The following is a 72,089-nucleotide window of genomic DNA, read 5'->3' as shown; positions in this document are numbered from 1 at the left end:
AAGAGTTGTCGGCGGGACCCCCAGAGGAACAGGACATAGGATTGGCAGGACCCCCGGCAGGAGAGCAGTCGGCGGGGCCTCCAACGGCACAGGACAAAGGGTTGGCAGGACCCCCGGCAGGAGAGCAGTCGGTGGGACCTCCAACGAGATGGGACAAGGAGCTAGCAGGACCCCCGGCAGGAGAGCAGACGGCGGGACCTGCAACGGGACGGGACAAAGGGTTGGCAGGACCCCCGGCAGGAGAGTAGTCGGCGGGGCCTCCAACGGCACAGGACATAGGATTGGCAGGACCCCCGGCAGGAGAGTAGACGGCGGGACCTCCAACGAGACAGGACAAGAAGCTGGCAGGACCCCCGGCAGGAGAGTAGACGGCGGGACCTCCAACGGGACAGACATACGATTGGTAGGACCCCCGGCAGAGGAGTAGTCGACGGGGCCTCCAACGGGACAGGACATGGAGTTGGCAGGACCCCCAGCGGAACCTCCAACGGACCAGGACATTAGGTAGGGACTTGAGACGTGACTCGAGAGGGGAACTAGAGACGGAACTCCAGAGGGGACTAGAGGAGAGACTAGAGGAGGAACAAGAGGAGGGACTAGAGGAGGAACTAGAGGAGGGAACTCGAGAGGGGACTTGAGAGGGGAACTAGAGAGGGGACTAGAGCAGGGACCTCGAGAGGGGACTGGAGAAGTGACTAGAGGAGGGACTAGAGATGGGACTAGGGAATTGACTAGAGGCGGGACTTGAGTAGGAACTAGAGAGGTGACTGGAGATGGGACTAGAGAAGGGACATGGGAAGGGACTAGAGAAGGGACTATGGCAGCTGGGACCAGGACTGGGGCCGGAACCATGGCTGCTGGGGCCGGAACCATGGCTGCTGGGGCCGGAACCATGGCTGCTGGGACCGGCACTGGAGCCGGAGCCGCTGGAGTACGGGCTGGAAACCTGGCTGGAAACCTGGCCTTGCATCTTCCAGAGACCTTTTGGAGGCTCCGTGGACCTCCAAACGCCAGACGGGTTCCTGAGAAAAGGTCTGAGGTTGGAACTGGAGCCACTGGAACCGGAACAGAGGCCTGGACCATGGCTGTGTGGGCCAGGTAATCGAGCAAGGAAACATAGCTCTGCGGGCCGGTACTGGTGCATGGATCCATGGCTGTGGAAACCGGAACTGAAGCCGGGATCATGGCTGTTGGAGCACGGGCTGGAATCCTGGCCCTGCGTCTCCTAGAGGCTTTTTGGAGACTCTGTGGACCTTCAACAGGACAGTAGTTGGATCCCAGGAAAGGGTTAGAAGCTTGTGCCAATTGCTCAGGGCTACTTGAAAAGGTTTGAAGCCACTCCGGCAACAAGCTCCTGAGCCAGGGCTTGCGAGCAACCTCCCGGCGTGCCTCCTTCAAAGCAGCCTCTTTACCCCGTCTAGATGAGGCGTTCTTCCAGGTGTAAAAAATGTACTCCAGAGAATACCCAAGACATTCCGCCTGTGGGGCCAAAACATTGAAATCTGCTGAGTCCAAATTTGGTCGGTTCATTCTGTTACGAATGGGTGAAGCAGGTAGGACTCAAATGCAGAATAACGAAAAGCGAGCTTTATTAAATAAATAAAAGCTGTGGCAAAACAAGGCAGAATCCAAAAATATCCAACACCAACGAGCAGCACAAGGAACACAGACAGTGGAATGACATGGAGGGGAAACAATGAACCGACATGGAACACAGGGGAAGACTAGACTAAATACACAGAAGAGTAATCACAGAACAAGACACAGCTGGGCAGGGGAGGAGAAACACAAGGACAACAGGTGAAGACAATCGGGTAATCAGGGAGGGAAACAGACAGAAAGCAGACAGGCAGGAAACGGGGGTGAACACTTTACACAATAAAACAGGAAACCCAAAGACAAGAAAAACACCAACACAGACAAAACTACAAACGTGACATAACATGAGAATCGTGACAGAAAACGTCGCGATTTCCTGAAGTAATCTTCGTAATAACTAGCAAACTAAAGATCATGTACATCCACTGCACACATAATCTGAAATAACAACTCATATTTCTCGCATCAAATGACATCAAAACGCATTTTAATGGCCAAACTAACTTTAAAATAGGCATTTTACACCTAGAATAAAACGAAGTTCGGCCATGTTTTCTTTTTCTGCAGGGAGACATTTGAAGATCACGTGACATAGACGCCAGCCATCGGAATGAATGGTGAAAAAAACGGGGTTTGTCAAACAGAGCACATGGTGTAGGCCAAACGATAGCTGGGGATTCTGGGTAGTGTAGTGTCTTCTGCCATCCTTTACTCAGAAAACATATTTGTTTCTCCGAATCGAAGGGGAAAAATACAAAAGCATTGTACACAATTTAAACCAATCAATGTTGTGTAATTAACAAGGATAATCTGGTGTTTTTTAGTCTATGAGTAGTGCAGATATCACTGTAAAATCAATCGACAGTAAGAGGAGTACTTACTTCCGGGTGTAAAATTCTCCGTTATCCAATGGGAATGGATGCTCACATTGCCTTTAAGGGCAGCCGGCATAAACGAATGCCGTGCTTCCATGAGCGTCATATCCCGACGCAGATGGGAATACATTGCAATCAGTTGAAAGCTATTTGCGTCCCTTTATGACGCTGAAGGAGCCTAGGAGCGTCACAATTGGACGCCACGGACACTGACCAAACGTCGCTATTGGACGCTTAGGGAGTGAGAGTGTGTTGCTTCTCAACCTCTCTGAGCTCGCAGAATACCTGGGAGAAGAATACTGTGCCACACTTCTTGGATTCCATGTGTTCAGCGGAGAAGACTGCACCAGTGCCTTCAAAGGGAAGGGGAAGGTGGGGCCCCCTGAAAAAGCTGGAGAAGAACCCGAAGTTTCACAGGGCGTTCAGTCAACTCGGTGACAACTGGAATGTCAAGCCTGAGGTGATGAAGCAGTTGGAGGAATTCACCTGTCTGATATATGGAGAGAGTTGTGAGTCTTCAGTGGACGTAGTCCGTGCCAAGTTGCTGCGCAAAATGGTGGGGCAGGACGATAAACTCACTGCCAAGTCTAAGGTTGACCTGGCTCGCCTTCCTCCATGCTATGATGCTCTGAAGCCGCACGTCCAACGTGTGAACCATCGCGTCGCCCTGTACAAGCGAGCTGATGAATCAATTTTAGAAAAACCAAACCCCTATGATGAGGAGCAGGGATGGATGAGGACTGATGGAGTGTTGAGACCGGTGTGGTCCTGTGGTCCTGTCCTGCCAACCTCCCTGGTTGATCTCCTGGACACGACAGAGCGTGAACAGGAAGACGAAGAGGAAGAGGAATTTGACTCTGATGATAGCATTGAAAACGATGATTCAGATTGAGTATTAATCAGATAGTGGAGAGCCAAACCTTGACTGCTTATCTGGAATGGGAAAGAGTAGTCACATCAATACTTATATTATGATGTTTGACCCTTGCTGTAGGCTAGTACAAAACAAATAAATATTGGTTAAATACACAACATCTGTCTAGACACCTTATGTGTTCACTTACTGTACTGAAATATTGCCGTCTCTACATTTGCATAGCATGCCACAGATACATGTAATCACTTTGGGAATAGTTTTATTGTGATCTTTGACCATCAAAACATGGGTCTAGACACATTATTTGTTCATTTATCTGCAATATTGGCTGAGATAGAGTGAAAAGTGTGAAAATTACGTTTTTGGCAATTGTGACACTAATTTGCATAAAAAATACATGTGGGACATCCAGACACCATTTTAACATAGCTCATCATTTCCTACATACTTTTTCCACTTAGGAAACACTGATTATAAGAATATTTCTCTGTCGGTGCAAAATACATCGTTCTTGGGACAAGACTAACATGCTATTTTCTTGTAATGGCGGCACTAATTGGCATAATATCATGCCACAGACACATGTGATCACTTTAAGAATAGTTTTATTGTGTTACTTGACCCTCAAAACATGGATCTGGATACCTTATTTGTTCAGTTATCTGCAATAATGGCTGAGATATAGTGATTCTGTTTTCCTCAAGGTTGTGTCTTCCTGGTCGAATGTACTTATTGTAAGTCGCTTTGGATAAAAGCGTCAGCTAAATGCAATGTGTAAAAAGAGTGAAACTCGATTTTTAGGGTAAATAAACACTAATTTGGGACAAAAATATACGTGGGACAATTTTTCAACTTTTTAACATAGCTAATCGTTTTCTACACAATTTTTTCAATCTAGAAAAGCTGATTCAAAGTATATGTCAGGGGGGTGCATGATACCCCCTTCTACCCACCCAACTAAACAGGTAGGTGTGAAAAGCCCCCCTGTGTAGTGCCTTTGTTGTCTAATCCTTTGATGTGTTGATTAAGGCAGTCTCTTTGAAGTTATGCTGTCTGGCCCCTGTCCTCTCACACCCCTTTGTAGTCTAATCTTTTGATGTGAGGGGTTGAGGTGTTATAACAGGTAGGTGTGATATAAGCCTCTGATGTTAATTAAGGCAGTCTCTTTGAAGTTATGCGTGAGACTGTCTGCCCCCTGTCCCCTCAGAGCCCTTTGTTGTCTAATCTAATTAGCCGTTGATGTTTGCCCTTTGATGTGAGGGTTGAAGTGTTATAACAGGTAGGTGTGATTTCACACCGGTGTGTTATAAGTCTCTGATGTTAATCTAGGTGTCTCTTTGAAGTTATGCGTGAGACTGTCTAGCCCCCGCCCCCTCACAGCCCAGGCCTCTTCCCCTTTCTCCACCCCTTCCTGTCACACGATATGAGGCCATCAGATAGTGGGGGGTGGAATTAGGTGAAAATAGAAATCCATGCAGACTAATTAAAAAGCCAGTCATTTCCACTCACCAAGTCACCTTTTCAAAAAAAGAAAAATGGCCAAGAGACGCATCGATATGGGTTTAATCAGCGAGACGCCTGTGACAACTTACCTCCATCCGTCCGGAGCGCCAATCAAGAAATGAATGCAGTATCTATGCCGGGTTCAGACGCCTCCAGCCGATGAACTTCATGAAGAATGGACTCTGAAAAATGGCGATGTTTGGGGTTATGTATTCAACTATATGGCGAATGAACTGCATTTCTACAATCTGAAGAATGGAGAAACGTATGGACCCCGTAGTGTTAAAGCGACACTGACCTCAACAGATTGGGCTGTGTTAACTCTGGTGTCTTCCAGAGATCTCCACGCAACCACTGTATCGGAAGAAGTAGTTCATAACACATTCGCAGCAGTCAGTTAGCGGGAGATGATCTATAAGATTATTATGATCCGGTAATGGCTCTACAACACCATCCTCTAGTTTAAATTTCTTCACTTTGTTTCTTTTTCTTTTCACCTTCCTTCTTTTTGTCTTTTTAGTTTTCCGTCCTATGGTCCCTTTTCTTTTCATTCGCATTCTGCGTTTGCTTTTAATTTTTCTTCTCCTTTTCATGTTACTTTTTCTTTTTCTTCGTTTTTCTTTACTTTTTCTATTCTTTTCTGCTAATTGTCGTTTGCGATCTTGGCGAGTGGTATGAGATATACTGTTTCTATAAAGGTTATCTATAATACCATCTTTTAAAGAAAGATATTCTTCATATGTCATGTTATCATGGTCCTCTTTTGTCCTAAAGACCTTACATGGATATGATATAGAGGAGAGCTCTTCTTCGGGAACATTCTCTCCCCTACTTTGTAACATCCAGTCATTAAGCCCATATCCATTATCCTGGTGATAATAAGGGCAGGCTACATCAGACTTGGTTTTTCTCAGATCCATGGCTAGTTTTTAACGGTCGTCCTTAGTTTTATATGATTTGCTGAGTGGGTGGGACTTATTGCGTTGAGTGGGAGGCTTCATCTGTAGAAAGTACTCTGTTTGAGGAGATTTCGTTAGGATTCTGACTCTTAATGGCAGTTTGTCATTTTGAGGGTATTTCAGTGAAACAAGGCTGTTTTGAACATTTGACAGATTTATGGTTAAATTCTCTGCTAAAGTTACTGAAAGATACACTTTGTGTATAAAAGCTGAAAAGTAGATAATGAAGTACTTTGTGTCAGTAGATTTCGTTAAGAATCTTTGACAGATGTATGCTTAATTCTCTCAAGAAGGTTACCGAAAGATACACTTTTGTATTTAAAAGCTGAAAAGTAGATAATGAAGTACTTTGTGTCAGTAGATTTGGTTAAGAATCTGACTCTTAATGGCAGTTTGTCATTTTGAGGGTATTTCAGTGAAACAAGGCTGTTTTGAACATTTGACAGATTTATGCTTAAATTCTCTGAGAAAGTTACCGAAAGATACACTTTTCTTTTTAAAAAAGCTGAAAAGTAGATAATGAAGTGTGCTTTGTGTGTACAGACACACAGAAAACACTGAAAAACACACCAAGAAGGACTGTAATACACATGTATCAGACACGCTCCCCTTGCTATAATGATGACAACAGTTTTTAGATGTAAAAAAAACACTTTTTTTATTTTTTTCACACACAAAATCAATAGTTATACTGATTGTAGCATCCCCAGGACAGTCTCCAGCTTAGAATTCCCCATATTACTGGAGATATCGTGATGGAGTTTTTTCACTTCAGTCAAAATATTCACGTGTATGCTGTTTTCAACACACAGATGCATTACATCTACAAACAGAGCATACAATGAGAGCACATGATACACTTTTGATGTTTGTTTCATTTCTGAGATAATGTTACAGAATGTTTCGGAAAATGAAGATTCCAGGACCACTTTAAATGTTTCGTTTACAATCGTTTCCCAATGACCCGGAATAGTACTGCCAGAACGAACGATATCCAAAATGTCTTCCAGTTTACAAACTTCGGCCATTCTTTTTACACAGGGGTCACTACTCGTTCTGTTTTCAATCGTCCCCATCACCACACTTATTAAAAGGGTAATGACTACATTATGATCAATATATACAGAGCGTTTTGCATAGTAGTTTCCCATTTTTATTTTACTTAAAGAAAAAAGTCAATGTATCGAACAAGTCCATGGCTTCTCCATCCAACTGCTGGTTGTTAGTCTTCTTCTTCTCCATCCAACTCGGCATGGATCTTTTCAAGTCTCTCCTTGAGGCGTCTGCAATTTTTGAGATTGTGAAGAAAAGCCTCCGAAGCGCCTTGGATCCTCCAATCATCCGTGAAAATGTCTTTATCATTAAGAGTCTGGTCGATCTCAGTAATGAAGTCTTTTCATTAACGCGTTGTAATTGTTTCTGAAGTAAAAATCGGACATGTCATTCAGAAAATCGTGTTGCCTCTGGCCGGGGTGACTGACTCGGCACCCGTTGCATATTTCTTCTCTGTACCGATGTATCACCCTCTCCACAATATCAACCAACACCGCTTTCACTGTGTCCATAAACAGAGATGTTTTGGCCCAAGGAGCAAAATCAGCAGCAGTAGTATTGCAAGATTCGGGTTTCCCCCTTGGTGGTGATGATGGTAGTCCAGTAGTCTGTTCCTGGCTGCAACTCGCAGGGGGAGTCTTGGATTTTCTCTGCTCCATGGCTAGTTTACAACGGTCGTCTTAGCGAGGTCCTTCGTTTGAGATGATTTGCTGAGTGGAGGGTAGGGCTTATTGTGTTGAATGGGGGTAGTCAATTATAGAAATGAGAGTTTTTAGAAAAAAGTTCTTTAAGCGTTGTAGCTTTTTCATCTCATCTCCAGTAATAGGTCATCATTTAAGAACAAGTAATAGTTTTGTCAAGATTCTACAGAAAAAAGTCAGAAAAGTATAGAATGTCAGAAATATGGAAAAGTCATATAGTATGTTGAAAATCAAAAAAAGAAAACTCAATTCAATACAAATTAATGAATATTTTACCCTGTTCTAAAGTGTTGCACCCTTAAAGAAAAACCCCTTCCTTACCAACTACTTCATATTATACCCTTTGTTAAGTGTTGCGTACATCAGGGTGTATCTCAAAGTATCTTGGTAACATAAAATAACTAAAATATGTAAGTTTATCAGAAAAGAAAAAACCTTGTGTTGCATACGCCAAAGTGTTGCATACGCTAAAGTGTGTCTAAAAGTATCTTAGTAACACAAGAAAAAGAGAAGAAAGCGTTAATGTTAACAAAAACTGGATTGTTCCACTGAAATAATAAATAAATAATTTCAAAAAGTGCTCTTAAAAAGAACAAATGTATTCAGATAAAAGTATTTTGTTAGACTATTAAGTCCACGATGGTTACATTTAACCCCTAACCCATTTGTATTATATGTTTGTTTTCCTAATAAAACCTGAATTAATTTAGTCTCCATACCTTTTATTTAAATTTTTTACATTTTGTAACAATCTTAAAACATTTGTAGAGAACAAACACTGTGGTTAAAATGAGTGTCTTTATGACGTCTCTCACACAGTTGGTATTTTTCACAAAATTCATTTTTAAACACATCTTCTTGATACAGAGACAACCCCGACATTCTTTTTACATCGGTAGAATACACAATGTTTTTCTTTGAGGGGTCCTTAGTTTAAAATGATCTGGTGAGGAGGGTGTGACTTGTTATGTTGAGTGGGAGGCAGAGTCCTCTGTAAAGGTGAGATTCTTTTTCACCAGTATAATGTCCATCGATGTCTGACTCTGTTTAAAAAGTTCTTTAAGCTTTGTAGCTTTTCCATCAATCATTTTCAGCCAAGCAGTCAATGGCACCCACACTGCTGTCTGAAATACTCCACATGTAGAGTTAAAAATCTCCAAAACAAAATCATCAGAGGGGTCCTTCCCCAGCGTTTCCAAATGGCTTGCACGGTAATACCATCGCCCCGATGGTCCGCTTTTAGTTTCCCAGACGGTGCTTGTCAGGACTCTTCTCACTTCTGGCAGCGGGGAAATAACTCTTTCTTCCTCCACATTGAGGGGCGGCGGTGAAATCTCTTCTTTGATCTCGCATGCTGTCTGTGTTTCTTTGCTTTTCTTTGCAAATATCTTGTACACCGCTGGTTCCACTATGGTTTCTGCGGGGTCCGTACGTTTCTCCATTCTTCAGATTGTAGAAATGCAGTTCATTCGCCATATAGTTGAATACATAACCCCAAACATCGCCATTTTTCAGAGTCCATTCTTCATGAAGTTCTTCGGCTGGAGGCGTCTGAACCCGGCACAGATATTGCATTCGTTTCTTGATTGGCGCTCCAGACTGATGGCTGTACGTTGTCACAGGCGTCTCGCTGATTAAACCCATATCTATGCTTCTCTTGGCCATTTTCCTTTTTGAAAAGTGCCTTGGTGATTGGAAATGACTGGCCTGTTATTTAGTTTGAGCGTATTTATTTTCGTCTATTTCCATCCCCTTACTTTTAAATGATCTGGTGAGGAGGGCGGGACATGTTATGTTGAGTGGAGGCGGATCCCTTGTACAAGCTGGAGGCTTCATGGAGTGAAATGGAGCAGAAACACACATTCTTTATGGGTATTATCCCAGTGTTCTAAATCTGCCTACCTTCCCTGCACTTTTGTGTATAAAAGCTGAAAAAAGTAGATAATGAAGTACTTTGTTTTAGTAGATTTCGTTAACCCCCTGAGGCAGTCCAAAAACTAAGAATCTGTCTCTTAACCCACCATCCCCCGAGAGCCATAACATACTCAACTCCCTACAGCAGCTCGGGTGTGAACTCCCGTACAGAATGTCAGTCACTGCATAACACTTTTTTTGTTTTGGTCGATGTGAGTGCTCGTATATCCTGAAATCGTTTTAAATGTTGCCAGTTTTTGAATTATTTTAATAGTTTGTTTTACTTCGCATATTGACTGGCTAATGTGCCATTTTATTTGTGTTTTACAGCTGTATTTGTCTGCCTTTCATGTCTGTGTTTTATATGTTGTAACTTTGTACATGCTGCCCTTCTTGGCCAGGTCACTCTTGGAAAAGAGATTTTAATCTCACTGAGTTTTTTTACCTGGTTAAATAAAGAATATATATATATATATATTAGTGACACTCTGCAGATTTGTGTGTAATTCACTCACAAAGGAACTGTAAGATACACTTTAATGGATGCAAACCTATAGTTAATAAAAGTAATTATACATTAGTTCACAATCCTACAACTAAAGGAACTGTAAGATACACTTTTTATGTATGCAAAACCTGTCATTTTGGAGAAACCATCTCGAGTGAGCTATAATTTGAAAGTACACAAACGGGGGGGGGAAATATATCCCCTTTCCTTCAGACTTCCTTACAGAGCCCCTCCTCCAACACACATGACCAGAAAGAGGCTGTACTCTGAACCCATCCCCCGATGCTGCATTCGTTTCTTGACTGGCGCTTCAGACGGTTGACTTGGTAAGCTGAATTGTCTGTCTTTTTTAAATTTAGTTTTGAGCATATCTCTATACGGTCGTAGCCTAGTCATTTATACAGAGGCTTTCATCAGTGTGAAATTACACATCACATCAAAGGGCAGGCATCAAAGGCTATTTAGATTAGACAACAAAGGGCTCTGAGGGGCAGGGGTCAAAGAGACTATCTTATTCAATACATCAAAAGACCTATACAACAAAGGGACTGCCTGGGAGTAATGTAATTGCAGGGCAATTACTCCACTCTCGGGGTCAGGGGTCAAATACCTTATTCAATACAACAAACGACCTATACAAGAAAGGGGGCGCCTGGGGCTAATCTAATTGCGGGGCAATTACTCCACTCTCGGGGTCAGGGGTCAGATACCTTAATCAATGCAACAAAAGACCTATACACAAAGGGGGTGCCTGGGGCTAATCTAATTGCGGGGCAATTACTCCACTCTCGGGGTCAGGGGTCAAATACCTTAACTATCTTAATTGATACAATAAAAGACCTATACACAAAGGGGGTGCCTGGGGCTAATCTAATTGCAGGGCAATTACTCCACTCTCGGGGTCAGGGGTCAAATACCTTAACTATCTTAATCGATACAACAAAAGAATCACGCCGGGGGGCTTTCATGCCAATCTGACATCAAAGAATGGGAGGCGGGACATGGGAGGCGGGACTTAGCTCATTGGCCAATGGGAGACGGACTTAGCTCATTTGCATACGTGGGAGCGTGTCCACATGTCACTTTCTATGCATACTAATTTGACGAAAGGAACATCATTACTACTACTCGTGCGGGTCCGTGATCGGCACGGGGTGGGCCCCTGCTGAAAAGGAAAACCCCCCCCGCAGGACTTGAAACGCCCCCTTGATAAATACATTTAATTATAATGAAACCAGCTGCAATGGATCATGGATCCACCAGGGGGAGCCGTGAAAAGCTGCCACACTGGAACTCATGTGAAATAAACAGCTGATCTACAGGTATCTGATATAGCGGATATTTGTTAAGATCCATATGTCACGGATAGGATCATATTCTGTGCTAAATAAGAGACATGTAATCATTTACTAAACATCACCATGTTTTTATTTAACAAAATAATGTTTAATTCACGTTGGCATAAGTACAAAACCATCGCTATGTTTTTAGATCAGGAAATGCATCCAGACTCAAACAAACGATTTTCAATCATCATCCTCACAATTATTTAATGTATCATATGTTCGCGAGTTGAAATTAATGCACTAAATTTAATCCACCTGAGTTTCCAACAACAAAAATAATCGCTTTGTTTTTATATCACATCCGACCGGAGGAAAATGCAGCGGCTCTCACTACCGATCATCCTAATCCCACGGGCAAACAATAATATGTACAGTGTTAATAGTTTACTGTATTATTAGTGTCTAATATTACTGGGGATTTCGGAATGGTAAGCTACTGGATTTTGATTTATTGTATCGGCTTCATATCGCAATATATTCCCGAAGTCTGAAATGCAAAAATGTCCCACATTAGGGCAATTCACCCTACATTTAATCATTCAAACAAAATCATATTTCGTTTATTTTTAACGAAATAAATGTGGTTTAATCCACATAATTTACTGTGTTAATTGTTTACTGTAGTATTGTGCACATTACTTTTCGCTGCTTGTTGCACCTGGTTAGAAGCTAAACTGCATTTCGTTGTCTCAGTACCTGCAATAATATGTGCAATAACAATAAATTTGAATCTAATCTTGAGCAGGAACAAATGTATTTAGGCTAATTAGTACATATCTGACATAAACGTTTAAACACATTTGTGCATTCTTTAAACCGAGTCAAGCCGAACCCGGAGGTGGCGGCACATTAAAGTGTGCACCTGATTGTTTAACTTGAAGGTGCCTGATGACATTTAATCTTTCAAACAAAATCATATTTCGTTTATTTTTAACGAAATAAATGTGGTTTAATCCACATCATTTAGGCCTACTGTGTTAATTGTTTACTGTAGTATTGTTTAACTTGAAGGTGCCTGATGCAGAGTCCTGCACGGGTCTGATTTTCAAGACCCGCTCCCGCCCCGCGACGTGCTATACCGAACCCGCCCCGCTACCCGCACATATTGCCAATTAGTTCCGCAACCCGACCCGACCTGTCGGCACAAGATCCGCAACCCGAACCCGCATAGCCTAGCCTATATATGAGCAGTGTTGGGACTAACGCGTTACAAAGTAACGCGTTACTGTAACGCCGTTATTTTTGGCAGTAACTAGTACTCTAACGCATTACTTTTTAAATTCAGTAACTCAGTTACCGTTACTACATGGTGCGTTACTCCGTTAGTTTTTTTATATAGTCAACAGCCAGGTGAACAGAGATGAGAACTGTACTTAAGTACAGTACTTGAGTAAATGTACTTAAATACTTCCTGTGTCACATGCGGAGAGGGGCTGTGGGCGTGTTTGTGTTGTTTACTAACAAGACTGTCATGGCGGCGGCGGAGCTCAAGTCTAGTTTCTCCACCTGGAGATATTCTCACTATTTCGCTTTTGTCGAGCACAAAGAAAAGAACGTTTTAGTTAAATGTAAGTTGTGTCCTGGCGGGTCAAAGAGCCTATCTACTGCCCAAACCAGTCATTCACATCTCTTTAAATATCTGCAGAAACAACATGCTGGGACGAAGCTAGTAGCTAAGACCACAGAGACTCAGCCGACGCCACTCCACCTCCACCTGCACCTAAGCAACAGCGGCTGGATTTTAACCGAGGGACTGCTAGCCAGGGACAAGTCGATAAAGCCATTGCACGGTATGTTGTAGAACACATGCAGGCTATTGCTACAGTGGAGTCACCCGCTTTCAGGGAGCTAGTTAGCACGATAGCATGTCCGGGCGGCACACGGCATATGAAACGGAAAACTTTTTCCAACTACCTGGAGAAAGAATATACAAAAATGTAAAGCCAGCTAATATCGATGCTATCCAGATTGCATATAATACATGTCAAGTTGATCAACAGATTGTATTATTCTCCAATGCAATAACAGTACTGAAATGAAGGCTATAAGGGCATTCATATAATGGGAGCCCTTTTTTTAAGTAACTAAAATGTTACTTTTCACAGTAACGCATTACTTTTTGCTGTAAGTAATCAGTAAAGTAACTGAGTTACTTTTGAAATGAAGTAACTAGTAATGGTAACTAGTTACTGGTTTTCAGTAACTAGCACAACACTGTATATGAGTAGTGAAAACGTGCAATTATTAACACATGCAGTTGCATATTTGTCTCAAAAAGCGTGGGATGTTGGTTCTTTTCTCCATCTAGGACAGGGGTGGGCAATTATTTTTTCCATGGGGCCACATGAGAAACTGAAAATATTGTGGAGGGCAATTCTACATAATATTAATTGTATTTCTTTATAAAAAGCAGTAAATAGCATTGTTTTGACAAGCTGGTAAGAGTATATGTTATAGTTAAGCAATGAAAAAGTGAGGTTGCTTTACAAAAAAATGTCATTTATTAAATCGAATTTCCCAAAACAATGGTAAACAAAATGAACGTTGTTCACCATTTGTGACTCATATTCGTAAACATTTTCAGTCACATTCACTCAAACATATTTTGAGTTTCATTTACTGTTGGAAAGAGGTTCTTAGCATTCTAAAGACATCACAATATTGTCTTTGTACTCCAAATATTAAGCAAGATATATCATATTGAACTGTCACTAAACATCACTGAACTGTGATTTTGAGAAAAATGGCTTCCAAAGAAAGTGTCCCAGTTCACTGCTAGTTGGTGCCTTTAAATGCCAACATTTGTAGTCTAACCACCTCATTTGGTGTTTTTAAGTTCTCTTTTCTTGTTCAGTGAGAGAAATCTAGTCTCTGCTGGGCTTTAACGAGTGCATCGAAGTCAGGTTGAATGTCTGAGGTGGAGATGCGAAGCACAGCTGACAGATGATCATCAGTGAGGGAGGATCTATATCTGGATTTTTGAAACTTCATAATTGAAAATGTTTGTTCACATATGTAGGTAGAGCCAAAGAGAACCAACATCTTCTGAGCATGTCTCCTCATGTTTGGAAAGTTCTCCTCCTTGAGAGAAGAGTATAAATGTGTGTTGATTATGTAATTGTGAATGTAAAGGGACTGCAAAAGCTTAATATAAAAAGTTCCCCCAGAGTTTCTCTCCAACACACCTGCCTGAAACTAATTCCTACATTAAACGTAATAGACTAAGGGGCGGGACGTATCCAAGCGGTTGGCTCTGGTTTCAGACAGAGGGTGAAAAGAGGTGCTGCATGAGAACAATAAAGAGCTTTTTGAACATTTAAGCAGGAAAAACGTAATACTAATGAACCTGGAAATGAACAGACTATGTCCTCTTTAAGTTCTCTTAGTCTATAATTACAAAGCAACCCTGATTTCTCGGATTTCTGAACTTAAAATGGTGCAGGTGCTTATTACATGAACTTAAATAACTCCCAATTCATGGCAAAACTGACTTCTTAATTAGATAGATAGAGATTTATTGTCTCCCTTGGGAGAGATTTGCCTTGGGCAGTCGAGAGAATACACATAAACACAGGTATACATATAGAACAACCAGAGTCACAGATACACTACAAAGATCACATGGCATACATAAGATATACAAACATACAGGTGTACCCATTACACTCCATTATTAATTAGGCCGAACTGTCAATGTATTGACAATTGAGTTAAACAAGAAATCTGAACTTACCATGCAGGGCAGGGCAGCCAATGGACCAGCACTTCTTTACAGCCCTTTGAAACAGAAGAGAGGACAAAAACTAAATATTAATTATTTTAATTTATAATTCAATACTTCATTGCATTCCATCCCCCAGGATTTTAAAATGGTAGATGTTTGGATTAATGTAAGACCTCCCAGAGAACAGCTCAACATTTAATTGTTGAATTTCTGACAAAATAGAGAGAACGAACAAGAGTGATGGAAATCGGGAGGAAAGAAAGTTCATTTAAGTGGAGAAAGATATAAGAAGGTAAGTTGTGTTTTGATACGTAGAGCGTCATATTTATATAGCTAGCGTTAGCGTGCCTAACTGCTACACCAGCTGAGGGAGGAGAGCTTCACGTGAAGAGAAGATACAGTGAGGGAAGACCATTGTTAAAAGAGAGGACAGATCAAGTGCAGGTCATTAACACGGGCCATAGTGAGTACCGCGGAAAAAGGACATTTGAATTCTTAGCAGTTTGTTTATATGTAGGGTGACCAAACGTCCTCTTTTGCCCGGACATGTCCTCTTTTCACGCCCTGTCCGGGTCGTCCGGGGGGGGTTTATAAATTCATGAAAATGTCCGGGATTCGCGGACCGTTTGCATGTACTTAAATTGACTGGCGCATTGCACACTACGGTACTCTGTTGCGTGTGTGACGTAATCCCTGAGTCTGAAGCTTTGTGGGCGGCTCTACAACTACGCTGACACACAAACAGAGGAAGGGGACAGAGCGGACCGCAGCTCACATTCACAATGCCAAAGCGCAAATGTACTTTTACAGATGAATTGCAGAAGAAATTCCAAATGTACCGACCCGGTCGGAACAAATGGGAGGCGGAGTGCACCGTGTGCAAAGCTTGCACATACGTGTGTGTCCAATAAAGGTGCAGGCGATCTTAAAGCGCACATGGACACAGACAAACATCGGAAAGCTGTGCAAGGTGAGAGTTTGTCGGCAAAGTTGACAGACTTCTTTGTTAGACCAGGCAAAACAGAGGATGCTGTAAATGCAGCGGAGTGTGCGTTTGCATTTCACACTGTGAAACATCACAACAGCTACAGATCTATGGATTGCACAAGTGCCTTGCTAAAAAAAGCATTTCCAGACTCTGACACTGCCAAAAAATTCAGTAGTGCGCGCACTAAAACCGAAGCCATTGTCAATGGTGTTATAGCGCCCCACTCGATTGATGTCGCACATGAAGCACTCAAAGAAATCCAGTACTGTGGTGTTTCTACAGACGGGAGTAACCACGGAGCAGTGAAAATATTCCCAATCATAATCCAGTACTTTGACTGGAAGAGGGGTGGCATGCAAACTAAATTAATCGAGGTTAAAGACACACCAAATGAGACAGCAGAAACCATTGCACAATATCTCATTGAAACATTGGCAAAAAACAATTTGTCTGAAAAATGCATTGCATTTACTGGCGACAATTGCAACACAAACTTTGGAGGAATCCGACGTGATGAAGGGGGAAAGAATGTGTTTGCAAATTTGAAGAGGTTGCTGCAGAAGAACACACTGATCGGTGTGGGTTGCCCAGCACACATATTGAATAATTGTGTTCATCATGGGGCAGACACAATAGATATTGACCTCGAGAATATCATGTTCAAAATCTACCAGTACTTCCACATTTACACTGTGCGCACTGAGAGCCTGAAGGAGTATGTGATGTTGTTGACATTGAATACAGAAGGATGCTTTCTCACAGCAAGACAAGGTGGCTGTCATTGTTCCCAGGCATTGAGAGGAAGATACAGATGTTTCCAGCCTTAAAGGCATTCTTTCTGTCTCAGCAAAAACCACCCATAGTGATCAAGAAGTTTTTTGAAAACAAATTCAGAGAGATTTACCTCTGGCACATGCACTCACTCATGTCTGCGTTCCACACGCACATTCAAGACATGGGAAAGGAGAAGAACTCCATTATGGAGGTAAAGAAAATAATGAACAGCATCCACACCATTCTTCTTGAACGCAAGAGCAACAACTTCATGTCCGTTAAAGTTAAGGGACTACTGGCACAAAAGCGTAGTGATGGACTTGGTAAGGAATATGACCAGTTCTGTGCTGATGTGCAAGGCCTGTACAGTACATGTCTGGAGTATCTGGAGAAGTGGATGACTCCCATGGAAGAGTTCTCCACATTCACGTGGATGGATCTGAGTGAGCCACCAGAGTGGAATGATGTGGAGGCCTGCATCAAGTTCCTAGGAGAGAAGGGGGTGGTGATGGATGATGTCAAGTGTTTTGACCAGGTCACCAATCTGAAGAGATTCACAGAAAGGTGCAACCGTGATGAGGAGTTCAGTGGCCTGCAGGTGCACCAGAAGTGGACCAAATATTTTGAGAAGGCCAAAAGCATTGCATGTTACTCAGAACTACTGAAGATTGCACAGTTTGTCTTTGCACTTTCCTCTCACAATGCAAATGTTGAGAGGGTTTTCTCACTGATGCAGAGCCAGTGGACCAAGGAGAGAAACCAGCTGTCTGTTGAGTCACTGAAGAGGATTCTATTTGTGCAATACAATTTGAAAGACATGTCTTGCAAAGACTTTCATGCTTATTTGTTGAGCAACCGAAAACTGCTGGGAAAGATCAGCTCCACAGCTAAATATCGATGGGCAGACAAGGGGGATGAAGAAGAAAAGCAGGATGAAGAAGATTGAAGTATGCAGCTATGCAGAGAGAGAAAGCTATGTAGCTGTGGGAGAGAAACTTTAAAGGGGACCTATCATGCAAAATGCACCTTTGTACGTCTTTTATACATGAATATGTGTCCCCGGTGTTCCAGGGAACTCACCAAGTGTCAGAAAACACAACCCTCTCTATTTTCCTCCTTCGCCAAATCTCTAAAAAAGGGGCTGCAACGGATCTGAAAAAAACGGATCCACATTCCAATACTTTTCTACGTCACAAAGAAGTGCTCCGCTTATTGGTCAACTCTCCACCTATCAGGGGAATGAGCCACGGCCACGTGCATTGCCAAACCTCTCATTCGCATATAGGCTATCGGCAGGCTAAATAATCAACACCCCAGTCACATCTGTGTTTTTGCCTGCTCTTGCCAGGATGTCTAAGCCAGTTAAACGTTGTGCTGTTGTTGGCTGCAAGACTCTGGACAGGGGACTGCATGCAATGCCATCAGTGGAAAAAGAAATGAATCTGTGGCTAGACTTCATTTACAAGGGACATGTGCCAGAAGACCACGGAAGATTTCTGTTTGTGTGTTCCAAACATTTTACCACGGACATGTTTATTAACTTCTCTCAAGTCCAACACGGATATGCCTCCAAACTAATGCTAAACCCGGGATCAATACCAACCATCCGGGACCAGGCCAGTGAGGACACATCCAATTTTGAAGCGGTAAGTTTTTATTTAGCGTTTTTTTTCCTGATAAAGCTATCTCTAGCTTGTAGCATGTAGCATCGCCGTATCAATGTCGCCTCAAACCCAAATAGTAATCGGTTAGGTGTTTATATATTTTTGTAGCATTTTATTTTGTACGCTCCGCAGTCTTTGCTTTGTCATTTGAATTATCAGGCATTTGCTAACATGTTCAGACATACTGCCGTAATGGCGATCTGTGTGAAGGCTGTAAAGCCACGCCCTAGGCGATAACACAAGTATTTATTCTCCTATTTATTAGTATTTTGTATCCTCTACAATCATATTGAGTAAGTTATAATAACAAACGTAATCTTCTGTAGGCAAGTGCCGTTTTTTCCAGCGTTATATGTAAACGCTTTTGTGATTGTAGTCTGTAAGAACGATCAGATATCATCGATCTGTAAGCTAAGCTACGCTACGCTACGCTAATGAGACATGCCGTGTTTTGCAGCGTTATATGTAAAAGCTTTTGTGTGTTTACTTGTTTGCGCACATGAATATAAATGGGGGTGTGTTAGGATACAACACTGTGTATGTATGCGAGGGGGGACACACACCACGAGTAAAACTGAGCTAAAGCCCCGTTGGTCTGTTGTTGTTGACGAGGCCTTACCTCTAGCAACAGGCTAATTAGTAGCTAGCACTCATTACAGTCAGTCTACTGAGCTCAGCCCCTCTCCAACACATCACCTGCATTGAGTCAGAAACACAGCATGCACGTTACGGTTCAAAACTAACTCATATTGGGAAAGGCTAAATAGAGAGCTTTGCTAAATAGAGAGTTTTGCTAAATAGAGAGTTTTAGCCCCATCTTTTGGGATTTCAGACTATATTTATCCAAATAGTATTTTCTCATCCTGAATACTAAGTTGAGATGATTTTGTTCTAACTATGTGTTCTTCTTTACAGGCCAGCACCTCACATACTTACTAATTAACTGCAGTTCCAAAAGGCCAGGAAGGGAGAATGCAGAGCAAAACCAGTAAAGACTGACCCCACATTCCGTAAGTGTTTAAAATATTTATTATACAACTATTTACAAATATAAAAAAATTTGAAAGAAGTTTCAGTTTTTTACATGCATATACTAATCTAAACCACATTTTTTGTTTTGCTTTTTTTACCATTGCACAGCCCTACGTGGCCAACTTGATGGACCTCATCTTCGACCAAGTCTTTGTGGACCCTGCACCATTATGAGCGACCTGACAGGGAGGAGGTCATCGCCGGGTATGCTACACGGTTCAATTTGGCTGCTGTCTGAACCCAACATCGACATTTCACGGATCAGGAAACTCCCTGCGTATCCTGAGGACAACGCAGGCCGGAATCACCACTCTGATCCTGCGTCCAAGGAAGCCCCAGCACCAGCTCACAAAGCTTCTGTAAAAATATTTTGTGTCATTTATACAAAATACAAGTAGGCTACATTTAGTTTTTTTGTATCGGTTTTTTTAACCGTTGATTTTGACAATAAAGTTCCAAGTTGATATCAAAATGTGTCGTGATTATTCATGTTTGGATGGGTAAAGAATATTCTGATTTCAAAAGCATAAGGTTGTGTGTGTGGACCTTTTTGTCGTACACATGGGTGTGTTATGCCATTGCTGTGTAGTATATAATAGTACAATGACAGAATAAAAGATTGCATAAAGCCATATACACCAGTATTTATTTCCATGAACAATATTAGCATTCGTTTTACAATTTCAGTCAAAACAAACAAACAAACAAACAAACAAACAAACAAACAAACCACTCACTGCTCTATTTGCCTCAACTGTAGTCCACCATGTTCAGCTCTGTAAATATGCAACGCATTCTGCAGGGAGAACACATTCAGGCCCACAGGCTCCAATCCAGGATGGTCCACCATACAGGTTGTCAAGTCCTCAAGTTACTGCATCCGTCTTGACACATTGTGATAAACATATATTGAATGACATGTGAAAAATGTATTTAAACAGACAACTTAGTAAAGCTGTCAAAAATGTTACCTGTGGTATCTCCATGCAGCACACATTCTCCGTTCAGAAGGCATCGTGGCGCAATTTGCACAAAGAAGTCAATAACTGAGCTTTTAAAAACACATTAAACTACACACATTGCTGACAACTGAGGTGTTGTTGGAGTTATACTTTTTATCATCCTAAGTTATTCAACTTTCCAATGGTTGTTGCAGGATGTTGGAAGAAAAGGACTGTAAACTATTAAACGCAATGAGGCCATTGTATATATGCTGAAAATATGAATGTCTCCCTTTATAAATATATATATATATATCGCTGTTTTTGCGTTACAAACTGTACACATTGCATTCTTGCTAATTAGCCAAAATATGAAGGGAATAAGGAGCAAGCATCGTAACAGAGTAAAATAAATAGGGACAACAGCTTGTCAGCTAACCATTCAGAAACGTCCTGCTGCAACCGAGATGTTTGCACCTCCACCAAAACCTCCGCTGCTTCAGGGTCAGTTTCTGGATCAAATTGATAGTATGCTTGAACACATGCATTGCTCTGAGATGACATGTTTATTCCACACTCGTAATCACAGCAAGCATGGTAACGTGACTCTCGTCGGCTCATGCCTGCTCTTCTGCAGGGGGGCGTGGTCAGCTGCTGCTCAGAATTTTCAAAGACGGGCTTGGAATAAAGCGAAAATGAGCGAAACGAGGCATGTCTAAAAAATGATCTGTTTGGTATTTTGAAAAATAAAATGTATAAATATACTTTATATAGGTATGGTCATACACTATATCATTTAAATATAGCATGATAGGTCTCCTTTAAACTTTTAATTTTAAATTGGGACCCTAGAAAACTGTTAGCTAGAAGCTAGAAATATGTGAAAAGTTGTCGTTTCACTGTGGTTGTTTACAATGAAGGGGCCTGGAATTGTGTTTACAAACATTTAAAGTAGGCTTATATTTGGTTCATGGTGCCTCAAAATGTGTTTGGTTTGATTTAGGTAATCAAATGTTATGTTATGTTCACTAATGGCAATTATGCAAATGTGAAATCCAAAACTGCATAGTGCACTTTTAAAATAATTGGATTAGTATCTTTGTGAGGTTACTGTTTTATTGTTTACATTGACAAGATACAAAGAGATTATTTGTTAAAGCTGGATTTTCTATTTTCTACTATTTCATATATTTTGTTATTTATTTTTGTCCAGTAAGACTTGAAAAGAGAGCTATTATTTTATTACAGGTTGATGTTTAAGTTATTCTTGTGCATTTGAGATTTGTCAGATAGTTCTAGGCATAATAAAGCATGTTGATTGTTGAGTAACCTTGGTTTGGTGTGTCTTTGGTTATAGAGAGATATTATTGTGTTATATACAGTAAAATAATATAAATAATAATTTTATATCCATACAGAGGAGGCATACTTTAAAACAATAAGGCATCTTTGAATAAACGTTGAGTATCATCAAGTATCTCGAGGCTGGGGGCAGCATGTCCTCTTTTTTGGAAATCAAAATATGGTCACCCTATTTATATGTATGTATTTGTGTATAGATGTTGCAACTATACAGAGCTTTAGCAATTGCCTGTAACTATGGTCATGCTAATAAAGCTATTGAATTGAATTGAGAGAGAAAGAGAAGTGACAACATGTGAAGAGGGACAAAGTCATGACAGGAGAGTAGTGTGCATTAGACATGCTCAAGGAGAGAGAGAGAGAGAGAGAGAGAGAGAGAGAGAGAGAGAGAGAGAGAGAGAGAGAGAGAGAGAGAGAGAGAGAGAGAGAGAGAGAGAACACAGATTCAACATGAACATGATGTATCTTTCTATTTATTTAGCTAACCACTATTTAGACTGTGTTTTTGATTGACTTGATGAAATGGATTCACTAATCAATGTATGTCTTTTCAGGCCGCCATGTTGTGTCCTTTCTGTGGCCAGCATCTGGGGACAGTTCAAGTGCTCTGTGGCTCCTGAGGCAACATGTACAGTCTGTGGCAGAAGTCGAACACAACAGTAAGTTCACTTTTGTTATTGTATCTGTTTCAAATGCAAGAAAAAAGGATTCAACACACTGCTCTGTTTAGAACACTAATGGCAGACGCACACACTAGTTCTCAGCATGAAGGACACGTTTTCTCATTGGCTGTTTATGTGAAATATGTAGAAGCCATCATTAAATTGTAGACCAACGCATGATTAAATACACAAAACAGCTTATATTATACATTTAGAATCAGATTTTGAGACAGTGAGCCATGACATGTTTTCTTCTTTTTCTCCTTGTGTTTTTTTTTTTTACAATCAGCATCTGACAGCCCCACAGAAGAGCCCCCAGAAGAGGACCTCATTCGGAAATACTTTTATGATGGCTTCAGCTACGATGAAATTTGGGATTTTCTGGAAACTACCCACAATGTAAAAATGATTCTGCGTACTTTAAAGAGTAAATTAAAAAGTCTTTCATTATCAAGGAAAAAAAAACACTCCCCTCTGGCTAATGTTCGTGCTGCCATTCAAGAGGAGCTCAATGGACCTGGCCAGCATTACGGTTTCCGCTCGATGTGTCAGACATTGCGGCAAAAGCACTCCCTTACTGTAGAAAGGGATGAGGTCATGAACTTGATGAGAGAGCTTGACCCCTCTGGAGTTCAACTTCGCAGTAATAGACGATTTGTACGAAGAACATACAGCTCTGAAGGACCCAACCACGTCTGGCATGTTGATGGCTATGATAAGCTAAAGCCCTATGGTTTGGCCATCAGCGGATGTATTGATGGCTACTCCAGAAAAGTATTGTGGTTGAAGTGTGGAGCAACAAACAATGACCCTGGGGTCATTGCTCAAAATGACATACGTTGTGTCACAGAGCATGGAGTCATACCTATGAGGCTGCGTACAGACTGCGGCACTGAAAACGGCAAAATGGCAGCCATCCAGTGTGCTTTAAGATCGAGACACACTGACCATGTGGCTGGGGCTGCCAGTCACACATATGGCTCTTCAACAGCAAATCAAAGAATTGAAAGCTGGTGGTCGTACTTCAGAAAACAGAGGTGTGGTGCTTCTTTCTTTTACATCCTTGACAGTGAACATAGTATATCTATAAAAAGTAATGTAATTATATTTTCAGTGTATTTGTTCCGATCTCCTACAATAATTGTTTTACAACTAAACTCTGCACCACAGGCACAGCCAAAACATGGTATGCCTAGTGTGGTTGCTGATTTCCTTTTAATTTAATTGATCGGAATCATCAGTTAAAACACAGATTACCCCTTTATCTCTGTTCCTTAATACAGTTCTTATTAATATGACTATTTGATACCACAGGTTTACTGTTATTTGTTATATTTATTTTGAATCCCTTTACATGCAAATCATCAATGTATAAAAAAAACAGCTCTCATTTGAATCTGTTTCTCCAGGTCTCAATTTTGGATGGATCTCATGAATGACCTGAGAGAAAAACATCACTTCAGTGGCAGTCATGCGCACACATGCCTAGTGCGGTTTGTCTTCATGGGTGTGCTACCGAGGGACCTTGACGAATGCAGGGAAAAGTGGAACACGCATATTATCAGACCTGTAAACCAGTCTCGTTGTCCATCCGGGAAACCAGATGTCATGTACAACCTGCCACACAGGTTTGTTTCTATCAATTAAACATATTTCTCAATTTTGTTCAGATTTATTTTTAGTAACTGCCTAAAATTCTAAGAAAGATCAGTTGCCCCAAAGTACATTTTTCACTATAAATTAAGATTGTGTCATAATCTGTTCACCTCAGTCAGTCAGTTATTACTCAAATAATGTCTACTATTAAAGGTGGGGTAGGTAAGTTTGAGAAACCGGCTCGAGATCGCTAGAATTTGAAAATACACAAAATCTGTCACTTCCTTACAGAGCCCCTCCTCCAACACACACGAACGCGCACATGACCAATGAGGGCACGAGATAAGTTTGTGCCCCGATGGAAGGCTGACAGGCAGTTAGGCCATCCTTCTTGTACTGTTGAACATATTGCACTGTACTGTTGAACATATTGCACATCCAGGTACGGTGGAACTGACTGTGGGTTCCCAGTCCCACAAGACGACTTGGGCCAGTTTGTTCTGGACTCGACCAACAGTCCATGTGGACACGACCACTTCCAGGAACACTTTGAAAACCTTCAAAGAACGAGTGGTCTAATGCAACCCTTGACCTGGGAGTCTTGTGTTGCGAACTATATAACTATGAAGAACATGGCTAATTTGTAAATTGTAAGCCCAGCTTTCAATAAAGTCCGAAACCAGGCGAATTTTGGATTCCAAAGTCCATGTTGCTTTCAAACTGTTCGTAGGTGCTTGACATTGGTATTTCTATTGTGTTTGAGCAGGTTCTGCCGATTGGAAAGCAAGATGTCCGGTGAAAAACCAATTAGGGTCTCGGCTGGATTCCAGGCGGTGGCAGGGTGTTTAATTCTGTTGAGAACATCAGGATGTCACTGAGGAGGAGTCCTGTTCGTTTTTCTGAGAAGAAAAAGTAGTATTACGTTTTTTTTTTTTTTTTTTTAAATATCAAGATTGATAGAACTGCCATTAATAGCTAATTATTTTAAGATGTGAACAATGTTGGAACTCAAATAAACCTTCTTTTTCAAGGAGATAGTCTCTCCAAAATTCCAGCACCCTGGTTTCCTCATGGCGCCTTGAGCTTCCTTTTTCGCTGCTGTGCTGAACCTCAAAGACTTCCTCCAATGTGGCAGAAGTCAGCTCTAGCACACTTGAGCACATAAAAGCTCTGAAAACACTTGCACGCTGCTCCAAAGCATGAATCACATCCAAGGCTTCAAGTCCGTCTTTGAATGTAGGAAACATTAGACACAAAGACCCATCAATCTCCTATCACCTATCGCCAGGTTAGTAACAATATCTGAAAAAAGTATTAGAACCAATTTTAGATCTACTTCATTTCTTAATGACCTCTGGCTTTTACATGCAGTAAAGTAAATCAAGTCAATAATCTTTACATGTTTCTGTTTCATATTTTACTTTTTGACCAAGACCAATAACATATATTAAATAAAGTCAGAATAACTTCTGTGAACTGGAGAATAGTCTCCTGGTGAAATGGTTATGTAAATGTGGTGTCATCCGCATAGCTATGGTAACTTATTTAGTTGTTTTTCATTATCTGAGCCAGTGGTAGCATGTAGATGTTAAAGAGAAGAGGCCCCAAGATGGAGCCTTGAGGAACCCCACATGTCATATTTGTCAACTCAGATTTGTATTTACCTATAGAAAAAAAGTTGTTTCTGTCCTTTAAGTAGGATTCAAACCAATTTAGAACTGTTGATGAAAATCCCACCCGGTTTTCCAGTCGGTCTAGTAATATGTTGTGGTCAACAGTGTCAAACGCAGCACTGAGATCTAATAATATTAACACTGAAGTTCTGCCACTGTCTGTGTTTAAGTGGATGTCATTGAAGACCTTTACAAGAGCAGTCTCAGTGCTGTGGATTGGACGAAAGCCTGACTGGAACACATCCAAACAGTTATTTAAATGCAAGAAATTACTCAACTGTTGAAAAACTACTTTTTCAATGATTTTACCTAGAAATGGGAGGTTTGATATGGGCCTGTAATTGTTCATTACTGAAGCATCTAGATTATTCTTTTTTAAGAGCGGTTTAATGACTGCAGTTTTCAGGGCCTGTGGAAAAACACCTGAGTGTAGAGACTTGTTTACTATATGAAGTAGATCTGAGGGCATTCAAGGAAAGACATTTTTGAAAAACCCTGTTGGAATAATATCAAGGAGGAGGAGGATTTCAGAAGTTGAATAATGTCCTCTAGGTTTTTATCATTAATCTGATGGAATTGTGTCATGGTGTCTGAATTGATATTAGGTGGACACAGGGACAACACATTTGCTGTTCCTGATCCAGAGGCACTGACTGCTGTCTGATTTTCTGAATGTTGTCAGTGAAGAAGGAGGCAAAATCATTGCACGCCTTGTTGGATAGAAATTCAGAGGCTACTGACACTGGGGGGTTAGTTAGTCTGTCGACGGTAGCAAACAAGGCACGTGCGTTGTTTTTGTTTTTGGCAATGATGTCAGAGAAGAAAGACTGTCGTGCAATTTTCAATTCCAAATTATAAAGGCCAAGTCTCTCTTTATAGATTTCAAAATGAACCTGGAGATTTGTTTTTCGCCACCTGCGTTCAGCTTTTTGACACTCTTTTTTCTGCTCTCACGGTCATGGCTTTTCTCCATGGAGATATTTTCTTGCCAGACATTTCCTTTACCTTAGTTGGAGCAATGGCATCTATAACATTTTTAATTTTTCAATTAAAAAGATCCACTAGCTCATTTACTGAGATGTTAGCAGGGGCAAGTGTGGAAGAAAAATTCTGAGTAAACATTTCCCTAGTATATTCAGTTAAATATCGCTTTGTGGTTACCTCTTTTTGAACATTTTTGTGAACAGAAATAGAGCTCTCAAAGAACACACAGGAATGATCAGAGAGTGCAACATCAGTCACCACAACCTTAATAAGTCCAGAGTGTGCCCCTTATTGTGCGTGGGCTCCGTCACATGCTGAGTCAGTCCATAGCTATCAAGAACACAAAACAGTTCTTTAGCCCCTCTGTCCTGGGGGTTGTCTACATGGATGTTAAAATCACCAACAATGACTAGACGGTCAAAGTCAATACACACTATAGACAGCAGCAGTTGAGTAAAGTCATCAACAAAGCTTGCACAGTATTTGGGTGGTCTATAGATGTTTAGCAACAGAGCTCGAGAGGAGCATTTCAGCTGAAGGGCCACATATTCAAAAGAAGCAAAGTTCCCATAAGATGTCTTCCTGCATTGAAGGCAAGGCAAGGCAAGGCAAGTTTATTTATATAGCACTTTTCAATGCAAGGCAATTCAAAGTGCTTTACAAAAAAAATGAAAGACATTAAGCATTAAAAAAGAAAAGCTAATAAAATAAACATTAAAGGAATGGTCCACTCATTAGATAATTAATCAAAACTTCAGTATTTAGTGAAACGTTATGTTTAAACCATACCCTGAAGAAATCAGCGATATTCCCCGGTAAATAATGATTTTATAGCTCTTTTTTATCAAGACCTGTATATTCCGTCTGGCCGCCGCCATGTTTGCCATTTTCAGTAGTCACGTGATGGTCGTGACGTCATCCATGCGTTCACTTTGTCAACACACGGAAATATGGTGGAGTATTTCAGTTCGGACTCGTCAGCAGAGGAACAAGTTTTGACCAATGTGAAGAGATTGGATGGGGGAATTCAGCCATACATATCAGTATGACAATACGACACCCTCTGTCCTTAGACCCTCATCGTACAAGGAAAAACTTCCGAAGAAAACCCACAGTTTAAAGGGAACATGGGAGAAACCTCAGGGAGAGCAACAGAGGAGGGATCCCTCTCCCAGGACGGACAGACGTGCAATAGATGCCGTGTGTAAATTGAAAAGATAATACATTTGCAACATAGGTAGTCCAAATGTTTGGAAATGCATGTGTGTATAATGGGAAGATGATATAAGATACTATATGTATGCATGTAGTACCACCCTTGCTAGCGATTCCCTCTCTAGTTTAGCATACTCAGCTTCGTTGTCCCTGGCCATAGAATCACGATTTTATGGGGCCGGAAAAAACTGGGGTAAAATACACACTAGCCGGTACTACGCTATATGGAAAGGCCACCAAAAACTGTCCTGGCCTGGACGCTAAAGGACGTTAAAACGGGGCTAGCCGCTGCAATGGAAATGCGCTATAACATACCTTATTCTTACTCCGAGCACTACTTCTGCTCCTCCGTCGCTTCACACTTGCAGAGGGCGATTTCTCAACTGGCCGAACTGGTGTCCTGGTCGGTGATGACACCAGAAAGACCGATGGTACTGCATCTCCATTGAGTAATGGTTGTTCTTTAAATCCCATGTTATGTTTGATCATACTCTCAGAGTAGTCGTCCGGAAATGTGAAATGTTCGCTGCATACATGAGCCTGTAAATCTCTCGGTTCGGGCCGGCCACATTTCGCTAGCCACTGCCTCTGAATGTACTTCTTATGCTTACCTTTTGGCAACAGATGGATTGTGGATTGTTCCTATCCGAATTATGGCAATATTTCGCGATACAGTGAGGCATATTTGAATAGAGAAACTACAGTAAATAACATGGAGATCAACGTGTCTTCGAAAACCAAACGCATGGATTACGTTACGTCCGGAAAATGGCGGCGCCCACAGTGTTGATGTTATTTCGGTATATAATCAGTTTAAAATCACTGATAATGTCATCGGATTAAAAAAAAAAAGAGAGAGACTGGCAGAGACTGGTCTGTTTTATCGGATGATAATTTTAAAAAAATGAGTGTCATGAGCATACCATTCCTTTAAGGAAAAATACATGGATAAAAGTTACAGTGCAGTCTAAAATATGAATAGTTCAATTAAACATTACAAGAAAAAGTACATGGATAAAAGTTACAGTGCAGTTTAAGATATGAATAGTTCAATTAAAAGCAGCGACAAAATAATTGAAGGGAATCATTGAACAGAATAGCAACTCCACCCCCTTTCTTATGCATTCTTTCCTGACTCATAAAACTAAAGTTGGGAGGGGTTGATTCGATAAGAACAGCTGCACTGTTATTTTGTTCAATCCATGTTTCCGTTAAAAACATAAGATCGAGATTGTGCTCAGTGATAAAATCATTGATTAAAAACGTTTTTCCTGCCAAAGACCTGACATTTAATAAAGCTAGTTTAAGTTTGTTGAACACACTATCAGTCATGTTTTTTGTGACAAGCTGTGGCTGACATGGAATCACTGCTAAATTTGATAAACTCACACAAACGTTTGAGCGCTTCCTGTGTCTAAGATGATTCACCGCTCTTAATCTATTACCTATCAACACAGATATCGGCAAAGCTACAGGCAGGCAGGGCCCCGGCATGTCCTGGAAAGAGTTGAGTACCATACGCCCTTGAGCCTGGACCCAGTCAGTGTTTGCGTTTTTTACACACACATCCTTATCAGGCTTTGGAGACAGCAGTCTTGAAGGGGGGAGGATGTTTTGGTCCGGATGATTGTGGTAAGCATGGTGACGGGGGTGTTGGTGCACGTCCAGGGGGAGGAGGTGGTTGACGTAGGCGCGGTGATGAAGACGGGGGAGATGGTGCGCGTCTCTGCGGTGATTTTGATGGCCGTCATTGAGGAGCGGAGGTAAAGGACATGCTGCCAGCCCTGCGTATCGCCTTAGTTTGGTCTTTGAACTCCAGGAAAGAATCGGTGCCAACCCTCTGTATCTCCTACGTGTGCTCAGTGATCTCCAGGAGGGTGGGCGAGGGTGAAAGGGTGAACGGAGAGTAGAGAGAGCTGTGGGGTGAAGGAAGAGTATCCTCAGAGGTGATAGGGGGGGTGAAGGGCGGTGGAGACTCCTCCATTTGTCTCCCATAATCAAGACATTCCTCAGTGATAGATTTTCAAGGTTTTCTGAGCGATGTGTTGTGTCTCTCTTGTTTTGATTCCTCTTGTTGCTTGTCCTTGGCAGAGGGAACAGATTGATGACGCAGGCAGTTGAATACGTTAGAGATAAATAATTTCACTCCTGACTTGTTCAGGCAAACTCCATTTGCCTTATAAAGATGTCTGCGATCCCAGAAAAATTTAAAATTGTCAATAAAATGCACAGAATGGTCAGTACAGACAGTTGAAAGCCAGGTGTTCAGTGCAAACAATCTGCTGAATCTCTCCACTCCTCTTCTGACTGGCGGTAGAGGGCCACTGATGAACACCTCTGCATTTAGAGAGCTGGCAGTTTCGATCAGACAATTAAAGTCTTTTTTCAGCACTTCTGACTCTTGTTTCACAACATCATTTGTTCCAATATGTAGTACCACATTCTTCACAGTCGGATGTTCTGCCCCAATATGCAGGATCTTCTCAGCCAAGTCAGAGACCTTATCCTTGGGGAAACAGAGTACTTTGGTGTTGTTCTTACTACACAGACCTTTTAAATCTCTTACAGCAGAGTCACCCACAATCAGAGTTTCAGGCCCAGTCGTTAGCTTTCCCTCTAGCCTTTTACTTTTGGAGTAGCTATTGGTCCTTACCCTGCTGTGTGAAGAGGACAGGTTATCCAGGTCATCAGAAAGAGATCTCCGGTTCTGGGTCAGTGGAGCGTATCTGTTCTGGATTGGCACACTCGGTGGTTTAGGAGGATTGTTTGTAATTCTACCTTTAGCAGCTGTCCACGGCTGTTTCCTAGTAGGAACAGGGGTTAAAGAGGCGTTCTTCCTGGGTGATAACAATGCAGGCCAGCCGGTCGCATCACAGATTTCAGAGTGCTGGGCTCTGCCTGTTATTCGTCCTCCCAAATCCCATGGAAATGATTTACTCTTTGGCCTTGCACCCAGAGAGTTCTAGGGAGGACTACCACTTGTAGATTTATTACCTGTAGATTTATTACCCGGTACACAGCCCTCCTGTTCATTGGAATCCTTGTAGCTGCTAACTAGCTTTGAGTTAGCATGCCTTTGTCCATTATTTTGCAACACTGGTAAAGTGGTGTCATTCCAATGGTACAGGACATAGGGTTGGCAGGACCCCCGGCAGAAGAGCAGTCCGCGGGACCTCCAACGGCACAGGACTTAGGGTTGGCACGACCCCCGGCAGGAGAGTAGTCGTCGGGACCTCCAACGGAACCAGACAAGGGATTGGCAGGACCTCCAGCAGAAGAGTAGTCGGCGGGGCCTCCAACGGGACAGGACACAGGGTTGGCTGGACCCCCGGCAGGAGAGTAGTCGGCGGGGCCTCCAACGGGACAGGACATAGGGTTGGCAGGACCCCCGGCAGGAGAGTAGTCGGCGGGACCCCCAAGGGGACAGGACATAGGGTTGGCAGGACCTCCAGCAGAAGAGTAGTCGGCGGGGCCTCCAACGGGACAGGACACAGGGTTGGCTGGACCCCCGGCAGGAGAGTAGTCGGCGGGGCCTCCAACGGGACAGGACATAGGGTTGGCAGGACCCCCGGCAGGAGAGTAGTCGGCGGGACCCCCAACGGGACAGGACAAAGGGTTGGCAGGACCCCCAGCGGAACCTCCAATGGTACAGGACATAGGGTTGGCAGGACCCCCGGCAGAAGAGCAGTCTGCGGGACCTCCAACGGCACAGGACTTAGGGTTGGCAGGACCCCCGGCAGGAGAGTAGTCGGCAGGGCCTCCAACGGCACAGGACATAGGGTTGGCAGGACCCCCGGCAGAAGAGTAGTCGGCGGGACCCCCAACGGGACAGGACATAGGGTTGGCAGGACCCCCGGCAGGAGAGTAGTCGGCGGGACCCCCGACGGGACAGGACATAGGGTTGGCAGGACTACCGGCAGAAGAGTAGTCGGCGGGACCCCCAACGGGACAGGACATAGGGTTGGCAGGACCCCCGGCAGGAGAGTAGTCGGCGGGACCCCCAACGGGACAGGACAAAGGGTTGGCAGGACCCCCAGCGGAACCTCCAACGGTACAGGGGTAGGGACTTGAGTGGGAACTCGAGAGAGGGCTTGAGAGGGAACTCGAGAGGAAACTTGAGAGTTGACTTGAGAGGTGACTTGAAAGGGATCTCGAGAGGGAACTTGAACGGAGACTCGAGAGGTGACTTGAGAGGGGACCCGATAGGGAACTCGAGAGGGGACTCGAGAGAGAGAGGGCTTGAGAGGGAACTGGAGAGGATACTCGAGAGGGGACTTGAGAAGGAACTGGAGAGGAGACTTGAGAGGGAACTCGAGAGGAGACTCGAGAGGGAACTTGAGAGGGAACTTGAGAGGGAACTCGAGAGGAGACTCGAGAGGAGACTCGAGAGGGAACTTGAGAAGGAACTTGAGAGGGGCCTCGAGAGGGGACTCGAGAGGGGACTTGAGAGGAAACTTGAGAGGGGACTCGGGTAGGAACTTGAGAGGGGACTTGAGAGGTGACTTGAGAGGGAACTCGAGAGGAGACTCGAGAGGGGACTTGAGAGGGAACTTGTGTCGGTCGGTACGCCGACAGGACTCGGGGAGCTGGTGTTCGCTGGAGAGCCAGCAGGAGACGAGGTGCTGGAGTCGGCCGGTATGCCGACAGGACTCGGGGATCTGGCGTCGGCCGATGAGTCAACAGGTAACGAGGAGCCGGAGTCGGGACCATGACTGCTGGGCCTGGTACTTGAGCCGGAACCATGGCTGGAACTGGGTCCGGAACCATGGCTTCTGGGCCCGGTACTTGAGCCGGAATCATGGCTGCATGGGCCAGTTCTGGAGCCGGAAACATGGCTGTAAGATCCAGTTCCACAATCGGGTAATCAGGGAGGGAAAACAGACAGAAGGCAACAGGCAAAACAGGAGGTGAACACTTTTCAAAACAAAACAGGAAACCAAAGACAGAAAAAGACAAGACAAAACACAACACAGACAGATCTTGACAGTATTGGGTTTTGCAGAAAATACTGAGATATTTATAGGCAAAACTAACTGCCATTTATGTATGCAAAATGGCTTTGTCCGAGAGACAGTATAATAGACTGTATTATGAATACTTTAGTAGACATATATAGATAGTTGTATTATACCTTTGTGCATCTATGATTTGCACAGTTTGATTTTTCTAAACAATGGGGGCACTGTCTTTTTGTGGATCCACCTGGCATCGTTGCTACATTATGAACAAAACAAAAACATCACATATAGTTATTGACATGACACAAAACAAAACAACAATTCTTCCATACAACCGTGTATGATTACTAAAGTAAAATGATATAATCCAAATGATGTTAATTGTATTAAACTTCAAAAATAATGTTAAGTGTGATATCAAAGTTAAATTAGTAGCACTTTAAAATTCAGAAATTCCAGTGTAATATCATAAAGTAACTTTCAATTTCTGGTAATAGTCAGTACGTATTGTGTAATCTTTTTTTGGCATGATAAGATGTTTTCTATTAGCTATCATCATAAACCTCAAATCATGTTTGTTCATAAAATGTATCTGTTATTGCGTGATATAATGCATGTGTTTTGAGATAGAGACTCTACTGTAGTCAAACTAGTACTTAATATTAAATTGCTCTTATGTTCCTGAAGTAAATATTCATTCTATTCAGTTTTATTCATCATTTTCTTTTCGATTTTTATTATAGAGTAATACAATTTTTTTTACATTTGTATTATTCAGATACTCTTTTGAGCTACTGTTGATATGAATATATTTGATGTTTATGCTAATTATTTGTATTGTATTTTATATTCCTCCTACATATTTTTTATTAATTTGTAATGCCCAATAACACTGCGGCTGCAACGAAATAATTTCCCAATTTGGGATGAATAAAGTATCTATCTATACATCTATTCGTTTAGTTTAAAAGCATGACATGTACATATGATTTAAATTATAAATTACATATCCACATAGGCCTACTCCTAAACTCACAGTTTATGTGGACTGGATCATGTATCGGCTAGCGGCTAGTAATATCCGTTTAAACATCAACGGGACAAATATCAATAGAGTGAATGTAAGCTTTAAAACCCGAAATACTGATCTGGATTCAGTATTATGTACGATAATCACCTTAAACAGGGATACCAAGTGACATATAAGACTTACAGATGTATGCATTAACATGCCTTTTCCGCAAACATGATTTATAAGAAGTAAATCGCAACTCATTTGGGATTAAATCAGGTTTACAAATGCGCTTAAAGCGGGTTCAGTCGGCTACCATTACTGAATAACACTAACAAAGTCTGTTCGTGTGTGGTGCTGTCACAGGCTAAGTCAAAAAACTGAAGAACCATGTCATAACATGATCAACTATGTTACTATCGATTGACTTTAAACTGTAACAGCTCCGTAAAACGACAGAAGTAAGCTAAGGCTAACATCAATGATGCTAACTGAGCAGTTTACGGTTTAACTAGCAAATAATTTGCACGCATAAGCTTGTATGTCGACACATGGTGCTGTGTAAAGTGATGCAAAAGCTGAAATCATTTAAAAAACACTGTAAATGTCTTTATTACATTACAGAAAACGGGTTTACCTCAAGGAAGTTCGCGTTCGGGTCAATGTTGCTTCCTTCTAGTTCTTCTTCTTCTTCTTCTTCTTCTTCTTCTTCTTCTTCTTCTTCTTCTTCTTCTTCTTCTTTTGTTTAATGGTGAATCGCTACCAGTAGGAGCATATAATGCTGCTTTCTGGTGACGCTGTGGACCTTTAACGAAACGTGCTACGTGGGAAACACCATATCCCAGCGTGCATTGCGGCTACAACATCCAATCACCGAGCTTGAACCATAGCTGAGGATCTTGGGTAATCAGTTCAGTGGGTGTGTATCTGGTGTGTATATCAATCAATAGGATACGGCTGTAATAGGCCTAAGGCCTTTTAGTCGCTAATAAATAAATAAGTAGATCACTGTTCTTTATTTACTATGGATGCTGGCAACAGTCACATAGTCCAAAGTGAAGGTGATGTTTGACCAGTAGTGGTCGAGGCGGGATTTGAGACAGTTAACCGTCTTGGATGTGACAACGCTTTCTGGCAGATCATTCCACAAGTCAACCACACGCAGGCTGAAAAAGTTGCGGCAGATAGCCAGACTTGAGTATTGTTTCTTCAACTTGAGGCAGTGCCCACGAGTCCTGGTGTTATAATCCCGGCATGATATTTTGTAGATGTAGATGGAGATATTTGAAAACTTCGATCATATCTCCCCTCGCCCTTCTATAATACATACTCGGGATCTTAAGACTTTGCAGTCGTTCTTGATATGGTAGGTCCTTTAGTTCTGGAACCAGCTTCGTTGCCCTTCTCTGTATTTTCTCGATGAGCTCAGCATCCTTTTTGTACATGGGGGACCAAGCGACATTCCCATACTCGAGGAGTGGCCGTACAAGAGAGATGTATAAACTACGTACTACGCATGGTGTGTACTGTATCACAATGATGCGAATGATGCTCAAAATGTCCCTTATAGGCCTACGTCTGTTTCCGGTGACTTTATTTTGAAAATCAGTTCCTGACGGACGGCCCAATATTAAAGAATTAAACGAATAAATAAAAACAAGGATAATTGTGTGTTATTGTTGAGTAAATAACAGTGTGTTATTTAGAAAAGGATAACAAATTCGAAGTAAAAAAAGATTTTAAAAAATACAGATTTCAGTATTCTGAGGCTCTGAGCCATTTATTTTCCTCACGGACGGCAAAGAAAGTCCGACATTATACGATTTAAAATAAAAACAATAATCGTGGCTTGATATTGAGTAATAACATGTTTTTATGGACCACACAGCTTCCGGTCTCAGACCCGACCGTATTCATTTGCGTCTCATATGCACGCAAAACTCGGACTCAGAACTCAATGGGAATAGTTGGCGTATGTCATAGGCACGCAAAACCGGACTTTAGCGTATCTATTGCACGCATTTCCAATGTGTAAAGTCGTGTCATTTGTACGCAGACTGAAGAGAGTGGGTTGACTCAGAGCCATTTAATAGAAGAGTTACGACATCTCCGTTCACTCCAATGGACCACTTTTTTACAGCAATGGCGGATCGTGGAGCCTCTCAATCGTTCCCCGGAAGTTAGCGCCAAGGCTGGCAGAGCTGTGGAGTTGTAGCATAATAGACCGTCCGTGACGGACTTTTAAAGGTAAGAAGAAGTTTAAAGATTTATATTGCGGATATTATCAGTACATCTGATTCTAATGAACATGTGTATTAAAGGATGTCAGTGGATTATCCCTAAATTAGTAGATTTAGGGAACGTTTACAGATAACAGATTAAGCTAGCATACCGAAGCAAGTTAGCAACACACGTTGAACAGCCTTTTAATTGTAAATTCCGTTCTCTTAATGTCATTTCGTCCAACATGTTGAATTAGAGAAGAGGGGCTTCTAAACGGGATTGTATGCGGGGGTGGAGGGAGTTAAATATTAGATAAATATAACTTTGGTGCGTGTAAGAGTGAGTGTTTTTAGCAGAGCCATATTGTGTCCTTGTGATTCTGTTGATTATTACCTGTCTGTATAATGTTGCAGCTCAGCTGATTCTGGATTGATGGCAAAGGGAGAGGGACTTAAGTGAGAGTGAAAACACAAGGTACGTTTAATACTACTGTTTTATATAAGTAAACACCTTATCTCCCCAAGGCATTTCCCATCCAATAGGTGTGCTGTGTGTGTATAACCCTTTCTCCTGTCTGTTACTCCCTCTTTCAGCACAAGAACCAGAGGGGGATTCAATGGAGCCTGAATACCTGCACTGAGACCCTCACCCTGCACCCTGAGTCTCAACTCTGTGTTTTTCAAGCCTTTCCCTGTTTTTTTTTGTATTAAACAAAACATTAAGCTTTCCCAATGGTGTGGTTTTCGTTTGGTGAAAAAGTGCAAATGCAGTGTTTGTATATAATTACATCACATATTTTGTTGCTGTTGGTCGTGAAATTGCTCCTGCTGACTTGAGCCAGCCATTTTTTCCTCCGCTCTGTGTCAGTGGGGAAGCCGTACATTCGTACTCCTTTCTCTGAGCGATTTGAGCATCCCCAGGCAGCACAGCAAACCATGGTGGCGACTAGGAGGCAGCACAGCAAACCAGGACAACACGGAGGAAAAGGCACCGACAAACTGCATGATATGCTATTCAATGTTTATTGAATTACATGTATTTGCAATGGATGTTCCTAAAACAACACATTTAACATCATCATTATCATGATATGCTGCTAGTCCTGCTGCTGCTGCTCGTCCTTTGATAGTCTCCTGTCCTTTCTGAAAGCCATAAAGATGACATTAGTCATGTAGATAACTTGTGTCCTCAATTACCAGGGGATTACTGAAACTACCATGAATTTAAGAAAATGGTAGAAATGAATCCAATCTGAATTTTAAAGCATTACTTTAGATCCCCTCCCTCTAAATGTATCAATAAACATTAGAAAGTGATGCTCCTGACTACCATACAGGTTTAAGAAGATAATATTGGTTTGAAAGAATTCAAAGCTATAAATAAACAGCAACAGGCTCTTTAACAAGGCACTGTTAGCCTAACATGTAAACTAGCTGTTCACACTAATCCTAATATTATCACTTAATATTAGCAAATTCGATTTTATTTTTTAAAACATATTGATGTAAATACATACACATATCGATTTGTTGTATAAATATTGCAAATCAAAACCTTTATTCACTAATAATTACCAAAAATCGTAGTTCTATCTCCTGTTATCAATGCATTCACATTGCCGCCATGAGCCTCTATCGGCGATACAGCGAGAACAAGCTAAACTCATCCTGAGCACACAAACACTCACAGCCGAAGTAAAAACAATAAGTGTGGCTTGATATTGAGTAAGAAAAAGGTTTATAAAGCTGTGAGCATGGGTCTGCAGAGAGCATTTCTCCGCCATCCCAACCAGGGCTCTCGACTAACTTTTTTCACCATCCTCCCGGAACCGTCCCGAAATACAATCTAAGCTGTCCCGAAATTAATGTGGACCGTCCCGAATTTAAAATGTTAGTTTTTCTACATTATCATTAGTTAAAATCATTCAAGGTGACCTTTAACATAAATAAAACATCATACAAATCATTAGATGATAATTCATCAACCTTTTTATTTGAGTACCTCATTCAATCACATAAACAAAGGCCAAATATATTTAAACAAACACACAAACGAGAAAATTACTCTAATATTGAATCCAATCAAGTCCCATCCAATTAACAACAAAATCCAACACTGTCCTGAAGACAGAACCCAGAGTAACCACTAACCCGGATGACAGTCTGTAACACAGTCAGGAGACCTTTACGAACGGCCCGCCCCCTCGCACACAGACGGGAGAGAGAGATCTCGTCTGGATTGGAAAGCTCGAAAATACATCATAGACGCATGTTGTAGTCTTATTGCATATTAGAAACGGAGTTGGCGAAACTAAAACTGCGATATAATGTGTATATAGTGTTAGAAATTAAAATCAATGTTTTATGGCATAATGTACCTTAAACATACCGTCAGTTTAAATGCTATTTTATTCTGGAAAAACCCGGAAGTTCCCAATACCAAGCTTTTATTCTGAAAATCCGTCATGACGACATCCGGGACTACTGCCCATTAGTATCATTAAAGTGGCTATTGACCGCCGTTAACATATAAAGTTATGAAAGAGATAAGGAGGAGAAAAGGCATGTGGAAGTAAGCAAATGAATGTAAAATGTCGAAATCCTCTGTTTAAACGCGATATCGGACACAGGAGAACGAGGGGGGAAGTCCCCTGCGTCACTACAGCTCCCAGAGAGGAGGAGCGAACAGCCAGCAAGCGGGAGAGACGAATGCTTGGAAGGTCTCTTCTGCACGGCCATCACAGGGAGAGGAAGGCTGCAGCCTTTCTCTTCTGACTGAACAATATCCTGCTTGTAACATTACCGCGCTTTTTATTAATTAAAGTACCAATTTTGAACCTTCTCAGAGACTCCATTTAGTCTCCTTTTTAAGCTTCTTACCTGGACGCGAGAATAACGAATCCAGCATAACAATAGCAATAATACATATGACATATATTTTAAATGTCTCCAGTCCCGATAAAAAGTCCGATAACGTCGGAGCTTAACGTTACCACTGTCTTTAATAATTCCGGCCCGTTTAATACCGGGGCTCGGTACCCATCCCTACATGGGGAGAGGCAGCATATTGCTAAGGACTAAATACGATGGAGAGTTCTCATCTCAGCCTTATTACCCATAGGGGATTAAGAGGAGTAAGTAAATAAAGAGGCCGGCGCTCCAGGGTCTGCTGTGCGTTTTTGTGATTAACGGTAAAACATTTCAGAATTCCTCCACGGGATGCCATTGTACATCACTCAACCTGCGAAATACACACACTCAGTACATAGCTAGACCTGCGAATTTGCGGGCCAGGAATTTGCGGGCACAGCTGTAGCTACGTGTGTGTATTTCGCGGGTTTCTAAATGTTTTATGCGTGTGTGTTTATGTTGACAAGGAGGTTTAATGTGCTACACAAAACGTGCAGTCGGTTTCATTTTCATCGCCGTTTGTAGTAGAGTTAGCAGGGTGTTTTTATTTTAACTCTCGTCCCAAATTCGTCCCAAAATTATTTTTTATCCTCCCCGATACTATTTGTTTCGGCCCCGGGACGACGGGACATCCTTAAGCTCGAGCCCTGATCCCAACGTAGAAGTCCGAATAACGTTTACCCATTTAAACAGTTGTGGTAGATACCTTGTTTGTTTTAAACATCATAAATACAAACAACAATGAATACTTACAGGTTGTGTACCCGAATCTCCCGCTGGTCCAAACAAAGTAGAAACAGCATCGTCCTTCAGTGCCCTATGCTGTGCATATCCGGCATGAATCGCTGAAAGGTTTGGGAAGCTTTGTTTCGTGAAAGGCTGGCAGAGGGTGTGGCCCCTGGGTGTTCACACGTCAAAGTACCCAGGAAGAAAACATTGGAATATGAGAAATCTCCAACGAGGCGTTTTGGGGAGGTATTTTCTGTGTTAGAGTTTTACTCCCTACAGGGTGTACTTTGAGGGTTTTTGACTCTGCAGACCGTTTACATGCATAAAAACCTTCATAACACACAAAAGCATGACATGGGCCTTTTAATAACACACAGTGGACCAACAGCACCAAACCGTCACCGACTGTGGAGACTTCACACTGGACTTCGATGAACTTGGATTCTGTGCCTCTCCACTCTCCCTCCAGACTATGGGACCTTGATTTCCAAATGAAATGCAAAACATACTTTCCCCTGAAAAGAGGACTTTGGAAATAGATGGTCTGTCAATCACATCTGCTCACAATCAATACTTACAGAAACATGAAACCAAAAACACAGAAGTCAACAAAACAACTGACCAGGTGCCTCATTTATAACGCCTTGCGTAGGATTCACGTGGGAAGGTTGCTTACGTAGTACAAAGCAAGAAAATAGGTACAGAAATGTTCCGACATTTTCCGATTCACAAAACATGGCGTACCGGCGAGGGATGTGTGTACGGCACTTCCTACGCCTGTTTCCCTTTATAAATCTCAATCGAATCGAAATGCGGCGCAGCTTTTGCGGGCTTCCCGTCAGACCCATATTTGCCCATATATAGTCATTGATACGCCCATAATGAATATTCATCAAACTGATTTCAGGCAAAAACGAACATGGCAAAGACAGAACAAAGAGGCAAGAAAAGAAACTTCAATAACTGTGAAGTTGAAATCCTTGTCGGAGAAGTAGAGACAAGGCAAAACATTCTGTTTGGTGGCCATAGTATTGGCCATCTGTGGCAGATGCTGTCAACTCTGCATCAGCACAGGGTCGCACTGTCGCTGGAATAAAAAAAAAAGTGGTCAGGCTGAGTGCTAGCCATAATAAGACGAAGATTCGTCATCATAATGAATATTAATACTAGTTATATGGCTTCCTTTTTACTCTATATGGTATGTAAGGCACCTAAAGCTGAATCTGTGTTAACCCTTGTTGTGGCCTATACTACTGTTAAAAGTTATTATCGATAATTGATTTTAGACCATGCAAGCTAATTAATCACAGAAACATATAGTTGCACACCGAGGTGTGCCCGTCACCAGACGCACAGGATAGCCTACCTCAGATGTAACGTAATGTTCTTCCCTTTTTAGAAATTATAGTAAACAGAGTGCAATTAAGCTGGGTTTGCACATGTAAGTACAAACAGTTAGGTCTTTGTTTACAAACGTGGTTTGTGTTTTAGCTGCCGATCAGCTGTGCGCAGCGGCTCCACTGCACCATGTGTGTCTCAACGCCACCGCAACAACTCTACCCACCACTTAAATTAAATAAAACAAATGTGTTGTGTTAAATCAGCTGTACAATTATCCAAATATATTGTGATCTTAGTTTCCATACCTCCTGTGTTTTACGAGCGACTTATCAAGTCTTGGCAAACGGCATAAAACACGATTAAACATGATAGTATATAAAACCATGCTCGTATCTACAACTTATAGAAATGCAAAACGGCGTCAGTTTAGACGTAATTCTGTCCTTCTGCTTACCGCATCATTTATGAGAAAACATTTCATAACATTAACACAACATATTCGAGGTGGTTTTAAATAACATATCCGTATTTATTTATTTCTCCAAGTTGTGTTTTTGTGTTCACTGAGGAGTCTCAAACAGGCGTTTGTTAAATCATTTTAAGATTGGCTTTAATCAATGTTTGAAAATGAATTATTCATATATGATAAATGAGAGGTAACATTTTATTTATGGTATTATTTCCTCATATTTCTCTCCATTCTTCCTTAATAATAATAATAATAATCCTTATATTTATTATAGCGCTTTATCAAAGACTCTCAAAGCGCTTTACAAATACACATTACACACACAGACCATACATGTAATGGTCATCTACTGTGGACAATACCCACAGGAGCAAATTTGGGTGAAGTGTCTTGCCCAAGGACACGACGGCCTGACGCAGTGGGGCGGGAGCGGGTTTCCAACTGGAGTTCCCCAACGCCCCCTTGATCTGATGATCAAACGCACAGACCACTGCGCCACCCGTCCCTACGGTGTCGCAGTTTCTCGTCTCTCCCGTTTTTGTGCTTAGTGCGTACGCATGGGTTAGAATTTGCGTGGAGGACCGCACATTTTCCCGTCAAGTTAGTATTTTATAAATCGCAAACATTGCGTAGAAACTGGCGTACGCCATTTTTTTTAATACTGTATCCCTTTATAAATGAGGTCCCTGACCTTTACTGTCTAGTTATTCTTTCTCTACACATTTTCTTTAACTCAAATCAGTTTATACAGCCCATTAAATCGTTTGGTATAAAATTCCACACTTTAATGCCAACTACAGAAACACACCTGCTTTAAAGTGCAAACTGTTTATTATGAACAACATTAGAGAACAGGAGTACTCAGTCACAGGTTCATTCAACAGTCTGGAGCTGTAATGTGACAAACAGTGGGATTAGTCTGGTGTTGAACTTTCCTGTCGGCTCCCAGACCGTGGTCGAGGAAACAGGGGGGATGACTCTCTTGCGGCTTTCACACCAGCGCTTTTCAGTTTCTAGCTCCGAGCGGGAGCTTTTCTGGTTCAGCTCCGGTTTCCCTTTTCAGCTCCCGCTCTGTGCACACCGCCCACTGGCGCCCCAGAGCTGCCCCTGCTGCGTCATGACGTCACCGTTTACATCGCTGATTTGCTCCCCAACGGCAGCCATTACGGCGCTCACAACAACAACAACTGCGTCGGGTCGATGATCGTGTTGCTTTTAATCACACGAAGCCAGAATAAATTGAATAACGACTTCTCCAACCTTATGCTTTGCTCCAGAGTGCCGTGGTTCATTGTTTATTAATGTGTTTCTGCAGCATTTACCGACCGCTGCAGTATTGGCTGCTCTTCCACGGAGTTTATTCTCCCGTTAGCTCCCGGTTAGCTCGCACTGCAGCGGCCGCACTAAAGTATTCACTGTCCGACTCACACAAGCAGCTGATGCATATCCCCAGTTCCCCTTAGCCTAAGTGAATGTGTGTCAGTCTGAATTGACACTGTTTGGTATCACAACGCTGTTATGAAAGTTTCTCTGGTATAAAACGGGTGATGTTGGCATAGCAACCGAAGCTAAACTGACTACTTGCATCTGATAGCTGCTATAATACAAAACAACACGTCTGCCTCTCTCCACAATGATCGATAACAGTGAACGGATGGTCAAAGTAAGGCACAAATAAACAGAATCACACGAAGCCTGGTTAGTGCTGCCTGACTTTATAAAGTGTGTTTATAAGCACACTGCTTGTAGGCAGGCATAACAGTCGACCCATGTTCAGGGGAGGTGGGTTTAGTTTCCTGCACGCCTCGACGTAAGAGAGACGTAAGCGACGTCGCCTCTTAGCTCCAAAGCTCTTGCCTCTGGACCGACAATTTTTTGGAGCTGGAAATGAAGCGGATTCCGGAGCTAAGAACCGGCGCCGCTGCGGTGTGAACAAGAAAACCCGGCGCTTTTCAGGCTCTAGCTCCGAGCCGGAGCTGAAAAGGCGCTGGTGTGAAAGGGGCATCTGTCGTCTCCCAGGGCAGAAGCAACACGCTTCGGATTCAATGACCCACTTTATGAAATCACTAGAGAGAGGCGAGCCCGTCTTAGGAGGTCGTATTTATTTATTTAGTTTCACAAGATACATCACAGACCTATGCTTTTTCCTGCTGCCTCGTTTCATTTCCAGAAAACATATCTACCGCTCGCTCACTCTCGCTCTACCATACCCACTCTCACATGCACGCGCCACACCCCTCTCTTAAAGGGGTAGCGATCTCACTCTTCATGACCCTAATGTCATAACACTGGCATTCATTCATGAGAAATTATCTGTAGTATGCTGGTTAGGTGACCTGGGGCCTCTTTTAAAAACGTGGCCTACGCTCAAAAGATGGCGTAAGCCAATTTCTAAACAATCTTTGCGATTTATACAAAACAAACTTGGCAGAAGGAAGAATGGAGAGAAACATGTGAAAATAATACCATAAATAAAATGTTACCTCTCATTTATCATATATGAAGAATTCATTTTCCAAAATGGATTAAAGCTAATCTTAAAACGCCCGCTAAAGCTGCGCCGCAATTCGAGTTTATTGTGATTTATTAAGGGAAACCGGCGTAGGACGTGCATGCGCATTGTTTTATAAATCGGAATATTTGTGTGTGGGTGCAGTGTTAATGAAATCACAGCATCCTGCACATATTGTACAAATATTTTTGCAAGAACATTTTAATTGAATGAAAGCATTTTTGTAAAATATTGACTTAAAGGTGGAGTAGGCAATTTTGGAGAAAGCAGCTCGAGTGCGTTAGAATTTGAAAATACAGGAGATCTGCCCCTTCCTCACAGAGCCCCTCCTCCAACACACACGAACGAGCATATGACCAATGAGGGCACGAGATAAGTTTGTGCACAGATGGAAGGCTGACAGGCAGGTAGGCCATCCAGTTACTTTAGCCGGGCCGGCTCAGATGATTGGTCGTGCTTTTTACAGCGCTACGGCTTCCAGAGATGACATTTTTTAATGGATTTTTTGTCAAAGCACTTCAGATATTCATTGCTATCGGGATGTTAAGAGCATTCCATGGAATATAACAAAAAGTGTATCTCGAGCCGGTTTCTCAAACTTACCTACCCCACCTTTAACCCTTGCAAACAAACGACAGGAGGTTTACAAAAGCACTAACTGGGTCAGTCACTATTACTGTGCAACTGTTTTAAAGAGAGGGGTAACAAAATAAAAAAAAGTAAATGCATTTCATTTCCCAGACTCTCGGATTCTCTGCAGTCCGTGGGCCCTTCTCACTTCTCTTATTTTTCATTTCCTCGCTCCTCTGTCTCACCGGAAGTTGATTTGTCTGCGCCATCTTGAGTAGCGTCCCAATGGCCTTATTTTTGCCGGAGGAGCGAAGAGCGATAATGGAGGAGCTATAATCGAGGAGCCACCAGACCATCCTCCGGTGAAATCCTCAGACACTCGCCCCGCCCCCTTACTGTGTATTGCTCACTGATTGGACGATGCAGCACATGCACTGATCTGATGCTTCTTGACATGAGAGCAGTTTCCCAGCGGAGTGAAGAAAACACATGAACCTCACGGGACTCACTCCTCAGTTTATACCGTGTTTTGTTTCAATTAATGTTTCATTTAGTTACAAATATGTGATACATCTGAACAACAACGTGGTCAACAATCATTTTATTCATTTTTTGGAAACATTTTTATGATCACTTTTTTCGTTTTACATTTTCATTTATTGTCATTTCCATCCAGTCAATAAGTGCTATTAAAATGTGAATGTGCTACATATCCACACAAACACACAAAGTGTGCAGTCCAATGAATGTTAATTCAACTGGGTTTTGATAGATAATATATCTCTTTTTCTTCTCTCAATTATTTTATTTCTATTGTGCACTCTGATCAATATTAATCAAACTAATGTTCGTTTATACATTTTAAGAATGCCGTTTATCTTTTTTGAGAATTAGTTCTTATTTTATTTATTTGGGTCAACAACAGATGATACAAATGTTTGTGTCAGTAAATGTGTACTAACAGAGGCGGGTGTGTGTGGAAATAACGGGGACAGAGCTGCTGTCAGACGATCAGCTGTGCAGCGTCATCACAAACGGACGTCGCTTCACGTGACGCTTCGGAGGAAAGGACGTCCCATTGCTCTTAAAACTAATTTACCTGCTTCTCGTGGTTTCCTTAGAGGCTTCTCAATACTCAAATGTCCCCTCCTCGACTCCTCGGTCCTTCGGTAGTGACCCGGAAATGAATTTCAGCGGCCATTTTGAAGGACGTCTCATTTCTCTAAATGCACATCGAGGATCGAGCACCGAGGAGGCTATATCCGAGGATACACTGATGGTTCCTTCACGGCTCCTCCGCGGATACATTTCCGGGAACGGTGGAGGCGTGACGCACGGCCGGACTTATCTCAGCCAATGACAGCTCTGCATGCATCCCCTGGATATTATTTTAGAAACTGCTTTCATCGCGTCGTGATATTTCCAGAGAGAACAGCTGTGAGGCCCGTGCAGAAAGCAGAGCAGTGTGTAGAATGTATATCACTCAGTAGAACAGGCCTACTCTCTTTATTTGCTTTAGTTTAGTAGATATCTACAAAGAGTCAATATTTTTCTAAGACCATTTAGTGCTTCACATAATAAAATACACAACGGCTGTAGCCTGATTATGCTTTAGGAGCTGTAGGTGTGTGTGGTACAGTGTGTGTGTGTGTGTGTGTGTGTGGTACAGTGTGTAGGTGTGTGTGGTACAGTGTGTGTGTGTGGTACAGTGTGTGTGTGTGTGTGTGGTACAGTGTGTAGGTGTGTGTTGTACAGTGTGTAGGTGTGTGTGGTACAGTGTGTGTGTGGTACAGTGTGTAGGTGTGTGTGGTACAGTGTGTGTGTGTGGTACAGTGTGTAGGTGTGTGTTGTACAGTGCGTAGATGCGGCGGACGGACAGGTCTCAGTTGGTTTGGTGTCCTTACTTTTAACTTGCAAATACAACTTTTGGCCCGTAATTTCAATTCCCCATTTCAGCGACCAGAGAGAGGGGGGGGGGGGGGGGGATATATCCAGTCTCTGATTGTGTTACGTTATTATGAGAGTGCTCTCATACTTTAAATTGTATATATTTATATACATATATTTGTGTGTGTGTGTGTGTCCGCATCTGTAGCCTGTTATTGTCTCATTATACCGCACTCTCAATTAATTCAAAGTAAATATGTGGGGGAACAATGTTCAGCTGATCTAACAGAGATTATAAAATATGACAAAACACTCGACAGCTGATGCAGCTGTTGGCACGTAATAATGAATGGACGTCGCTTTAATATGACCGCTCAGAGGAGAGGAGTTCGCATCTCGCATCTCCTGTGGGCGGGACTAAGTCTCGAGGAGGGGAGTCGAGGAGGGGAAATTTAAGAATTGAGAAGCCTCTCTTGCGTCTCTCCATGCTTCCCTGGTGGGAGGGACTAGTCGCAGGGAAACGAAGCAAGTGAGGGACCCAAGGAATCCATTTAACCGAAGTGAGAAGGGCCCCGTGTATCAAACGGAATACTCTCTCTCCCTGCACGTCTTTCTGGGTGCACCACAAAGTCAAATCTGCTTCAGATGCAATTTCTCTGCTGGATTACCCTGACAGCATGATGTCGCCGTGCTCTGTCTGCAGTATCACAGTGCAATAACACTGGCAATATAACACGTTGTGCAATATACCCTCTGGACAGTCACGCTTTATTTTTTCTCTCAATAGGCGCATTCACACTGCGGTACTTTTCCCACAAAGGTTCATGCGAACTTAGTTCATGCGAACTCTTTAGTTCTCATGAACTAAGTACAGATCACGTTCACACCGGAAAAAGTCCCTGGGGGTGGATTAGGCCAGTGGTTCCCAAATGGTGTGCCGCGGCACACTGTTGTGCCGTGAGGCAAGTCCGGGTGTGCCGTGGGATTTTGTGACAACCATACGTTATTATTGCAATATACAACTACACAAAAATAATTATTTTTTAATTTACTATATCAGTACTTTGTAGGTTTATATGTACGTAATCTGCGCGACTTGCGCGTCCACATCTCCACGTGCAGTCCTGCATAAACATGGCTGAGTCAGCGATAACTCTCGAGGGGTGGAGGTATGCCCATTACTAAGAGTTCATACTTATTATACCTGTGTCACCTTTCACACTATCGCTGTGATCATGAGCTATGGGCTTTGTAGATACAGGTCCCGGGGTGAATCGTGGTGCAGGGGCCCTTCTCTTTTTGACCACAGGGCGATGCTCGAAGATGGTGGGTATAGCCTCTGCTCTCAGCCTAGTCTTGCCCTTTTTTGTCTTGACAAACGAGTGACTTGAGGTTACTTCACACACAGAACAACTCAGTTTTGTCTGCCCACATACATATTCCATAGTGGTTGAATACACAGTATTAAGAAACACTTTATACTTACTGGACATGTTATACTCATTATATACTGTATATAAAATATGACCAAGAATGTGTGACAACTTTATAGAAATTCATATCACATCTGTTACTGATGCCATTTGTCATACTTTGTTAAACTCACAAATAATAAAGTTCCATAACTTCAGTTGGGAACAGAGACCACACCTTATCTCCCCAAGGCAATTTCCCATCCAATAGGTGTGCTGTGTGTGTATAACCCTTTCTCCTGTCTGTTACTCCCTCTCTCAGCACAAGAACCAGAGGGGGATTCAATGGAGCCTGAATACCTGCACTGAGACCCTCACCCTGCACCCTGAGTCTCAACTCTCTGTGTTTTTCAAGCCTTTCCCTGTTTTTTTTTGTATTAAACAAAACATTAAGCTTTCCCAATGGTGTGGTTTTCGTTTTGTGAAAAAGTGCAAATGCAGTGTTTGTATATAAATCACATATTTGTTTGCTGTTGGTCGTGAAATTGCTCCTGCTTCCTCCGCTCTGTGTCAGTGGGGAAGCCGTACATTCGTACTCCTTTCTCTGAGCGATGTGAGCATCCCCAGGCAGCACAGCAAACCATGGTGGCGACGAGGAGGCAGCACAGCAAACCAGGACAACACGGAGGAAAAGGCACCGACAAACTGCATGATATGCTCTTCTATGTTTATTGAATTCCATGTATTTGCAATGGATGTTCCTAAAACAACACATTTAACATCATCATCATCATCATCATGCTGCTGCTGCTAGTCCTTTGATAGTCACCTGTCGGTCTCCTGTCCTTTCTGAAAGCCATAAAGATGACATTAGTCATTTAGATAACTTGTGTCCTCAATTACCATGGGATTACTGAAACTGAAATCTGAATTTTAAAGCATTACTTTAGATCCCCTCCCTCTAAATGTATCAATAAACATTAGAAAGTGATGCTCCTGACTACCATACAAGTTTAAGAAGATAATATTGGTTTGAAAGAATTCAAAGCTATAAATAAACAGCAACAGGCTCTTTAACCAAGGCACTGTTAGTAACATGTAAACTAGTTGTTCACACTAATCCTAATATTATCACTTAATATTAGCAAATTCGATTTTATTTTTGAAAACATATTGATGTAAATACATACACATATTTGTTGTATAAATATTGCAAATCAAAACCTTTATTCACTAATAATTACTAAAAATCGTAGTTCTATCTCCTGTTATCAATGCATTCACATTGCCCGCCATGAACTTCCGGGGAACGATCCTCGTCTACATGAACCACGTGACGATAACCGTTTTTGGACTTCCGTTGTCGTAACTCTTCTATTATACGGCTCTGTCCTTTGTGTTTGGGAACCACTGGATTAGGCAAATGAAGCCGCTTCTTCTGCTTTCAAACCACTTCACGGCGTATACTGCCGCCCAAAGTCCCCGGCCGGAAGTCCCCGGAGTTGGGGACTGGCTTCCGTAGAAGCTGCTGGGAGTCCCAGCAGCTTCTACTGAAGCCTTCCGAGTAAATCGCCAGAACGCCGACACCTCCTCATCTCCACCGCTCCCATGTTTTATTTTGTGTTGCCATAAGTTAGTCTCTCTGCGTTTCTGTGCTGGGCTAATGCTAATGCTAATAATGCTAATGCGAGGATAATAAAATGGCGGCTTCACAAAACTTTTTGGGAGTTTTACGGGGCGTGGTTTGCAATCCGCCCAGCCAATCAGAAATATAGCTCTTTTCTCACAAAAGAGCTTCGAGGGGGTTCGCATGAACTAATTTTAGTACCGGCTCTTTTTGGTGTGAACGCGATCAATTAGTTGCTTTACTTATTGTGTTTTTTTATGTTAATAACGTGTGCAATGCATACTTTGTTATTTTTTAATATGTAAGTATATTCTCTTCACTTATATCTGCACTACACCTCTGCTGTAAATGTGAAGGAGTTCTGATTGTGATCATCAGAAGCAGCGGACACACCTGACCAGTGGCGGCCGGCCCATAGGGGCGCTAGGGGCCACCTCTTGCCAGATAAAAAATAAATATATATTTAAAACAAATATTTAAAAAATATATATATTTTATATTTTAATTTTTAATGAACAAGGTAAATATCATACAATTAGTATCACAAAAATGTATAATCTACAATACAATCTCGTTTAAAATGGTGTTACGATGTCTAAAGTTACTGATAAGTCACCTGTTTCCTGCCTGGCCTTGCCCATGGCATTAGTTTATCATTACGGGGCAGAGCCCCCGAGCGAAACAGCAGCAACCAGCAGGTTGCAAAAGTCTCAATAGTAAACTGTGCCGCCGAAACATAATTTCAGCCAATCAGCGCCGTCAAATATTTTGGTCACGTGGGCGCTCACGTTGGCGCCCATGTTGCTTACGTGCGTTGACGTGATTTGTTTTTTAGACTCGTGAGTAACCAAGGTGACGCAGTATTTGGATGAGAATGGTGTGCAGGTGGAGTCGCCGGAGCCTCGGTCCGCCCAAGAGCTACTCTCCAATCCTTTTGAAAGGAGAAGTTTGGGAGATAAATTGATACTTAAAGACCTTGGACCGGACCAACCCGATTTGTATATATCACAGCAGGCTCGTGAAAAATACAACGTATCAACAAGGCTTCTCACATGGCTAGCTGGATGCAAACAGGTAAATGCTATCTTTTGTTTCACATGCTTGCTCTTCAAACAGCCGGGGACAGATACGATCTGTTCAGAAACTAGACAAAAGTTAAACAAGTACAAACCACAGACTGTCTGTGTCATGGAGAATACAGTCGCTGGTTTATTTATGTCTGTATAGGCCGTTGTTGTGAGTGTGTACGGTCGGAGCATATATAGCGTTAGCTTAGCCAAGCTCCATTCAGGGAACAAGCATTCTAAAAGGTTTTTCGCCTGCCGTCTGTCTGCAGACTTGTCAAAGCATTAATTCATGGTTTTTACTAACCGGTATCAGTATGTTGTTACGTCGGCATAATTTAGAAACGTGTATTACAATTTAATCACGGTAAAATATGTTCATGTTGTTGTAGCTCCCGAGCCAGCGCGTCTTGTTTGAATGATGCGAGTAAACACAGCTGACAGCTGCGGTGAAACTCGAGCGACTAGAGCGATGCGATAGGAGCGTTTAGAGCGAAGCGAATATTCGCATCGCGTCCGGTCTGAACGCAGCATTAAAGCGAGCTCCACGCTGCACTGGAAACGTGCCATCACATCACCAGAAGTCCTAATTTAAGGGGTCATTTGTCCCAAAAAAAAAAAATTTACTCACTCTATCAATAGCCCCACCAAAAATATTTTCCACCAGCCGCCACTGCACCTGACTGAAGGTAAATGTACTCAGCGACCCCAGAAACCAGACTCAATAGGCGCATTCACACTGCGGTACTTTTCCCATAAAGGTTCATGCGAACTTAGTTCATGCGAACTCTTTAGTTCGCATGAACTAAGTACAGATCGCGTTCACACCGGAAAAAGTCCCTGGGGGAGGATTAGGCAAATGAAGCCGCTGATGTCACTTCTTCTTCTTCTGCTTTGGGTTTACTGGCAGGCCGCAAACCACTTCACGGCGTATACTGCCGCATTTCTGTGCTGGGCTAATGCTAATGCTAATAATGCTAATGCGAGGATAATAAAATGGCGGCTTCACAACACTTTTTGGGAGTTTTACGGGGCATGGTTTGCAATCCGCCCAGCCAATCAGAAATATAGCTCTTTTCTCAAAAAAGAGCCGCTCGAAAGTCCCTGCTCTCTAGCAGGGACTTTCGAGGGGGTAAAAAGCTTCGCATGAACTAATTTTAGTTCAGGCTCTTTTTGGTGTGAACGCGATCATGAACTAAGTTCGCATGAACCTTTGTGGGAAAAGTACCGCAGTGTGAATGCGCCTCATGACCGCTATGAGCATTACAGCATTTAGCCAGACCCAGCATGCACCTGTTGGTCACACAACAATGTGGGTATGTGTGATTTGGGTCACTGAACATTCCCACCATGACATCAGTGCTTAAAGGAATGGTCCACTCATTAGATAATTAATCAAAACTTCAGTATTTAGTGAAACGTTATGTTTAAACCATACCCTGAAGAAATCAGCGATATTCCCCGGTAAATAATGATTTTATAGCTCTTTTTTATCAAGACCTGTATATTCCGTCTGGCCGCCGCCATGTTTGCCATTTTCAGTAGTCACGTGATGGTCGTGACGTCATCCATGCGTTCACTTTGTCAACACACGGAAATATGGTGGAGTATTTCAGTTCGGACTCGTCAGCAGAGGAACACGTTTTGACCAATGTGAAGAGATTGGATGGGGGAATTCATCCATACATATCAGTATGACAATACGACACCCTCTGTCCTAAGACCCTCACATCGTACAAGGAAAAACTTCCGAAGAAAACCCACAGTTTAAAGGGAACATGGGAGAAACCTCAGGGAGAGCAACAGAGGAGGGATCCCTCTCCCAGGACGGACAGACGTGCAATAGATGCCGTGTGTAAATTGAAGAGATAATACATTTGCAACATAGGTAGTCCAAATGTTTGGAAATGCATGTGTGTATAATGGGAAGATGATATAAGATACTATATGTATGCATGTAGTACCACCCTTGCTAGCGATTCCCTCTCTAGTTTAGCATACTCAGCTTCGTTGTCCCTGGCCATAGAATCACGATTTTATGGGGCCGGAAAAAACTGGGGTAAAATACACACTAGCCGGTACTACGCTATATGGAAAGGCCACCAAAAACTGTCCTGGCCTGGACGTTAAAACGGGGCTAGCCGCTGCAATGGAAATGCGCTATAACATACCTTATTCTTACTCCGAGCACTACTTCTGCTCCTCCGTCGCTTCACACTTGCAGAGGGCGATTTCTCAACTGGCCGAACTGGTGTCCTGGTCGGTGATGACACCAGAAAGACTGATGGTACTGCATCTCCATTGAGTAATGGTTGTTCTTTAAATCCCATGTTATGTTTGATCATACTCTCAGAGTAGTCGTCCGGAAATGTGAAATGTTCGCTGCATACATGAGCCTGTAAATCTCTCGGTTCGGGCCGGCCACATTTCGCTAGCCACTGCCTCCGAATGTACTTCTTATGCTTACCTTTTGGCAACAGATGGAACCGAGCATTCCGTGGATTGTTCCTATCCGAATTATGGCAATATTTCGCGATACAGTGAGGCATATTTGAAGAGAGAAACTACAGTAAATAACATGGAGATCAACGTGTCTTCGAAAACCAAACGCATGGATTACGTCACGTCCGGGAAATGGCGGCGCCCACAGTGTTGATGTTATTTCGGTATATAATCAGTTTAAAATCACTGATAATGTCATCGGATTAAAAAAAAAAAAAGAGAGAGAGAGAGAGAGACTGGCAGAGACTGGTCTGTTTTATCGGATGATAATTTTTAAAAAATGAGTGTCATGAGCATACCATTCCTTTAATGAAGGCGTGTGTTACATTCTTTAACTACACAGAGGAACAAAAAAGCCAACAGAAACCATAATGATGTCATCCTTCATTTTATTGTAGCTCTGTGTATTTTTGCACAGCTCACTATTTGCAAGCCCAGGTTAAACTGAACACCCCATAACTCTGCAACTCTCATGTCCCTCTTTACCGATGCCCACTGACTTAACAAGGGTTAATGTCCCGCCACTGAGCACTTCAACGCTGAAGTGAACCTATCTTCTTGGTTAAATAATTAGTACAAAAATGAGCAACTACTGGAGAAAAAACAAACATATCTGGTACTTTTATATAAAATCAGAAGTGTGTGTACATAAATGAGAACAAAAGTCAACTTGCATATTCTTTAAACTCTAATGTAAACTTTGCAAATCTGTCCTATTTGTTTCAAAAGCCACACAGCCCTTTCCATTATCAAAACATCTAGACTTTGTATGATCTGTGTCTTGACCTTTAGTGTTATGCTAGTATACAAAGGCCCTCCTTCAAATACACCATGTGTGACTGCTCTAGTCTGAAACATGATTCTGAAGCTCACACCGAGTCCTGCTTCCTCTTTAGGGTCTGATCCGATGTAAAATGCCTCTAAGATCTTTGCTCAGCCATCAATGTGAGTAACTCTCAGCGGGGTCTGAACGATGTCTCGCAGGGACGTGTTGCTGTAGATGGGTCACATGACTATTACACCTGCAGATATGACACGTATATACATGGAGGACAATGAGTTGTTTTATGAGCATCTTTTTCCTTTCACAAAGATATCCCTTGTGCTTGGAGCTGCATGTAGCTGTGGTTGTGAAGAGGGGACACGTTGTCTTCTGAGCTAAAACCACTCTTCCTAAAGCTATGAAATGTAACATGAAGATTGCAGGTTAGGCCAAGCATGACGATAAATGACAAAAGATTCTAAAAATCAATTTAATAAATTAAACTGCAAGTGCAAGGATGTCCAGATGCTGACAGAACAGAATCACATGACAGAGAAGTAATAATGTCCATCAGACGCGTGAGCCTTTGGCAGGCAGAGGGCACAGAGCGGAGGAGAGCCAGAGGCCACAGAGCGGAGGAGAGCTAGAGGCCACAGAGCGGAGGAGAGCTAGAGGCCACAGAGCGGAGGAGAGCCAGAGGCCACAGAGCGGAGGAGAGCTAGAGGGCACAGAGCGGAGGAGAGCTAGAGGGCACAGAGCGGAGGAGAGCTAGAGGCCACAGAGCAGAGGAGAGCTAGAGGCCACAGAGCGGAGGAGAGCTAGAGGGCACAGAGCGGAGGAGAGCCAGAGGCCACAGAGCGGAGGAGAGCCAGAGGCCACAGAGCGGAGGAGAGCCAGAGGGCACAGAGCGGAGGAGAGCCAGAGGGCACAGAGCGGAGGAGAGCTAGAGGCCACAGAGCGGAGGAGAGCTAGAGGCCACAGAGCGGAGGAGAGCTAGAGGGCACAGAGCGGAGGAGAGCTAGAGGGCACAGAGCGGAGGAGAGCTAGAGGCCACAGAGCGGAGGAGAGCTAGAGGCCACAGAGCGGAGGAGAGCTAGAGGCCACAGAGCGGAGGAGAGCTAGAGGCCACAGAGCGGAGGAGAGCTAGAGGGCACAGAGCGGAGGAGAGCTAGAGGGCACAGAGCGGAGGAGAGCGAGAGGCCACAGAGCGGAGGAGAGCTAGAGGCCACAGAGCGGAGGAGAGCTAGAGGGCACAGAGCGGAGGAGAGCGAGAGGCCACAGAGCGGAGGAGAGCTAGAGGGCACAGAGCGGAGGAGAGCTAGAGGGCACAGAGCGGAGGAGAGCGAGAGGCCACAGAGCGGAGGAGAGCTAGAGGCCACAGAGCGGAGGAGAGCTAGAGGGCACAGAGCGGAGGAGAGCTAGAGGGCACAGAGCGGAGGAGAGCTAGAGGGCACAGAGCGGAGCAGAGCTAGAGGCCACAGAGCGGAGGAGAGCTAGAGGGCACAGAGCGGAGGAGAGCTAGAGGGCACAGAGCGGAGGAGAGCTAGAGGCCACAGAGCGGAGGAGAGCTAGAGGCCACAGAGCGGAGGAGAGCTAGAGGGCACAGAGCGGAGGAGAGCTAGAGGGCACAGAGCGGAGGAGCGCTAGAGGCCACAGAGCGGAGGAGAGCTAGAGGCCACAGAGCGGAGGAGAGCTAGAGGGCACATCACACGGTGAATCTGTTGGTCCTCATGTACATGCTTTAATAGGATGTTGGGGGGTCACCATAAACAGTTGATACAATTCATTGTTCTTTGACTTCATAGGGTGGCGCAGTGGTCTGTGCGTTTGATCATCAGATCAGGGGGGCGTTGGGGAACTCCAGTTGGAAACCCGCTCCCGCCCCACTGCGTCAGGCCGTCGTGTCCTTGGGCAAGACACTTCACCCCAATTTGCTCCTGTGGGTATTGTCCGCAGTAGATGACCATTACATGTATGGTCTGTGTGTGTAATGTGTATTTGTAAAGCGCTTTGAGAGTCTTTGATAAAGCGCTATAATAAATATAAGGATTATTATTCTATTATTATACTGCAGGACCAACTTGAACTTTGACCCTCTTGCTCTTACATCTGCTATCCAGTCAGAAAACGTGTGTGTTTGGCATTCTGGGTTTCACAAACTATGAATTGGAACATATTCAATGTTTTTCTGGCACCCTAAATAGTTTGGTCCTCTGGGGATGAACATGCAGTGGGTTCTCACCCTCACTGCTCAGGGGGCACTAAGTATTTCTTAATACAGCGGTGAATACTTATCTCAATAAAAGTTAGAGTAAATCTCTCCAGACAATGTTCATCACAGCTAACTGTGTTTTTATCAAAACTCTCATATATACACCGGATATTACTTTACAGCAGTTCCCACACCCTCACTGCACATCAAAACGTTGCAGAGAAATGATTGGCTCGCTATGAAAGATGACTCCGAGGGACATGGCGTCCTCAGGGCGTTTGTTCATCCACTCATCACCATATATTCTAAATAATTTATACATCCATAATAATTTACCAGATTTTGAGCTCTGCATTAAACACTTTACAGCGACATATAAAACAACAGAATTCTGCAGGTTACTACAGACATGATGTAAACATCATAACAACAACAACAACAACAACAGGACTCACTACGGCTCCGGCAGTGCAAATCAAACGCTGAGTGAGCAGATGAGCACACTGATACTAACCTTAAGCACCCTCATATCCTAACGCAGGATCAATAGAGGGACAGGAAACATCTCTGTGGCTGCAGTGTGTGTGTGTGTGTGTGTGTGTGTGTGTGTGTGTGTGTGTGTGTGTGTGTGTGTGTGTGTGTGTGTGTGTGTGTGTGTGTGTGTGTGTGTGTGTGTGTGTGTGTGTGTGTGTGTGTGTGTGTGTGTGTGTGTGCGTGCGTGCGTGTGAGCGTCCGCTGTGAGCCGTGTTCTGCAGTTAGAGCTCCTCGGCCATCTGCAGCAGAGAGTTGATGGCAGCGTCCTTGTTGCCCTGCTGGGCGTCCAGCACGGTGCGGACCACCTCGGGGTCCAGGTTGGGGAACATGTCCTGCAGAGCCTTCAGGTCCTCCTCGCTGCACACCGGCCCCGGGCCCCCCACTGCGGGCACGGCTGCGGGCAACCCCATTGGCACCATGCCCTGGTTGTAGACTGCAGGCACTCCTAGCAACACAACACACACTGCTGATGTAAGAGCCAGACACAGGGGGGGGGGGGAACTAACAGAGAAGAGCCAGCCCAATAAAAGGTCTTAGGTTTGAATCCTTTTTTCAGGCAAGACAGTAACCACTTAGCTTCAAAATATGTGATCAGTTTATTAAATAACGTACATTTTTGGATTTGATGTCGATGTTTGGAGGTGACGAGGGTAGACACAGGTCGGCAATGTAAATAACCTCAGGGTATTTAATAATATTTAGAAGTTAAACCACCAATTTGGGGATAGTTAGAAAGATAGCTAACATCTGCTAGCTAGCCTTCTAGCACACTGTTAATTAATACTGTCTGCAGGTTAACTAGTTTGTATACATTTCAACCCTGTGGACCTGTGGCTACCCTCCTGACGGTGAAGGTGATTACAAAAACACCACTGAGAGGCTAGTGTGTGTGTGTGTGTGTGTGTGTGTGTGTGTGTGTGTGTGTCTGACCTGCAATGGGCACATATCCCACCCCCTGCTGGTACACAGAGGGCATCAGGACGACGGGCTGGGTCACCATGCCTGCAGGTAAGGACTGACAGAGAGGAGAGATGAGCAACTGAACATGTTCCCCTAAAGAGGGCTGGGGGAGAATATAATGCAACATGGCATTATATTGTGAGGGTCTCAGGAGTGAGGAAGAGTACGAGAGAGAGTGCACTCACAGCGAAAGACATCACCAGGTTGATCATGCCCTCCTTGTCGTCGCCCTGCCGACCGCTGAGGGTGAACCACTCGTCCACCACGCTGCCCCCGCGCAGGCTCTCTGGGATGGTGACGTGAGTCCATGCTATCCTGTCGTCCATGGAGAACGCTCTCTGGAACAGACAGCACGTTCAGAGCTCACTCACTACACGCATGCTGAGGGACACACTTCTGTCTGACGCACTGTTCCAAATATCCCAGGAAACTCAGGGAGAACAATTGTATATAAATAAACATTCTGTGGTTAAGGTATTCTTCTAACCTTGTCTTCACTAAAAATTAAAGATTAAAAAAAGAAAAGTACTTGTGCAGGGCATGACATTAAGGATTTTGGGAGATGGCCCTGTGGGCCATCTAAGCTAATTTACAGATGGCCCTGAGTCCAATAGAGATGGCCCTGAAAAATGCGCGCGGACGAAATGACTCACGAAAGGTTTGGGGGACCTGCAGGTCTTAGATGCTGTCTGGTGCATTCTCTAGAATTATAAGATTAACCACCACAATATTATATTGTACAATTTAAATTGTATTCTTAATTTCACTTCTTCTTGTTTGTGTTTGCTGATTCAACGACTCAATGGCCCTCTGTCTGTCAGAGGGCCACTGACTGGGCTTGAAGATGGAACATTTTGAAGGGACACTCCCTTTCTGGAGATCTTGGAATCTTTTCTCCAGGTGCTTGATGAGCACATCTGCAAACACATACAAAATGTCAAATTATAATCCCTGTCTCTGGACCACCATAAAAAAATCATTTATATCATAACAAATGTGAAATTATATTCCTGTCTCTGGACCACCATAGAAAAATTATCTATTAAAACATGTTATGCCCATATTTACTTATGAAGAAAATATTTACTTTTGAAGAAAAAATATTGAATATTTACTTTGAAGAAAATATTATTGGGCACATACCTATGACTTTGATTCTCTTTTTTCGGGGGGGGGCTGCAGCTCAGTCTTTCTCTTCTTTCCAGGTTGTTCACCTTGCTTTGGTGGACTAAGAAACATTGCAATACACTCTGACTTTAAATTATTTGATCATTATGTATTCAGCATCAGAATCCGTAACAAACTGAAATTCCCGCGAAAATGTGGTTGCATTCGATTCATTGTCCGGGTAGTATTCAGTTGCGCCACTTATGTGACAGACAAGAATAGTCAACTCTAATGTCTAACACTTAATGTGGAGAAAGAGATGTCCTGGATGGGTTGATTGTGCGTTGATCTGTTGGTAATGCCTCGGGGTTCCGGTGGGCATGTAAACAAATGCATAATGCTGCGCTATACTTTGTGGCCTCATCCAGTTGCATAGCGACACTTATTGTTTAGGTGTCTTTTAATAAGCAGGTAGTCCTATCATTAGCTAGAACTAGCTGGATCTGATCGATATGGACATAAACGCGAGTGAAGTCTAATCTGACGGGAGAGAGAGATCAGCTGCTGCTGACGAGTCGACACGCAGCTCTGCATCACATGCAGCGGTGAGCGGAACAAAACACACTTCAGGTTAGAATATCACACGTAGCTATTTCAATTACCTCTCAAACTACCTAAACTAGTTATAGATATGTTTAGTTTTACTGTCGGGTCACTCATTACTGGATCCGCGAGCTGCATGATACTGGCATAATAGATTGCCCGATCGGGCAACCAGCAGGTGAGGCTTCATTGCCCGAGCTAAATGCTAGATGGCCCCGGGCCATCGGGCCATCCTTAATGTCGAGCCCTGTTGTGTAACTTTGTGAGGTGGCAAGGAGGCAAGGAGGCAATCATCATCGGGAAGGAAACTAAATAAGAGTTGTGAATATCTGCACTGCCTTTAAACACCCGCCTATCAGATATGTCTAAACTGAAGTCATGAATGTTAAAGGCCTTTGCCTTTCTGTCAAATATGTTTTGACTTTGATCAGCATATAGCTGAACAGTAAATAGGAACATCAATTTACAAACTGAAACTAGTTCATCATTTCTCATCTTCTAACTGTACGGGTGTTAGGGTTGGAGTATCACTGAATGTTTGTACTGTGGTTCTTAATGCGGTTTGGAAACTGTTACGCCCCTTCTTATCCGTGTGTGTGTGTGTGTGTGTGTGTGTGTGTGTGTGTGTGTGTGTGTGTGTGTGTGTGTGTGTGTGTGTGTGTGTGTGTGTGTGTGTGTGTGTGTGTGTGTGTGTGTGTGTGAGAGTACTGAAGGGGACGGATTCAGCAGGTCCCCCTCCTCACCTCATCAAAGATCTCCAGGTAGAAGGAGTCCACCCCCGGGGGCACAGTGCACTGGATCACCTTGTTCCAGCGCGGGTTCTTGGCTCCGTTGTGAGCAGTGGGGGTCTCGTACACTGCGTAGCCCAGTCGGACACGGCAGTACGGATCCATCCGGGTCATCCCGTAGTTCTTAGCCAGCTTTCCCTTCAGAGCAGAACAGACAGGACCAGTGTGATATGATCCACAGGGGGACAGACATCCAGATGAGACACAGCTGTGTGTGTGTGTGTGTGTGTGTGTGTGTGTGTGTGTGTGTGTGTGTGTGTGTGTGTGTGTGTGTGTGTGTGTGTGTGTGTGTGTGTGTGTGTGTGTGTGTGTGTGTGTGTGTGTACCTGCACCACCGTGATGCTGAGTCGCCCCACAGTTGCCATGGAGCCCCCGTACTGCAGCTGGTGGGCCGCCTGTGCGTCCAGGTGCACCTGCTGCTGCTGCTGGGTGGGGGCGATCCGCAGGAAGTCCTGGGGAAGCTCCCCAATGTACACCTGAACACACACACAATGGCAATTCAGAGATGACAGAAAAGACCTGAGACAAATGTAACTGCCAGAGTAAAGAGCTAGAGTAGGCTATAAGGGACTAGATCTTGGTCACATGACTTCATGCTACAGGTGGCTAATGTTTGGTGTGATGACAGCAGTCTCATTTCGACCCTTGTTAGCGAACACTGAAGCTTCTGAAGACAACTCCTGTTCTGTCTGCCTTACACTGGCTCCCTATAGAACACAGGATAGAATTTAAAATTCTTCTTCTCGCCTACAAAGCCCTTAATGGGCAGGCGCCATCTTACCTTAAAGAACTCATTATACCCTACTGTCCTACTAGGGCATTGCGTTCCAAGAATGCAGGGTTGTTGGTTGTTCCTAGAGTCTCTAAAAGTACAATGGGAGCCAGAGCCTTTTCTTATCAAGCTCCACATTTGTGGAATCAGCTTCCAGTTTGTGTTCGGGCGGCAGACACCCTATCCGTTTTTAAGAGTGCGCTTAAGACCTTCCTTTTTGATAAAGCTTATAGTTAGGGCTGATTAGATTCAGCCCCTAGTTTTGCTGATATAGGCTTAGTCTGTCGGGGGACATCTTACTTCTTCCTTCTCTCTGTCTATACCCGTGTACTCTCATGTTCCCATTAACCCAGCTTCCCCACACGTCTTTCTCTTTGGTGTCTATATACGCTGGGATCCGGAGTCATGGATGATCCTGCGGTCCTGTGTCCTGGATCGCGAGCCCTGGATGGATATCCTCGTGGATTCATCTTCCTATTTTTCACACATGCATTTCCAAACATCTGGACTACCTATGTTGCAAATGTATTATCTTTTCAATTTACACACGGCATCTATTGCACGTCTATCCGTCCTGGGAGAGGGATCCCTCCTCTGCTGCTCTCCCTGAGGTTTCTCCCATGTTCCCTTTAAACTGTGGGTTTTCTCCGGAAGTTTTTCCTTATCCGATGTGAGGGTCTAAGGACAGAGGGTCTAAGGACAGAGGGTGTCGTATTATCATACTGATATTCTGTACACACTGTGAAGTCCACTGAGACAAATGTAACATTTGTGATATTGGGCTATAAATAAACATTGATTGATTGACAACTCTCCTAAGCTTGAGTTAACCACAGATCTTATTTCAGGCATCTTCAGAATGATTCTAAGGTAACAGAAGCACAGCGTTCCAGGTAATTATTCACAACTGAGAAACATACGTAGTTATGAATACTGTATTCCATTTCTGCAAATGTATGCCCATAACAGTACACTGTCCCTTGATTGTGGAATCAAACAATTATACACAAATGATCGCGTTCAGGCCATTATGTTAAACACTTTTGGTTCACAGAAGTCACGGTTCGGTTCGTACCTCGGCTTGGGGGTCACGGTTTGGTACAACAAGGAAAAGCAAAAAAAAGTCTGTTATTTATTTTTGACAGGAGTGCAAGTTTAGAACTCTAACATTTGGATTCATTAACTGTATTACACAGTTAAAAACAAACCACAAACAGTAACACTCAGATGGCCATATTATTTATAATGGCTGATGTCAAACTAAAAGGTTAAATAAGCTGTAGGCTACAAATAAAAAGAATGTCTTGAAAATATTCAAATAAATAATAAGAAAGTGTTTGAATCACAATCAATAAAAGGCAATACAGAACTGTATAACATCTCCTGATGTCAAAATATAAAATAAATACAATGATAAATATAAAACAAAATAAAATCTGTATCTTTAGGAGCAATGTCAAACATGTGCAGTTACCTTGTGAGTGTGTGAGGCCATTATGCCTAAATAAAGGTACTCAAGCTTTACTCTATTTTCAAGTTGTTCTTCAGAAAGATGAGTTTGTCTACGTTGTCAGTAGTGAGGGCAGATCTGGTGGCGGTAACTATGTCACCTGCCGTCGAGAAAACCCTCTCGCTGGGGACTGACGGCCCGTCCACACAGCGGCGTGCGCTGACGCTTGCCGGCGGGCGTGTCTGAAACTCGACCAACAACCAATCACATGAATCTCCCGCCCCTGACACACAAGTAGCGGTTTGATTGGCTAGAGCTTGTATTGGCATATGATTCGATTGGCTGACGCCTCGCCGAGGCATCAAAAGTTGAACATTGCTCAACTTTTGCAGCACGTCGCTTCCCACGATGCATTTCGGCTAAAAGTGACGTCACCCCATTCAAAGTGAATGGGGAAGCGTCAACGCACGCCGCTGTGTGGACGGGCCGTGAGACTGACTCGGATGTGACTGAGCATGTTTGACGTGTTACCACGAGCATACCGCATCGCTGTCGAACAACGCCGACACACCGTCCTCGTCCGATCCACAACTCGCACCCCATCATTGTTGTAGTCCACAGGGAACCCGCAATGTTCCCACACAGCTGATTTAAAAGAAGCAGGTGGGTCTTCTAGCTCCTGTGTGTTGTGTGAACTCGCCATAGCTATTAACTTTTGTTCTTCATGTATTGTGTTCGTTTTGTTGTGTTTTGTTCTTGTTCTTCATTTATTATTTACGGGCGGCTGGCTTTTAGGCGCAATACCGCCCCCTGGATTATATATATGGTAATACTGCCCTGAGTGACGGACTTTTTTCCCACTCGTAAAAAAAGACGTATTCGCCGTGTGACTGCATGTGCCGAACCGTGACGTCCGAACCGTGACGTTACGGGACGAATACGGATACCGTTACACCCCTACTTTTGACACATCATAAAATGTCTTTTGTGTGTACCTGTCTGGACTGTCAGAACATCCAGCCCGAGTCACAAGTCATTTTGAAAGCATTCAACAGCTCAGCATCACTGCAGACAGCACATGATACATTCTGTTCTTGTACATCATATTCTATTTACGTGTATATAGACTTCTTGCACTATTATTTTATTTATATTTTTGGATTTTATTATATCACTATGTTGCATTGTTGGAGGAGCTCGGGTCATAAGATTTTCATTCCATCATTTATCATATCGTGGCAGTAATCATGAGGCTCAAGTTGCCTGTTGCCGACCCATGCTGTAGGCTGCACACTCTATAGTTCAACTTTTAAATGTCTATTTGCAGGTTGCCTCAAATGCCTCGAGCTCAAACAAATATGAGACAAAAAGAAAACGCAAATGGTTGCCGGAGTGGAAGAAAACCTTCCCATTTGATGAATTTGATGCAGAGACGGGCATGATGTTCTGCAAAAGCTGTCGTGCTTTTCCCAGTCTTGCGAAAGGGAACAACCTTTTCGTTGGTGTGAGTGGTGGCAAAATCCGGATAAAAACACTCCAAGAACACAGCAAAACGACATCACATTCTGACTGCGAAGGCGCTCAGGCTGCGAAAGTAAACCCAAGCGGAACACCCATTGCTTGTGTCCTACAAAAGATGTCAGAGAAAAGATGACAAAGCTATTTAATATAGCTTACTTTGTGGCAAAAGAAGAAGCCCCCTTCACCATGTTTCCAAGCCTAGTTGACTTGCATCACAAAAATGGTCTGGACCTTGGTGACACTTACAAGAACGACAATGCCTGTCGCACCTTTGTCCAGGCCATAGGTCAATCTATGAAGGATGGACCTGGTGGAGAAACTAAAAAACACACACTTCTTCTCTGTCATGTCCGATTCCAGTGGTGACCGCTCCCAAAAAGATCGGGAGATGGTCTACTTGACATATGTGGAAGATGGCAAACCTGTCAATCCATGTGTGGACATTGTTTCATTGGAGCATGCTCACAGCCAAGGCATCCTTGACGCAATACTTGTTGGTTTGAGGAATGTGGGCCTGACTGAGCAAGGCTTGAAATCCCGGATGGTTGGCTTCGGCTGTGATGATGGGAGTTCACAATGGAGTGGCAGCCAAGCTGAAACAAATGTGTCCCTCAATTATACCAATCTGGTGTGTGGCTCACAGACTGGAGCTGTCAGCGGGGGTATAAGTTTGCTTCCATTTTGGTAGAGCCCTCCCTGGAGAAAAATGCACCAGCCGCCACTGAATTCAGATTCAGATTATGCTCAGAAAGTCTTTTATTCGCCCCTCTCACTGAGAGAAAATATACGTTGTTGAGAAAATAAAAATTGGCAAACACTATAAGTAACATAAAGAGGTAACCACACGTTAATTCAATCTAATAAATAAACGAACATACTGTGGTAAGATTTGTCTTTTTTTCCATGGGATTTGGTTAGCAGCTCTGGGAAGAAGTTAAATGAAGTTGCAATTATTTCCCTTAAAGAGAAATGGTCAGATGTCAGGATGTGGTCAGGCCTGCTAGCATGATGCTACAGCGTGTTAATGTTGCATCTTGTATCAGCTGTGAGGACTTCCTTCCAGAAGCGCGCAATACAGGGCTTCCAATATTTACCCCACACGACCCAAACAATTCATGTTAAATACTCTATTCATGTTGGCCTGTTATTGCTGCATGATCGAAACACCTATTAAGAATACATTCTGCAAACAAATGATGACTTGTCTGCATTATATTTCTCATTATTGCACAGAAATGTATGCTATTATATAACATAATCGCAGATCATTTAAATGTGAGAAACCATGGAGGTATACATCTATGAAGTGTTGCACAATTCCTATGCACTATTGTAAGTATTTTATTTGTATGTTAAGTATATCATATGGTGCATTGTTGAAGGAGCCTGGGCCTTAAAGAGCCTGTGACACGGTTTTCCCCCATCATCCAAACCCATCAATTTGAGTACATATTGTCCCCTTGAAAACCGTTACTGAACTGATTTTGGATATTTGTACTTTGATAACCATTAGTCTGCCTTCAATGTTGACAATTTTCTGGATCTTCTCGCGGATTCTTCAAGTCCCGCCAAATGATGGGTGACGTCATTGCGGGCACAGCGCTCCAGCTGCACCGTCCAGGATCCCAGCATCTGCATGAAAACCTTTATATATATACAGTCAGATGTAAACGCACGACGGCGCACACAGCAGCAAGCTCAGACAGCGATGGCAGGTTAATGTTGAACGTGTCTGAGAGCTCATGAGGCTGAAGGATCGGTTTATGTTGTATCTGTTAGAAGTTTAGGAATTAGGTGCGTCAATATGGGCGATCATATGGTCATGTAGCCAGTGGTGGACTGGGACTACAAATCATCCCGGGACTCTCGACCGGCCCACTTCGGTACCGCTAGTAAATTGTCAACGGGGGGAGTGGGGGATGTAAGGGTGCTGTAGATAGTAAATGTAAATATGTAAATATTTGTTTCACTGCATCCTGGTAAAATACAAATATAATGTATAATGTCTGTGTCTTTGACCTTAGCGCTGCTAGCCACCTGTGCCCTGTACTACGAAGCCAGTTCAACAGACCCTGGATATGTTTGAGTAACAAACTAACAACAACAAACTAACAAACGAGATCTCGCTAAGCGGTACTACGACGCTGGTTATCAACTCGGTAAATCAAGCCAGGGTTTCTCTCTCCAGCTGAGAGCGCGTTCACGTCTAAGACACGAGTGGATCTGACTTTAATTACATTTGTCTCGAGTGTTTCGTCAACATAATGTGTTGCTTACAATAATACTTCTGCATCCAGTCTGTGACACTGAGTGTTGCACGGCCAGATGAGGCTGGAGAAGCTGACTCAGATAAGGAAATATATGATATATTATGATATTATATGATAGATGATCTGATTGATGATGTAATATGAATGATAAGTGCGACACGTCGGCGTCTTCTCTGCATACGGCAGTTTTAAACTGTATTTCCTTTATCCTGTAATATGACTTGAGAGATTTAAACTCCGCACACTGAGTTGATCTCTTTTCTATAGACGCCGGAGGCGGACAGCGTCAGGTAAAAGAAGTTATTTAGCCTTCTCAAACCTGAGCCTCACGCGCCGCCTATGGGGGATGTGCTGGTTACTTATCCGACCGGCCCACTTCGGTACCGGCCCATCGGGATTCGTCCCGATGGCCAGTCCGCCACTGCACCCAGCCCACGTAAATTGTCAACGGGGGGAGCCTCGCTGCGGGGAAACGGTGGACCTAGTGTCCCGATCGGAGTGGGAATAATAATAATAATCCGTGCATTTTATCCATTCATTTCCCCAACATTGTGGTAAAAAAACCACACGTTTAATCCATGTTGTTGGTGTACTACAACTACAAAAAGCATCGGTTTGTTTTCTCATCAGGAAATGCAGACCGGCTCAAACAAACGATCATTTAATGTATCATATGTTCGCCGAATTGACATGAAAGCACTAATAAATGTAGTTTCATCCACTTGAGTTTACAACCACAAAAATAATCGATTTGTTTTTATATCACATCCGACGGGAGGAAATTCAGCAGCTCTCACTACCGATTTTAATCCTAATGTAATCATCATCTTCACCACAATCATTTGTTTATGTCGCCGAATTGACATGAAAGCACTGACGAATATGAATATACTGTAGTCAACTTCATTAAAACGTTATTAACGTGCCTAAACTCAGTAATTCACCATTTCTACGCATGACAACACACTTTGTCCGTGTTTGGCTCTCGAAGCGTTCCCGCATTGACGTCACTTCCGGCTTCCCCCAAAACTTCAAAATGAGTCGAGGGAATTTCCCCGCGATGTTCGAAATTATTGATATTTAACGAAACGGTATCGCTTTTTCTTTTTTAAACTGACGGTTCGAGATTACTAGTAGCCCAATATTTCATTGCACAACAGTTGTTGGGATGATGTCACAGGCTCTTTAAATGACAAAAACATTTGTATCTTTGAGTCAATCAATATTTGAAAAACCCTTTAAAATGGCCTTCCCTCACCTTAAAACCATGTACATGTACTATACAGCTGCTGGGGAGGACAGTGGTCTCTTTACAGATGTGACAGCAACTGCTTTCCATTGTGAACAAAGAACACACGCATCATGATGGAGTCCTTTCCCCGAGGAACACCCTCAGTGTTGTGATGTATTTCCATTTCATAAGAGGTGTTTCTTTTACTTATTAAATGACTTATCTACTCACTTGTTTACAATATACCATTAGCTAATACACAATATAACTCCACTAATACATACACATATGATTAAAGGCTTAGATACCTAGCAGCAGCATATTGAGTCATCACAATGAGCTGTGATTCATGCATCGATCATCAGAATCCAGTAATATTATATATATTCTGAAATTGGCCATTACACTTAGCAAGTACTTTAAGTATATTTTGATGATATTTGATCTGAAGGCAGGACTTAAACTTGTGACTCAGTATTTTTACAATAACAGTAGTATATGTCTTGTTTAAAGATCTCAGTACTTCTTTGATCAATAACGGTACTAAGTCTGGATAGACCACCTCCTCGAAAGTTACTAACAGTACAAAGTATTGTTTACCGAGGTTATGTGTTGTTGTTTTTGTAGACAACACTGTGTATTAGCATTAGCTTTATGGACAGCCTGTTATGCTAGCTAAGCTAATATTAGCTCCTTATCTATCCAACAGTCGGTGATTGTGTCCGTGTTGAACCTGCTGCTGCTGCTGCTCGTTTCTGTTGAATCACTGACTTATGAACTGTCAGAGCTGAGTCCAGCAGCAGTGGAGGCTAGTTCCGCCTAGCCCCTGTTCTCCCAGCCGTCACACAGAGCCACAGAGCGTTACCTGTCCCCGCTGGGTGCTGACGGTGGTCGCCATGTTGTCTCTGGGTATCCGCGGGAGATCAGATCGTGGAGAGTTCTTTAATCACTGAGTGCTGAGCAAATGAAATCACAACTTCAGAGCTGTCAGTGAGCAGATCGGATCGAACTCGGATTTGCTAGCTTTGACCCGGAAGTGATTATTTTTTCTTCTTTTTTTAAAGAAAGCTTTATTCACAGCCAGTTTCCCCATTCCGAATACAATACAACTTTTACTGAGCGGAATCCCAACATATACCGTGATTAAAACGACTTATTGTTAACATGAATAAACATATTTGTGATGAAGAGTAATTTATTATATTAAACAATTATGACAATGTCATACGTTTCTCTTATGTTAGGCTAGTGTGTACAGTACACATCGTACAAATACATCAAATAGAAACAATATGATTTTTTCTTTTATTCTCTTTACAATAACCCTATATTAAATATTTTCCAATTTGATTTTTTGTTTACAGTGAAGCTAGTTTTGGACATCTGGAAACATTATTTCCTTACTTCTGAGTATAATCTGCTCTTTGATGAACATAACTCTTTTTAAGCATGTATGCGTCATGACTCATTTTGGCCTGTTACATAGTGTATCATATATAACAGGCTATTATTATATATAAATGCTATGTCAATAATACTGTAGCATCAAATGGGAAATGAAGAAGTGACTCATGCATACAAAGGACCCAGTAGAGTGCTGCGGGAATGAGTCCTAAACCAGGAAATGATTTGGCATTTATAGCTTGCTCCTTCGTCTTGAAATCACTGAGATGTTGGTTAAACTCCTGAAGTTTCTTTCAAAAAGTTGCTGTTAAAAGTTGACCAAATAAACCAAGCATTCTCTGCCTTTAGCTAAGCAGTGGTGACGCAAAGTCACATAATCACCATGTTATATTATGTTGGCTAATTAGGTTTGGCGATTGCATTTACTCGTAAACTATTATAAAAGTGGCGTTAATAAAATAATCCTGCTGAACATAACCTGTACAATAAAAAGGGGCAACACTCCGATCCCCTCTTATTTTCTTTTCTATATCACACCATAGATTGTGTGGAGCATGGTGAAATAAATAAAATGGAATCGCACTTGGTTCCGACAGACGTAATATAACGTTTTCTCAAACATTTTAATTGGATGGAAAGTAAACAACGAGAGACACGTCTCCCTCCTCAGAAAAGAAACACTTACGTGTTCGTTCTGGTGACTCGGTGGGAGCGTGTCTATGTTCCCACAGCCCGATGGGGACATTGCCCCTCGGTCTGGTCGTGAAGCCCCGAAAATAATTGTACGTCCTACGGCCACCATGGCCTGTGTGCCCTGATACTGTTAACATCTCGAAGTTGCTTCAAAAGCGACAGAACAGTGTTTTCTGAACTGCATCATCCTACGTTCACAACGGACGCGATGCGAATATTCTCATCACTCTACCGCTGGAGTTTCACGGCGGCTGTCAGCTGTGTTTACTCCTGTCACTCAAACAGGACGCGCTGGAGAGGGGGCACACACCCTTTTGCATTTCAAAGTATTGCATGTTCATACAGTTGAATGTTTGAGCTTCACTGTGCACTGAATGATGTATGTGCAGAGTTGGACCCTTGAAGGCTGTTTCTTCTGCTCTGAAATGGAATATATTTGTTACATAATATAATTTTAGATTTTTTGATTTCATTTTTGATTTGTGAATGGGAGAAGTAGTAGATGGAAAAAATACCAAACACTAATTATTCATAGTAGAGTATTTCATTTTATATACGGTAATACTAAGGAGGCATAGGCCTATATGATGATATAATGTTTGACATTATTGATATTAAAAAAGTGATTTGTTTTCCATTTCATTTGTGTGTTTTTCTTATCAGAAAGTGAAGTTATTTATTTGTAAGCTCCAAATCCAAATGATTCCCTCAATGGCCTTTGTGCCCTGGCATGTGGCCTTTGCGCCCTGAAAAAACGTGTGACACCAAAGGCCAAATGGCCTTGCCCCGCAGATGAGGAAAATCCAAGCCTGGTTACCGCTGTGTTGTACACAACATTTAACACACATATTCAAACATGAAGGATGCTTCTGGTGTCCACACATTGTTTTCTATAGTGTATAAACAGAGTGACATCCCAGATATCAAAACTGATATTTAGAAATATATAGAATACGTTTAGAGTGCCTGACTTTTGGACCAATAACAACACGCACCCTAAATGTATTCTAAATATTTCACATCACATTTGAATGTGTTTTTTAAGATGAAATTTCAGTGAGAACCTTGTCATTCTCTAAACTCCTTTTCTGTTGTTAAAGTCACAAGAACCGGTTGCAGCTTTACAGAAAGCTTTTCTTAATTTGTGTACAGTAATCTGAGATAAATCCCCTTTGTTGTAACCTCGCAGAGAAAGAAACATTACAGTTTTATTATTAAATATATTTAAATCTGGTTTAAAAAGTATATCATTATGTTTGTCCCGGCCCATAGAGTGGCGAAGTCCCTCCCTTTCCGGTGATCCTCCATGGGACCTTATTTCTGAAAAATTATGTATTGAAGTCAATGGCGAGAGAAATTATCTTTCGATCCCGTTTGAATTGTGCCATGAATTACACATATGATGTTTGTCAATTTAAAAGATAATGTTGCAAGTTAAAAAAAAAAGAGTTTGTCGTAAAGTTGTGAAGTAACACTTATTTTTGCGTGAAACCACTCAATGAACTACATCTCTGGTCTCGTACAACACACGTCACCTTAGACGTGAGGCGGAAAGTATTAAACGAGGTGAAAATCATTACACGTCTGGGCATGTTGAGAGCTGCTATTACACAAAAGGGGAGTTAGTCGGTTCCGTAAGAGCCAGCATGCGGGACCGACTGTACAAGGTTTCGGTGAGTGTTAAACGAGTGTAATGTGTAACATTAATGTCAGCTAGATAACATTAGCTAACAAGGTTTTGTTTTAGCAACTAGTTTTCTCGTTAAGAACTGCGTGATCGCTGTGTATGCTGTTGATAACATTAGTGTTGGCAAGGACAAGGTACACAGAAAACTAGTTGCTAAAACAAAACACGGGAGATTTGTTGACAAAATACATTTAAAGTCAAATTTTCAGGTTTTCAGTGATAGAAGCAGCACCCTCTAATCAGCTGTTAATTTCCAATGAGTTGCAATGTGGCAGCTTCCATCACTGCTCCCCATTGCAGCTGGTTTCCATAAAATGTATCAAGGGGGCATAACCAGTCTGACACGCATTCACTACGTCATCCTGGGGTTTTCCCTGTCGGTAAGGGCCTGCTGCGTACCTGCTAAGGCCCGGCCAAGAAGGGAACGTTATCAAACATGTGATGTTTTGGGCCGTTCACATGTTGTTCACATGTTTTTTTGGGCCGTTCACATGTTCACTGGAGTTATGAGACAACCGTGTTTCATGGCGAGCATTGTGTTGCCATGGCAACGGCATTTGAGAAAATGTATATAAACTAGGGCTGTCAGTCGATTAAAATAGTTAATCGCGATTAATCGCACATTTTTGATCTGTTCTAAATGTACCTTAGATAAATATTTTTCAAGTTTGTAATACTCTTATCAACATATGAGTGGACAAATATGCTTTATGCTAATGTTTATTATCATTTGAACAATGACAAATATTCTCATGAATATTAAACACAACAACCTGGAACCTCTCTCATTCAATAATACAATACAAATGGTGTGTGTGTGTGTGTGTGTGTGTGTGTGTGTGTGTGTGTGTGTGTGTGTGTGTGTGTGTGTGTGTGTGTGTGTGTGTGTGTGTGTGTGTGTGTGTGTGTGTGTGATGGATCGTTGGAGC

The 72,089-nt window shown here is 42.7% G+C and overlaps 1 protein-coding gene and 2 long non-coding RNA genes across 5 annotated transcripts; 2 read left to right on the top strand and 1 right to left on the bottom strand.

Moving 5' to 3' along the window:
- The first annotated feature begins 23,435 nt into the window (after positions 1-23,435).
- On the top strand, positions 23,436-24,590 carry LOC117462086 (uncharacterized). The gene is made up of 3 exons (XR_004553797.2): positions 23,436-23,519; positions 23,892-24,110; positions 24,521-24,590. It is a non-coding gene; the product is annotated as an uncharacterized lncRNA (long non-coding RNA).
- An 11,465-nt stretch (positions 24,591-36,055) lies between these two features.
- Positions 36,056-36,820, top strand: LOC139432982 (uncharacterized). Its single transcript, XR_011642552.1, has 3 exons — positions 36,056-36,167; positions 36,557-36,617; positions 36,737-36,820. It is a non-coding gene; the product is annotated as an uncharacterized lncRNA (long non-coding RNA).
- Positions 36,821-48,680: 11,860 nt separating this feature from the next.
- Positions 48,681-69,733, bottom strand: tollip (toll interacting protein). 3 transcript variants are annotated; one of them, XR_011644646.1, is made up of 7 exons: positions 69,466-69,733; positions 60,459-60,608; positions 60,088-60,270; positions 57,820-57,972; positions 57,605-57,689; positions 56,655-57,119; positions 48,681-48,821 (listed from the first exon to the last, which is right to left on the bottom strand). XR_011644646.1 is itself a non-coding variant. In XM_034109103.2 (6 exons), exons 1-6 carry the CDS (start codon positions 69,580-69,582, stop codon positions 56,896-56,898), a joined length of 912 nt encoding a protein of 303 aa, XP_033964994.1. In that variant the 5' UTR covers positions 69,583-69,733; the 3' UTR covers positions 56,255-56,895. The 3 variants fall into 3 exon arrangements, 2 of the variants coding, with proteins under 2 accessions (XP_033964994.1, XP_033965002.1); XM_034109103.2 differs by lacking the exon at positions 48,681-48,821 and having other exon boundaries at positions 56,255-57,119; XM_034109111.2 differs by lacking the exons at positions 48,681-48,821; positions 69,466-69,733 and adding an exon at positions 68,242-68,403 and having other exon boundaries at positions 56,255-57,119.
- Positions 69,734-72,089: the final 2,356 nt, after the last annotated feature.

Source organism: Pseudochaenichthys georgianus, chromosome 3 (assembly GCF_902827115.2).
Source record: "Pseudochaenichthys georgianus chromosome 3, fPseGeo1.2, whole genome shotgun sequence".
Lineage (NCBI taxonomy): Eukaryota > Metazoa > Chordata > Actinopteri > Perciformes > Channichthyidae > Pseudochaenichthys > Pseudochaenichthys georgianus.
Note: the sequence above shows the minus strand (reverse complement) of the source record. Positions and strands in the feature narration are given on the sequence as shown.

What these genes read in the sequence shown, in the direction of transcription:
- tollip (XM_034109103.2), bottom strand. Translation starts at nt 69,582, where the DNA reads ATGGTGGCCGTAGGACGTACAATTATTTTCGGGGCTTCACGACCAGAC. An exon ending in TCAGCATCACGGTGGTGCAG is followed by an intron (nt 60,271 to 60,458) that starts GTACACACACAC and finishes TCTGCTCTGAAG; the next exon opens with GGAAAGCTGGCTAAGAACTA. An exon ending in GGGATATGTGCCCATTGCAG is followed by an intron (nt 57,120 to 57,604) that starts GTCAGACACACA and finishes TTGTGTTGCTAG; the next exon opens with GAGTGCCTGCAGTCTACAAC.